This window comes from Eurosta solidaginis, chromosome 5 (genome assembly GCF_040869045.1).
Source record: "Eurosta solidaginis isolate ZX-2024a chromosome 5, ASM4086904v1, whole genome shotgun sequence".
Taxonomy (NCBI): Eukaryota; Metazoa; Arthropoda; class Insecta; order Diptera; family Tephritidae; genus Eurosta; species Eurosta solidaginis.
In genome coordinates, this window is record NC_090323.1 from 232,804,211 (window position 1) to 232,876,299 (window position 72,089).

The window sequence follows — 72,089 nt, forward strand, 5'->3', positions numbered from 1 at the left end:
TATGAATGTATATCCAGGAATAAATTTATAAATATTTTGTGCATTTCTTCTAACCAATTCCTGTCAGAACTACATATTTTCGCAAACAATTTCTTGTTCAAAATAGTTCGCAACAAAAGTTTCATTTCAAAAACTTTGAAAAATTTTCGAAGCAGTGCTCACAAATTGTTCATATAATGCAGTTTTAGAATTTGTGAGAAAGCAATCTGTATCATCACGTACATACTTACATACACGAAAACCAAATTAGTTTAACAAGAAGCCACATTTTTGTCGCTAACACTTTAGGTATTCGCAAATCGCTGACCATTTAATGTTTCAAGAAATTTCAATTGCTTAGAGACACGACTTTTCACATTTGGTATTATTTCTATTGATATCTACGCATATGTGTATGTTCAAGCATTGTTTGCTAAGACGAGCCAAGGTGAACAAGAAGAAAACTTATTAAGGGATCTCAGTTTGGATATAACCGTCTATTATAAAATGGGTTGTGAGCATCTAAGTTTCAGTTCCTTTGGTTTCTGTATTTGAAAAATAAGTATTATGAAAAGTTGGCGTGGCTATCAACTGATTGTAACTAAGATTAGTCGACGTGGTGTGGAAGTAGCGTGCTGCGTCTACCACACCGAAGGTCATGGGTCTAATCAGGACCACCTCTTGGTAGTGGTTTGGAAAAAACTCCTAGTGTATTGCGGCAATGACAAGCTTCTCGCTGAATATTCATCTACCTGTCAGCTGTCGTGCGGAGTTGGCATAAAATATGTAGGTCCCCTCCAGCCAATTTGTAAACAAAATTTAAAAGGTGAACGACACAAATTTGAACTTTGCGAATCTCAACACCCGGATAATGTCAGCACTACATCCGAAAAATAAATAAGGAGTCTAAGGACATATTGTACGCCTTGGGGCACTTGTAATATTTGCCATTGGAAACCTGCAGTTGACGATAGCGTAGATGCAGTCGAGAAAGATGGAAACGTTATTAGGCGAAAGCGGAAAGCCGAGTTAGACAACGATCAAAATGAAAGATGCCTTTACCCGTGTATTCTTTCTAACACTCACACTGAAGACCGAAGCGGTAGAATAAAGCGGGTAAAACCAGTCCCTTATCCTGGCATTCTTCTACAACGCTAACAATGAATAACTCAAAAAGCTGTAGTAAAAAGAGGGGCGCAAGGAACGGCTCGTCATGTTCTCGAATGCGAGATTGAAAAGTATTAACGATAGTGGTGAGTCCCTATTTTGTTATATACTACTTAGTAGTTAACATTTGCCTAACGGAGGTACCCTTCCTACATATGGAGTGTTCAGCAGCGAATCAATAATGGAGTTTAAATCTTACTGACTTTCGCAAGATATAGCCAGAGTACACACATAAGGTAGGACTTTCAGTACGTAAGTCAGTTTGACTGACTTGCGCTGATTAGCTAGTAAACCCTACATACGCTGCGCTAGAGTCGAGGCATATGCTTGATATCACGTTGAGTTCTGAGCATGATAAATCAGTTTTAACTGGAGAGTCCCCGACAAGCCCTCCTTATCAGATCATATATATATTAGCTTCGGTATATACCTTAAACAATTTGAGAGAGGAAAAACCTTTAGAAAACCTAGGACAACGAATTGTAAAAATTCCAGAAGAGTGCAGAAGCAATATTTGACACACAGTTTTCATAAGGAGATGATGCGAAAGATCTGGGAAATATTGACTGCATTGTGCATAGTGGTAAAATGGCTTACAAAAATTTTTGAAAGCTGCATAAAACTAGACCACTTCCCACACTCTTTCATAAGGCATATGATTTGAAGACATGCATCCGGAATATCCGTTATCTTAATGTGACCAAACAATTTTACATACATTGTTGTGGTCATGAAAATATGAGCAGTTTTAAAGTCCAGTCGTGGTTTGAGAGAGACTTCGTCGAATGTCTTGCTATTATCCGCATAAAGGTGAAATTCCTGAACACCGACGGCGAAGAAGTGGTGGATGGTGGAGGATGAGGTGAAAGCTGCATTGTATGAGCGTCTGAAAAACATATATGACCGCTGCCCCCGTCATGACATTCAAGTTTTGCTTCACACCTTTAAAGGCAGTATGGACAAAGAACATGTTTTGGGCTCACAGTCGTAAAGTGCAACCTCCACATTGAAACCATTTTCAATGGGCTGAATTTGATCGACTTCGCTGATGTTTGAAACATATTCATATCCATAGCGTTTTAGTTAGCACCAAGTACTTGCATAAAAACATTAATAAAACTACATGGCTGTCCCTCGGTCATAATACATACAATTACATCGACCACTTTGTTATAAACGGGTGGTGCTTTAGATGTGCGCACGATTTAAGGACCAAATAGCGACTCAGATCACTATCTTCTCGAAGTCAATTTATGAATGTCTCTGTGCTGCAAAAAGCAAGAAACAAAAAACACAAAGAAAGTTAGACGCCGAGAGGCTGCAATCGCAATATACTGCCAATGATTTCGCAAGTGGACTCTCGGATCAGCTTTCTGACAGAGTCGACCCAACGGAATACAGGAGCAGTAAAAGCAAATGTCTTAAGCAATTCGTGCCGCCTGCTAGAAAAAAATTGATTATCCGTGACCACGAAAAAAACAACTGGTACGATAAAGAATGCCCCGTTGCGTCCGAAAGGAAAAACGCTGACTACAGAGGAAAGGTAAAAGGGAACGCAACAGGAGAAGTGTGTTAAGTCTACCAAGAGTTGAAGAGAAGAGCGAGACGATTTTAACAGGAAGAAAAACAAAGGAAAAATTTCGAAAGTGCGAGAAGATTGAGCTGTTAGCCACCAGGAGTAACGTCCCCATATGCTATCGAAAAATCGGCAACAGGCGGAAGGTTTTTGGTCCGGGTCACAACGATGTACCGCTTAGGGGAGATAATGAACCCGAGCACGCAATCATTGATGATGGAATACATGTTTCGGGTATATAATACTTAAATATCCTGCCACGGTTAAAATTTACAAATCTTCCAATTTAAAAAACCACCCCAACGACACCTTGCTGATGCCTTTTTTGATGTGTTATACCATATAAAGCCATTATAGGAGAATTTCACATCTTAACAGTTTTCCGCGATTTGTCGAAATTTAACATCCGAGTCAGACCGACACAAAATATTTCGTTGTCGGTCGGAGAAAGCGTGTGCAGGGATATGTAGCTCTTTCTAGATCCAGACAAGGGTTAGAGAACGCGATCTGCCACAAAAATAATGAGAAAGCCATTCCTATTTGCTTATTACTAATGTGCGTACAGGCAATTGATGTCTTTGCAATTGCACAACAGTAATTTCAGAGGATTTCAAAAAGGATATTATAAAATAATATATCCCTTCAAAAGTTTATAATATCAATCGCTAATCAAATCTCAATCAGCAAATGCAGCAACAGCAGATTAAAAAACCACAGAAGAGATCTTGTGGACTTGACATTTATCTGTAATAGGTACTTAAAGAAGCTATATTAAGTAAGATCAAGAAAAGGGGTTACAGTAGGGACTACTTTATTGTTATGGGTGTATGTAAACCCACTTATCACATAAAAAAGCATAACAGACCATCTTACCACTAATCTGACTTGCCACACATGCAAACTTTTGAATTGTAAATAACCAAAGCCAATAGGCAAACTTCCGTTAAGAAAACTCTAAAGTACACTTAAGAAGTTCAGAGAAAATTGGCATAAGGAATTTGCACTCAATTGGAAAAATATTTATAGCCTGTGCTGTTCTAGCGTCGCAGCAACATCATTCAAAAATTTAATTCACTTTACTGGCAAGCCAAGTTGCCATGAAGACAAGGAATTTAGTAACACCCATACATACCCAAGTAGAAGTACGTAAAAGTTACCACACCCAAGAAATAGGCAAAAGAAGTGTTTCTCATATTATTTGCATCCATATTTTACGCGGAAAATAAAATATTTACGTAACATAGTTACATATGTGCAGGGTGGTCAATTAAGTGGTTAGTTTTTAAAAACTTGAACAAATTTTAAAACATTTAAATAATACTTTTTTTGGAGTAGAATCAGTGGTCGCAACACTGTCGCGTAATGCGAAAACAATGTACATATCAAATTTGATTAATCATTAATTAAAGATAATGGAATTAACGCAGAGATAAATACAAATTGATTAAGGAAGCAAGTTAAAAAGCAAGGGGAAATAAGTAATTGCAAAGAGAATGAAGCAGAAGAAGAGGACGAAGGAATAGAGCGGTATAATAATAACGTAGATAATTATGTGGTTGCTAATTACGATGCTTAAGGTTATCGTCACGGTTGCACACTCAAGGCAAGCGAAGAATAGAAAAGAAAATAAAAGAAAAGAAAAGAAAAGAAAAGAAAAGAAGAAACCGAAAGTAAGCATAGAAGAAAAACAAGTAAGGAAGGCTAAGTTCGGGTGTAACCGAATATTACATACTCAGTTGAGAGCTGTGGAGACAAAGTAAGGGAAAATCACCATGTTGTAAAAAGAAACTAGGGTAACCCTGGAATGTGTTTGTATGACATGTGTATCAAATGGAAGGTATTAAAGAGTATTTTAAGAGGAAGTGGGCCATAGTTCTATAGATGGACGCCATTTAGGGATACCGTCATAAAGGTGGACCAGGGTTGACTCTAGAATGCGTTTGTATAATATGGGTATCAAATGAAAGGTGTTAATGAGTATTTTAAGAGGGCGTGGGCCTTAGTTCTATATGTGGACGCCTTTTCGAGATATCGCCATAAAGGTGGACCAGGCCTGACTCTAGAATTTGTTTGTACGATATGGGTATCAAATGAAATGTGCTAATGATAATTTTAAAAGGGAGTGGGCCTAAGTTCTATAGGTGGACTCCTTTTCGAGATATCGCCATAAAGGTGGACCAGGGGTGACTCTAGAATTTGTTTGTACTATATGGGTATCAAATGAAAGGTGTTAATGAGTATTTTAAGAGAGCGTGGGCCTTAGTTCTATATGTGGACGCCTTTTCGAGATATCGCCATAAAGGTGGACCAGGGGTGACTCTAGAATTTGTTTGTACTATATGGGTATCAAATGAAAGGTGTTAATAAGTGTTTTAAAAGGGAGTGGGCCTTAGTTCTATGGGTGGACGCCTTTTCGGGATATCGCCATAAACGTGGACCAGGGGTGACTCTAGAATGCGTTTGTACAATATGGGTATCAAATGAAAGGTGTTAATGAGTATTTTAAAAGGGCGTGGGCCTTAGTTCTATAGGTGGACGCCTTTTCAATATATCGCCATAAAGGTGGACCAGAGGTGACTCTAGAATTTGTTTGTACGATATGGGTATCAAATGAAATGTGTTAATGATAATTTTAAAAGGGAGTGGGCCTAAGTTCTATAGGTGGACTCCTTTTCGAGATATCGCCATAAAGGTGGACCAGGGGTGACTCTAGAATTTGTTTGTACTATATGGGTATCAAATTAAAGGTATTAATGAGGGTTTTAAAAGGGAGTGGCTGTGTATATGTGAAGGCGTTTTCGAGATATCGACCAAAATGTGGACCAGGGTGATCCAGAACATCATTTGTCGGGTACCGCTAATTTATTTATATATGTAATACCACGAACAGTATTCCTTCCAAGATTCCAAGGGCTTTTGATTTTTCATTTTCTTCTACTTAATATGGTAGGTGTCACACCCATTTTACCAAGTTTTTTCTAAATTTATATTTTGCGTCAATAGACTAATACAATTACCATGTTTCATCCCTTTTTCGTATTTGGTATATAATTATGGCATTTTTTTCATTTTTCGTAATTTTCGGTATCGAAAAAGTGGGCGTGGTCATAGTCGGATTTCGGCCATTTTTTACACCAATACAAAGTGAGATCAGATAAGTACGTCAACTGAGTTTAGTATATATATATCGGTTTTTGCTCAAGTTATCATATTAACGGCCGAGCGGAAGGACAGACCGTCGACTGTGTATAAAAACTGGGCGTGGCTTCAACCGATTTCGTCCTTTTTCACAGAAAACAATTATCGTCCTAGGAGCTAAGCCTTTACCAAATTTCACAAGGATTGGTTAATTTTTGTTCGACTTATGGCATTAAAAGTATCCTAGACAAACTAAATGAAAAAGGGCGGAGCCACGCCCATTTTGAAATTTTCTTTTATTTTTGTATTTTGTTGCAACATATCATTACTGGAGTTGAATGTTGACATACTTTACTTATATACTGTAAAGATATTAACTTTTCTTTTAAAATTTGAATTAAAAAAAATTTTTTTTAAAAAGTGGGCGTGGTCGTTCTCCAATTTTGCTAATTTTATTAAGCAGACATATAGTAATAAGAGTAACGTTCCTGCCAAATTTCATCATGATATCCTCAACGACTGCCAAATTACAGCTTGCAAAACTTCTAAATTACCTTCTTTTAAAAAGGGCGGTGCCACGCCCATTGTCCAAAATTTTACTAGTTTTCTATTCTGCGCCGTAAGTTCAACTCACCTACCAAGTTTCATCGCTTAATCCGTATTTGGTAATGAATTATCGCACTTTTTCGATTTTTCGAAATTTTCGATATCGAAAAAGTGGGCGTGGTTTTGATATATGAAAGTCTATATCTATCTCGATTCCTTTATACCTGTACAACCAACCGTTATCCAATCAAAGTTAATATACTCTGTGAGCTCTGCTCAACTGAGTATAATAAGGCAGAGGAAAGAATAGATTAGAACTCGAAGCCGGATGGCGTGCTCTCTTGACTGTTGTCGAAATTTAAGCGGTTAGTTATCGATGAGCTATCGGTGAGTTATAGAGGGGATATGGGCGTATTATCTTACCCACGAGTTACCGGTATATTATTGAGAACGTAACGTAACGTATTAGCAGCACTAAGGGATACTCTCATCTCTAAGCCGCAGTGGCGGATCTAGGGGGGAGGCTATGCGGGCTAAAGCCCTCCTCCGTTCGAACTATATTTCTAATAATAACAATACGTTAAGTAAGCAGTAATTACTTTGTTCCGCCAAATATAAGAAACAACTTAACGCCGGCACACATGGGTCGTCTTGTCATCGAACCGACATTTCATCACTTTCATCGCTTTCTTCATTTTCGAAGTTTTCTGCTGTTGCTGGCACTTGCTTTTTTATTAAATATCTGATAAAAAATTCTCTAGTGGCGTTTTATGCAAAATATTTCCTTACCTTTTCATTTCTACGTTGTGGAAGTGATGACACTTGATAATCGATTAATGTTTTATTATCAGCTTATTACCAAGCTGCCACATCATCATAACGAAAAAAATAAAATAAAATTTCGATGTCATTTGATGCACACATTACAAGTTTCACAATCCGAGTTGCCCAAATAGATTTGGAGCCAAAAAAGGGCAAACATTTTAAAGAGGGCCAAAAAAAAAGCTAGGGGCTAAACCCGAATTACAGAGCTACAATTTACTAACCTTTCCTGGACTACATGATTTCTTCTTTGACGTCAAGGTTCAAAGGTGAATTTTTGAAAATACTGCCTCTGGAGGGACTGATTCCAGCATACTCTGCAGGAGTAACGATGGAAGAAATTGTACTTGCTGCTGAAGTTTATAAAGAAGACCTCACCAGTCACATTGAGAGATGTTTGGATTGGTCGATAGACGATTGAACCAGCAATAAGTGGGTTTGAAAGAAAGGTTTTTATGACTATTTTTATATGGTTGTTATATCATTATCTCGAGTGTGCTGAATAAAAAAGAACCTCATTTCAGAAAATATTGCTTGTACTCTATTAGTAAGTTATTTATTTTTTTTAATTTTGAAAATCTTCGTTTTGTCATGTCATTTTATATTCTGTAAACATTTATTTAACACATCATGGAAAACAAAAACAAAATTTGAAAGTGAAAAAATTTGAGGGCCAAGATGCGTGGTAGCGACTGGTGGTGGACGGGATTGCTACTGTTCGCACTTCGGGAATTATAGCACTTAAAAGAGCAGAAAAAACTAGATGCCCCCGTTTGCGCGATTAACAATAGGCCAGCGTTGGAGCTCATTGTTAAAACTGTGCCTTGAGTATTAAAAACCATTAATAGCAACCGTAAGTCGCCTTTGTGCGTGACCAGCAAGGGGTCACAAGACAAAAGTGTGACCATTTTAAGTACCTCAATTTTTTTCGGCAGACGCAGCATTACCAGTCCCTTAGGCCGGGGCTAGGTTCGAAGCCTCCCTGGAGTAAGTGAATGAAGGACAGTCCCTCCGCAAGGAGCTGCTCTTGAAATTTGTTGAACGATCCGCGAGACTTTGAGGCAAAAACGTTTCCATATCAAACTACGCTAGTACTTGGTTTTCACGTTTGTTTTTTAAATTTAATTGATTACCTTGTACTATCGATCTAGATGTGATTAGTGACAATCGGCGGACAAGCTTTCGTGTTAAGCACCGATTTCTCGAAAAAGTTGTATGAAGCTCCAACAAATTTACATGGACCTCCCTAAAATAATTCTGATTACTTTTATTTTAGTGGTTATAGCTATTGATTGGAGAGTTAAAATATTTTCAATCGACGGGGTTACCTAGTAAACCAGTTTATATTTGAAGCTTTAGTTCTAACCCTTGCTTACTGAGTCTCAAAGCAGTTGATGATAATCACTTTATCCTGATTATGCGCACATTAGGGGTATTTGCTTTTTAATGGAAGACTACGAGAGCGCCCCATTGCTAAGTTATGGCATGCATCAGTAAGAAGCGTCGAAAAAGTTCCACATAAAATAGCAAAATATGTCCAAAAAACATGTAAAATAATCGCTTAATTTTTCGCGAGCAAAATAAGAGAATTGGAGAAACAACATCGAAGCAGGATTGATTTTTATTTTCTACAATTCTACATGGGTTTGAGAGTACGAATATTAGCAATATCGATAAACCATCCCCCAGCGATATATCAATATATCTTCCCCTCTAGGGCTTAGAATATACCCGCGTAGGTATGCCTGTCGTAAGAAGTGAATAAAATACCAAATTGATTAAATGAGTTGTGTAGCGTCACCCCTCTCAAGGGATTGCCAGCGCAATATATAGCTTCTCCAACATAATTGTCAACTTCACCCGCACGTGGCGAATCCTGTTTCATTAACACCGAAGCTCTGGCCACCCCGAAATCCAGGTGGATTTAGGGGTAGGAGGGCTGGATGGCCTAGAATGTGTCATGTGGTCATACCACATCGTTCCCGAGATGGTCGAGGTAGTACCTTTATGGTGCTTGTGACTGTAACGTATCAGATCTGCATCCGGCAAATGATCATCAACGTCGACAACACTCCCCAAGGCCCTCGGGGAGTATCCTTATCGCTACAACAACAACAACAACAACAACCTATATATCACTACGCACTGGTAGACAAATTCTGCACAACTACAACAGGAATCAAAGCTGGTAAGGCAACAAATAATTGTACACACATGTAAACATCAACAAAAAGCGCGGACATTACTCACACATATGCACAGCAGCAAAGAGCGCACTAATATTCACTCTTAAACACAGCAATAAAGAGCACATATGAAACTACATAATGGCCTCGTCACAATGAACATTTTCATATAGATGCATTCAACGCAATGATGAGTAGATTACACGTATTTTGATGAAGAACAGCAGACCGAGGCACACTAGCGCCATCTGTCATAAAAAAGCTGGAAATTCTTAAATTTTGCTACACGTAAAGAAAAACTCGACATTTGCTTTCGCTGTGAGAGCTTTCACACTTTGCAAGAGAAATTATTTTTCTCACTCGTTGGTACTTCGAAATAAATTTCAACTGCTATGTATGAAGTTATTTTATATTTACCAACGCAATACCTTGCGTGACTGTGGCGATGTTACTGTCGTGGATAATATTGCGTTGAACGCACCTATATCCATATAGTCAAATCCAATTTGAGATACAGTAACGAAAAATTAATAAGCAACTATTCGAGAAGGCTATTTGAAGTCTGAGCACTGCCAAAAAATAATGGCGAGCGAATTGAGATTTTATCACATTGTAAGTGAAGTATGTACACGAATATTTGGAATTGCGAAGTTCTACTACGAAGTAGTAGGTACTGTAAATAAAGTAAATTTTTTTATACGGAACATTTGATATATTTATTCGACAGTTGAGTGACGCGAACGGTAGCAGAAATTGCAGAGTTATCATGAAATTCCTAAGATTCATTTCAATACTATAAATTGCACGCATTGCATATACGTTTTTACATGTATTTTATTGTTGTGACTTAACAATCCTTGCAATCCGTGCACCGTTTGGAAAACAAAGGGAGTGACCCCTATATGTTACACCCTTTTCGAAGATCTTAAAAGCAACATCTAAACCCAAACTAAACTATCAACTACATATAAACTTTACAGAAGCCGTTGGAGCTACAACTGGAAATAAATGTGATAGGTGGTTTTGTTATATGTACTAACAGCACTATGTTGCACACATACACACATAAACAAGTTCTGTGGGAAAATGAAAAACTTGATCCTGAAAGTTTGAGCTGCTAGTCCCTAAGCAGGAGCTTGTGAGACACATGTACAATGTAGATATGTACAGAGATGAATCTAGCATGCTAGCACTAAAGTCCCTTGGTTGCTGTTTCTCACATTTTCTTGCTCAAAATGCATTCGCTTGACAAAATGCATCAGTTCACGTTACAAAAACAATAAGCCATAAAATAAGGATGCAGTTTGTATCCTTGAGGCGTTCGGATGTATATTGGAATGTTTGTGTGTATGCAGTTGTATTATATAATCTTTGTGGTAAATTTCACTTATCAAGCGGTAAACACTTTGCCGCAACCCATAAAAAATGTGTGCATTTGAATTTACTTGAGTTGGTGTAATATTTTTCCTAAAATGATAAATATACTTAGTTGACTTTCTTGTGGCCTCTTGTGGGTCAAAATGGCATGCGTAACAATGCAATGCGACGCTATTTCACTCTTTGATAAGAAATGGTAATAAATATGTTTATTTAGATCAGAATAGAGGGCAATTAATAGTATATCACATCAAAACGCTTTAGAATACTTTTTTCAAAAGGAGTCGCCCGCTCGGCTATTCATCGTATGTGCGTAAACAATTAGATGGGATATGTTTAAACGGATGAGCACTGCCGTATGTACGATAAGAGGGCTATAGTTTCCAATGTGGGCCTTTCCTATCCTATAAGCCATGGATAGGAAAAAAGGTTTTCCGTTTGCTGATAGATCTATGTAATCTTTTTGGCGAAGTCTTGTTAACCATGCCATTTCTTTTTAAGGCTCCAAATTGGAAAGCGTCATACATTTACTTGGGTATACCCCTGTCCCTTTCCTTCCAACCATGATTTCATAGCCCTCTTTGTAAAAAGTTGCTTTACGAAGGAGCTCCATAACTCCTTGCGAATATACGTTGTTGAACGTTATTTACATATACTTTTAGGAAAACGCCCGTGGTGAAAGCGTCAAAGCAGTCTCTTCCTCTTTTTTCAGGAGAGTACGTTATTATTTTATGTACCATTTTAGAACAATTTCTGGATCTTTCGGAATATTTGTTGTAATTTCAAGATTCATAAGTGTCGCGCAGTGAGAACTAAATTAATTTCGAAGTGATCCTGTAACAGACCTTAAATAGTCTCGTAAATATAAAGTAGTTCCTCCGAAACACAACTTGAAATATTCCTGAAATTGTAACCGAAATAGTCTCGAAAAGCAGAGAGAAAGCGGTGGAGCCAAATGATTCCGGAAATAAACCCGAAGCTTTTCTGCAATTGTTCCTTAAAACGGCTTAAAAAAAAACTACCGAAATGATGCAGAAGTAATGCCGAAATGATACCTAAAATAATCCTAAAACCATCCTCAAATTGTTTCAAATTGGTTTCCAAAATAAATAAATGTAAGGCGCGCTAACCTTCGAAGAGATTTTGAGCCGGAACGAGGAGGCCTACATGTATAATATCGACTTTTTACGGAATATGCAAGGCAGATAAGTTTTCACTGCAAAGATTTTCATGGCTGAAATGCACTTGGATTGCTTGCCAAATCACTGTCGAGGTCCGACCCCGCTTACAAAGACTTGCGTCTAATTGAAACAACTTGTTTCTTTAATTATGATGCTGCTTTGCCCGGGGCATGAACCTAGGATCATTGTTGTGATAGGCGGAGCACGCCACCATCACACCACTGCGGTCATGGTTTCGAAAAAGTCGATACTAACATGATCCCAAAGTTATCCCGAAATTGTTCCAAATTGGTCCCTGAATAGTATGGAAGTGAGTGCGAATATAATCCAGAAGTAAGGCGAAAATCGTATCGATCCTTAAAATAGTCCCGAAGTTTTCTAGAAGTCATCACGAAGTCCTCACAGAATAGTCCCGAGGTATTACCAAATGGTCCAAGAACATACGAAATAACTTTATTCCGATTCTTGAAGAAATGCCTATGTATGCGGAGATTTTTCCGCAAGTTTTCACTGCCGACAATAAGTCAATAAATGTTTGGTAAGCTTCTCCCTTGAACTATTCTGGTTTGAAAACAACCTAAAATTTTCCGTGCAGAACCTAATAATACGGATGGTTCCGTTAGGGCAATGTCGTTTGAAGAAAGGTAATTTTCATAGCTTTTTTCAAACCGCAAAATTTGACTTAGCGGAAAGCTTCAATTGCGTTAGGCTTTTCAACTTCGTAACACTCAGTCCTTTCAATGACAATCGGTCAAGGTAAAATAATGATAACTTTAGAAACTATTGCTAAGGCAAAGGTAAAAGGATCCATCACTTACTGTTTTTAAACGGTTTTATTTAGTTTGACCCTGTGTATCGTTGTTTACGAATTTTGTAATTGAAATTTAAGTAACTACCCGGTAAGCTACAAGCTTGAAACGTGGAATATAGTTCAGAACCCGATGACAATGAAATAATAAGAAAACAAGTAAGGAAGGCTAAGTTCGGGTGTAACCGAACATTACATACTCAGTTGAGAGCTATGGAGACAAAATAACGAAAATCACCATGTAGGAAAATGAACCTAGGGTAACCCTGGAATGTGGTTGTATGACATGTGTATCAAATGGAAGGTATTAAAGAGTATTTTAAGAGAGAGTAGGCCATAGTTCTATGTATGGACGCCATTTAGGGATATCGCCATAAAAGTGGATCAGGGCTGCCTCTAGAATTTGTTTGTACGATATGGGTATCAAATGAAAGGTGGTAATGAGTATTTTAAAAGGGAATGGGCTTCAGCTCTATAGGTGAACGCCTTTTCGAGAAATCGCCATAAAGGTGGAACAGGGGTAACTCTAGAATATGTTTGTACGATATGGGTATCAAATGAAAGATGTTAATGAGTATTTTAAAAGGGAATGGGCATTAGGTCTATAGGTGGACGACTTTTCGAGATATCGCCATTAGGGTGGGCCAGGGGTGACTCTAGAATGTCTATACGATATGGGTATCAAAGGAAAGGTGTTACTGAGCATTTTAAGAGGGAGTGGGCATTAGGTCTATAGGTGGACGCCTTTTCGAGATATCACCATTAGGGTGGGCCAGGGGTGACTCTAGAATATTTGTACGATATGGGTATCAAACGAAAGGTGTTACTGAGCATTTTAAGAGGGAGTGGACATTAGGTCTATAGGTGGACGCCTTTTCGAGATATCACCATTAGGGTGGGCCAGGGGTGACTCTAGAATGTGTTTGTACGATATGGATATCAAATTAAGGGTATTAATGAGGGTTTTAAAAGAGAGTGACCCTTAGATGTATATGTGAAGGCGACCAAAATGTGGACCAGGTGATCCAGAAAATCATCTGTCGGGTACCGCTAATTTATTTATATATGCAATACCACGAACAGTATTCCTGCCAAGATTCCAAGGGCTGTTGATTTCGCCTTGTAGAACTTTTTCATTTTCTTCTACTTAATATGGTAGGCGTCAGTCCCATTTTACAAAGTTTTTCCAAAGTTATATTTTGCGTCAATAAACCAATCCAGTTAGCATGTTTCATCCCTTTTTTCGTGTTTGGTATAGAATAATGGCATTTTTTTCATTTTTCGTAATTTTCGATATCGATAAAGTGGGCGTGGTTATAGTCGGATTTAGGCCATTTTTTATGCCAAGATAAAGTTAGTTCAAATAAGTACTTGGACTAAGTTTAGTAAAGATATATCGGTTTTTGCTCAAGTTATTGTGTTAACGGCCGAGCGGAAGGACAGACGGTGGACTGTGTATAAAAACTGGGCGTGGCTTCCACCGATTTCGCCCATTTTCACAGAGAACAGTTACCGTCATAGAATCTATGCCCCTACCAAGGATTGATAAATTTTTGTTCGACTTATGGCATTAAAAGTATTCTAGACAAACTAAATGAAAATGGGCGGAGCTACGCTCATTTTGAAACTTTCTTTAATTTTTGTATTTTGTAGCATCATATCATTACTGGAGTTAAATTTTGACTTAATTTACTTATATACAGTAAAGATATTAATTTTTTTGTTAAAATTTGAATTAAAAAAAAAAAAAATTTTAAAAGTGGGCGTGTTCTTCATCCAATTTTGCTAATTTTTACTTAGCACATATATAGTAATAGTAGTAACGTTCCTGCCAAATTTCATCATGATATCTTCAACGACTGCCAAATTACAGCTTGCAAAACTTTTAAATTACCTTCTTGTAAAAGTGGGCGGTGCCACGCCCATTGTCCAAAATCTTACTAATTTTCTATTCTGCGTCATAACGTCAACCCATCTACCAAGTTTCATCGCTTTATCCGCCTTTGGCAATGAATTATCGCATTTTTTCGGTTTTTCGAAATTTTCGATATCGAAAAAGTGCGCGTGGTTATAGTCCGATATCATTCATTTTCAACAGCGATCTGAGATGAGTGCCCAGGAATCTACATACCAAATTTCATCAAGATACCTCAAAATTTACTCAAGTTATCGTGTTAACGGACAGACGGACGGACGGACATGGCTCAATCAAATTTTTTTTCGATACTGATGATTTTGATATATGGAAGTCTATATCTATCTCGATTCCTTTATATCTGTACAACCAACCGTTATCCAATCAAAGTTAATATACTCTGTGAGCTCTGCTCAACTAAGTATAAAAATTCCGATAGGCGGCGCATGGTTTGAAATATTGCAAAAAATCGGATTTGTGGTCCGATGTGTTTCGTATTTGAAACACGTAATACATACATGAATAGAAAGCGATCTATGAAAAAATCGCCGCTAGGTGGCGCATGAAGCGCAAAATCGCATATGTGGTCCGATTTGGCTCATATTTGTAACAGATATTACATACAGACCGGTTAGGGTTGCCAGTTGTTTCGTTTGTAAGAAAAATTTTTAAGGCAACAAATTCATCAAACAGCATATCTAAATCGATGTCTCTAATATAAAAATCATTAATTATTTTCGTGAATTGAGAGAAATTCATTTCCTTTTCTAAACGAGATACTTTAAATTTTTCAAATTTTTTATCATTGTACTGGAATTTTTTTTCCAGATAACTAACCAATTCTTGCAACAAATATCAGCTCTTTTCTTAAACAAATTGTATTGGTTAAAGTTATCACAATTTGTTCGAAGTGGCTCTGCTATATGACCGTGAAACGATTGTTTCCTTTGTTGCAGAAGTTTGCTTCTAAAATCATACATTATTTGATAAATATTTATTACAACTAAATTGTCTTCTTCCAATTTTTTAATGTAGCAATTTAGTGTGGTTCCAATATTATGAACAAAACACTTGTACTACATTCAAAAAACTGTTTTAAAATACGCGAAGAGTCATTTTGCGATTAAAAATACACTGAAAGAAAAAGACTGGTAAAATCAACCGAAATACGGGTCAAATCAACCGAAATAGGGTCAAATCAACCGAAATTTCTCTTAATGTTTATCCATCACAACAAGATGTTGAATCAACTGCGCACAAATCTTTGATTCGTAATTGACCGTTTTAGTAGTCAAATGAACAAAAAAAGTTGTTGCGACAGCTTTGTACGAAAGTACTTATGTTGCCATATACATAAATAAATAAATAAATGTAAGGCGCGATAACCTCCTAAGAGATCTAAGGTCGAGCTTCTCTTCCAATTTGCGTCGTGCTCCTCTTGATTTTTCCTACAAATTGGCCGGACGGGACCTACATGTTTTATGCCGACTCCGAACGGCATCAGCAAGGCAGATGAGTTTTCACTTTAATGGCAGACATACACTCGGAGCGCTTGCCAAACACTGCCAAGGGACGACCCCGCTTAGAACAATTTTCTTCTCATTGATGTTGCTTTGCCCGGGTGCAAACCCAGGGCATACTGTGTGGCAGGCGGAGCACGCTACTATCACACCACGGTGGCACTTACTAACCGAACGTCAATTGGGTTTACATCAAGTATGCTGGCACATATTAAACATTATACACTTTATTATTTTGTTTTATTAAACGCACTTTTACCAAAGTTTATATTTTATAATTTATTTAATTTATAGTTTTGAACTTCGCTTTGCAAATAGAAATGAAAATAGTAGTCACAAAACTGATACTCAATTCTTTCAGTTGCAGCTCAGCTCATTCTCAATTTCTTCTCTCGCATGTAGTTGCCTCACTTGATTGTTTCGAACAAAACTTGTATAAATGTTTGACATAACATTTTAAATAGAGAACTTGTAAGTTATAGAAAGGTAAAGAATCAAATCGCAGGAAGGTAATTCACCGCTGGAGTAACTTTACATGTAATTCCGCAAGTTTAATTTTCGTAAGACTTTAAGTTGAAACGATTCCAAAACAACTCAAACTTTTATGTTGTCGGAAACGTCAACATTAAAAAAGGATGTTTTTTATTATCTTATTAAATTCGTTAGCGTGAGTGAAAATTCGTAAAAACTTCAACAAAATGTTACTAAATTTGGAAAATCCTGTTCCTTCAAACAAAACTTTTGCAACAAGAGGGCGCAATTTTGCATTTCGCTTGGAGGAGTAGTTGCAAAGTTGTACCCGATAAATAGGTGTACCGGTGTCTCATAATTTTTGGACAGTAAATTCAAAAAAGGGTATTTCGTTTTGTATTGATAACTGAAAAACTAGTTTTTTGTTGTTTTCCCACTTTGTGTGTTTTTTCGATTTGGTGGTTTTCTTATTTTGGTATTTTTTTTAAACAAGTACAGAGCGCAGTGAGCGTACAATTCTCTTTGAAATTTGCTCATGTATTGATTGTTGATCACTGTTGAAATGACCAGTGAGATCAGCTGTGTTAACAGAAAAATCAGTTAGATTAACCAGGAATCTGTCAATTTTACAGAATTTTGTTAACTTCAGAGCGACAATTTCTCTTCTATTAAAATAGCTAAACTAATTTGTTCGTTTGACAAAGAACTCGGTCGAATTAACCGTAGTTCGATCAATTTCAGCGAACCTTCGTTAAGTCAAAAACAACAGAACCGATTTGTTGATTTTAGTAGCACCATTTCTTTCAGTGTATAATTTAATTGAAGGGTAATTTTTTAAAAACCTTTCAATAGCTGGCGCTAAACTAAATCACCTGGTCGGAACGAGGCGCAAAGTTTCTGCCCATTCTATATCGTAGAATTCGAAAATGTCCTTAAGACATGCAGTTCTTTTTGTTGAAGCACTAAACTCATTATAGGTTTTAATAACAATAGTTTCACGATCAAATTTAAGTACAGTACAGGAATTGTGAATAACGTGGCATAAGCACCCTATTCCAATTATTTCGGCATTGTCTTTCTTCAACTCAACAAACACACTCTTACTTGCTCCAAACTTCACATTTGCATTATCTACGCTAAAACTAGTTACGTTTTTCATATTTATTTTTGAAATGTTTTAGTTGATTTTTAATACTGTTTGCGATATTTTCAGATAACTCCGAATCTAAATCATAAAAATTTAAGAGCTTAACATTCATCCAGTTTTCTTTTTTGAAATACCTTACTATTAAAGGAAAGGTTTTCATATTACCTTTATTAGAAGCATCTGTTGCGATGAAAAAAGGGTGATTATTTTGTAAGTCTTTGATAATCATATCTATTGAAAATTTAGACAAAACAATAGTGCAAACTTTTGTACATTTGGTTCCTCCACACGTAAATTGAATTGCAACCTTTGAATAGTAAAATAAATGTTTGAACAATTTGGCTGTACAATCTGCAGACAGATAGCTATGATTATGCATCACCGTATATTATGCAAATGTAACCTCAGCTAGTGCACTACATTACTGTCCATCATGGTGTTTAAAAGTTTGCGACACAGATGGTTGGCTGGGGGCTGCCGTAGAACGCTTAAGATGCCTTGTACTTTTTATATGTTTGCCTATACATCATATACTGCCGTTTGCCACCGAAAACTCACACATACAGATAGTGCACCGCGCCATTGAACTTTTGTTACACCTTTTCTCCCAATTAAACTCATTTTCCCATGTTGCTTGGAACTGGCATACCCGCCGAACTTTTCGCTTGGGGGATTTTTCATTCTCACTTATGTTGCTCATTGGAGCTCAGTTGAGTAAAGTCTTTGAAAGGATTATGTATTGATGACTTAGATTGTAACAAATTGTCACGAAAGAGTAATACTGAGTCACTAAATGAACTAAATATACTGAGAAATAATTGGCAATTAAATAAAGACTAAAAACTTGAAAATAAAAGAATTAAAAACAAGTAAGGTCGGGACTGTTTTCGGCTGTGCCGAAGACTTCATATCTTTCATGAACGGGGCTGAACAATAATCTTATCCCATTCGTAATCTCCAAATAATGCACTGTATAAGATAAGAAATATATAGTGAACAGACGTACATACCTAAACGATTTTAAGGTAAATATAAAAAAATGGCAAAAAACCCCCTTATCTGAAGGATCGGTTGTATGGGATATATACTAAATATAGCTCCGGTCGAAATGATTTTTCAGGAAATCTTCTATGATATATTACAATAAATATCACCAAGTTTCACGTTTTTATATTGGAAACTGAGGGATAAATGGCCAAAAATCGTTCTATCTGAAAGATCGGTTGTATGGGGTAGGTATATACTATATACATATAGCTCAGATCAAAGTGATTTTTTAAGGAAATCTTCTATGATATATTACAATAAATATCACCAAACTTAACTTTTTTATATCGGAAATTAAGGGAGAAGTGGCTAAAAATCTTTCTATCTGAACGATCGGTTGTATGGGATATATATTATATATAGCTCCGATCGAAATGATTTTTTCATGAAATCTTCTATGATATATTAGAATAACAATCACCAAGTTTAACGTTTTTATATTGGAAATTAAGGGATAAATTGCCAAAAATCTTTCTATCTGAACGATCGGTTGTATGGGATATATACTTTATATAGCTCCGATCAAAGTGATTTTTTTAGAAAATATTCTATGATATATTAAAATATATATAACTGAGTTTCACATTTATACTTTCTAAATTAAGGGAGAAATGCCAAAAATATTTCTATCGAACGATCGGTTGTATGGGATATAACTATATATAGCTCCGATCAGAGTGATTTTTTCAGGATATCTTCTATGATATATTAGAATATATATGACCGATTTTCACGTTTATACTTTCTAAATTGCGGCAGAAATGACCAAAATCGTCTTATCTGAGCGATCGGTTGTATGGGAGATATATGTTATAGTGGTCCGATCCTACCGGATCCGACAAATGTCTAAAATAATACAAAAATACATCCTTGTGCCAAATTTCATTGAGATATCTCAAAATTTGAGGGACTAGTTCAAACAGACAGACGGACGAACCGAAACACGGACATGGCTATATCAACTCAGTTCGGCGCCCTGATCAATTCGTTATACTTAATGGTGAGTCTATCTTCTATATTTCTCAACGTTACAAACATCGGACCAAAGTTAATATACCATTTCATGTTCATGAAAGGTATAAAAAGATGTTTAGGGTAAAGGTTTTATTGAAAATAAAGCTTACATAAAGTAATAATAATACTAAGAGCTATAAAATAATTAGGTAGGTCCTAGGTACTAGTCATCACACTCCTCATCAATCTAGGGCGTTCATCACACAATCAAATAAAAGCATTGGAAGCGTCAAATTTCTATTGATATCTAGTCATAAGTAAGACCAACTGACCCTTAATCAGGTTATGTTACTACTCACATTAACTACACCAACACTTCACCCAAACATTACCAACATGCCACTATTTGATATTTCAACCACATTTTTCACAAGATATGGACCCATGGGAATTTTGCAACCAGCATAAACAAATATGTGAAATTTCGATTTAGTAATTTCAGTGCCTAAAATGTATATCATGTTTTCTGAAGTTTTCATGCTGCGGAGGAGGAAGGGAATGTGACATGTATTTGCGATTTATCTAAAAATTTCAGACTATCACATTCAGGAAGAAAATCTAAGAGATTCCGTCACTTCAATGTAGATACAAAGCGAAATATGTATGTAAAACAAATAGATGCCAGTTTTGCTAATTATTTACAGTTTCTTTTTTTTTTCTAAATCATACAATTTAATTAATAAACATGAATAAATTAAATTTGCTGACGCCTCCACTAAAAAAAGTAAGGAAGACTAAGTTCGGGTGTAACCGAACATTACATACTCAGCTGAGAGCTTTGGAGACAAAATAAGGGAAAATCGCCATGCAGGAAAATGAACCTAGGGTAACCCTGAAATGAGTTTGTACGATATGGGTATCAAATGGAAGGTATTAAAGAGTATTTTAAAAGGGAGTGGGCCATAGTTCCATAGGTGGACGCCTTTTCGAGATATCGCCATAAAGGTGGACCAGGGGTGACTCTAGAATGTGTTTGTATGATATGGGTATCAAATTCAAGGCATTAATGAGGGTTTTAAAAGGGAATGGCCCCTAGCCGTATATGTGAAGGCGTTTTCGAGATATCGACCAAAATGTGGACCAGAGTGACCCAGAACATCATCTGTCGGTTACCGCTAATTTATTTATATATGCAATACCACGAACAGTATTCCTGCCAAGATTCCAAGGGCTTTTGATTTCGCCCTGCAGATCTTTTTCATTTTATTCTACTTAATATGGTAGATGTCACACCCATTTTACAAAGTTTTTTCTAAAGTTATGTATACTTTGACTCAAAAAACCAATCTTATCACCATGTTTCATCCCTCTTTTCGTATTTGGTATAGGATTATGGAATTTTTTTTTTTTTTCATTTTTCGAAATTTTCTATATCGAAAAAATGGGCGGGGTCATGGTCGGATTTCGCCCGTTTTTAATACCAAGATAAAGTGAGTTCAGATAAGCACGTGAAATAAGTTTAGTAAAGATATATCGATTCTTATTCAAGTAATCGTGTTAACGGCCGAGCGGAAAGACAGTTGGTGGGCTGTGTATAAAAACTGGGCGTCTTCAACCGCTTTCGCCCATTTTCGCAGAAAACAGTTATCATCATAGAAGCAATGCCCTTACCAAATTTCACATGGATTGGCAAATTTTTGTTCTTCTTATGGCATTAAAAGTATCCTAGACAAATTAAATGAAAAAGGGCGGAGCCACACCCATTTTGAAATTTTCTTTTATTTTTGTATTTTGTTGCACCATATAATTACTGGAGTTGAATTTTGATATAATTTACTTATATACTGTAAAGATATTCAATTGTTTGTTAAAATTTTACTTAAAAAAAATTTTTTCTTTTTTTAAGCGGGCGTGTTCTTCATCCGATTTTGCTAATTCCTATTTGGCACACATATAGTAATAGCAGTAACGTTCCTGCCAAATTTCATCATGATATCCCGAACGACTTCCAAATTACAGCTTGCAAAATTTTAAATTACCTTCTTTTAAAAGTGGGCGTTGCCACGCCCATTGTCCAAAATTTTAGTATTTATCTATTCTTCGTCATAAGGTAAACCCACCTACCAAGTTTCATCGCTCGGTAATGAATTATCGCACTTTTTCGGTTTTTCAAAATTTGCGATATCGAAAAAGTGGGCGTGATTATAGTCCGATTTCGTGCATTTTAAATAGCGATCTGAGTGCACAGGAACGCATATACCAAATTTCATCAAGATATCTAAATATTTGCTCAAGTTATCGTGTTAACGGACAGACGGACGGACGGACGGACGGACGTACATGGCTCAACCAAATTTTTTTTCGATACTGATGATTTTGATATATAGAAGTCTATATCTATCTCGATTCCTTTATTCCTGTACAACCAACCGTTATAAAATCAAAGTTAATACACTCTGTGTGCAAAGCACGCTGAGTATAAAAAATTATTAGCGTGACTTAATCGCTATTTGTTAATGGCCAGCCAACAATTTAGGCTTTTGTTTATTGATTTTGATCCAGTGGTGCTACATTCATCTTTATATAATTTAAAATTTTGCATAATTTAGCGGCATATTTATCAAAGCATCACACTAACAGTTTGACTACGTGACAAAGAAACTCTTAAATATTAATTAAAATTTTGGCAACACAAAACCACAATGAATTTAATTGATAAATATGCAAATGATTTTGTTTACACTTTATTTATAATTTAGTCAAGAAATATGATTCAATGGTATTTTAATTTAAAACTAGTTTGACAAGTATGAGTTTTCCTTTAGATATTTACGAGTGAACCAACTGCCGGTTTGTGTGAAATATACGATAATTAATTTTTTATTATTTATAGCTAAATGATATTAATCTTGGTATAAGTAATGTATAATAGACCAGTATTGGTTAAAAAATTTTTTTTTGATTGATTTGTGATTTAATAAAATTATGATATTAGATATGCTTCTAAATTGGCAGGTTGTAGGAAGATATTAAAATTAATCACATTTGTACGAAAAATAAATATTTTAATACATTTAAATGTAGGTAGGTAAATGCATGTCTGCAATTTATTCCAGATTCGATCCTCCACGATCCACGGCTCTACCAACTCGTCTGGAGCAACACATTTTGGTGTTATATTGATCAATGACAAAGTGAAATCTCATGACAATAAATTCTTAGCTTAATTCGATTCAAATTATTTAAGGAACAATGTACTAGTGCATTAAGATCGAAAAAATGATCTTTTATAGCACAATATTTGGGTATAGACAGAATTGTATAAGTTTAATTAAGAGCTTAAAACTAAGTATTAACATTTGTCAGGTAAATCATGCACAGACGCGTAGAACTAACAAACCAAATACATGTAAGATTGTTATATAAATTCAGTAAATTAACTGGCTTATAATATAATAATGATGTAGTACATATAAGATTAGGGAGCAAATCTTCCGGAAAAATTATAATAATAATAATTAAAAAAATAAAATAAAATCAATGAAAATGCGAATATAATATTTTCTTAAAGTTACCTTTGTTTAGATTTGTCCGATTAGATGCCGGAATAGAGTTCCAAATTCGAATAGCATTGACGAAAAATACTCTTGCAGAGGAAAGAAGAGAGTAGGTAGGAACAATAAGGTCCTTTGTGCGGGAAAATCTAGGAAACATTTGTTTTTCATACAGGTAACTAGGCTGCTTCACAGTTATTAGACAGAAAAGAAATATACAATTTCTAGCCTTTAAATGCTCTAGTATTTCACATCCTAGGAGGCGAGACTTCCATTCGGAGATGTGTTCATATCTTAACAAGCCATATACATATCTTGTGACATTATTGAATACCACTTCAATTTTTTTGGCAGATTGGGAATCCAGCTTGCTATATATGAGTTCTGGGTAGCAGATAATCGGCATGATAAGTTGTATGGCTAGATTTCTTCTAATAGTAACCGGAGTGTAAGAAGCAGAATATCGCAAGTTCCTCAGGCATAATAAACTTTACGTATAACAGAATTTACGTGCTCAGTACATGTTAGGCCGGAATTTATGATAAAGCCAAGAATAGTCACTTTTGATACAAAACAAACACTCTCATGATCTATATACAGTGGTGGAATGGCTGAGCAGTCCAGTCGTCTATTACATATTGGAAGCACATACGATTTGGCGCTGTTCAGACGAAACCCATTATGCGAAGCCCATGCTTCGATAGGACAGGTCTTCGTTGAAGTCAACACACAGTTCATCCGTCTTATCAAGAAGCCGCAACATGTATAATTGTATATCATCTGCATAAGCGTGCATTTGAACACGGCAACACGTGGAGAACACATCGTTGACAAACATACTAAACAAAGGTGGACCCAATATAGAGCCTTGTGGAACATCAACCAAAAGAGCACGCAGATCAGAAGTCACCGAGCCTACTTTTACACACTGAGATCTCCCTTTCAGATAACTCTTCATTAAACGTACCGCGGATTCACTAAAGCCAAAGAATCTCACAAGCTTAGCGCACCGCAGTGCATGGTTTACCGAATCGAATGCCTTAGATAGGTCAAGAAAATAAAGCAGAGTAAGGTGGTTCCTCTCAAATGGTATGCGGATGTCATCAAGTATCTTAAACATGGCGGTAGCACAACTATATTTGGTTCTAAAGCCAGACTGAAATGGAAATAGCAAGTTTGAGTTATTTAAATGGCTATAAATATGTGCAGATATTATGGACTCAACTACTTTGGACAATGCGGGCAAAATACTGATAGGGACGAAAATCATTACGACTGCATGCAGAGGCAGATTTAGCAACAGGAATCACCGTCGCAATTTTCCACTCATCAGGAAAGCAGGATGTGGTCAAGATGTGATTTATAACATGTGTGAGTGTTGGTAGGATAGTAGGCAGAATAATTTTAATAAATTTAATAGGCATTCCATCCACCCCAACTGCATTAGAATGTATTTTAAACACAGATTTAACAACATCCAGTTCAGATACAGAACTAAACTCAAACATTTGCCCAGCATAGTTAACACCACACGGATGGCTCGGATGAGGGGTGGGAGAGCAAGAGGGAGAGGCATGGCTAACAAATGCGTCATTTATAAGGGCGGGTTCAAGCGAGCACTCAATATTGCGACTAGCATGTATCTTATGATTTCTAAGATTTCGCCACAAAACACGGCATGGATGTGCAGGGTCCAACTTTTTTGAAAAATATTTACGTTTTGCCTGCTTGATGACAGGAGTGGCTTCATTTCTGGCTATTTTAAATAACCTCTATTTCTCTACCATGCATACTCTCTTCCAGCAAGAATACAATTTGTTGCGCTTTCTGATTGCGTTGAAGACTATTCTATTAAACCATGGGGAAGAAGGGGCCTTGCGTACACTCGTGCGCATCGGAACGTGAGATATAAAAGTTTGTAGTATGTTATCATTGAGAAAAATAAGCTTCTCATTAACTGAGCAAAGACCCCGACGTGCAGCCCAGTTAATTTGGGAAATCTCATCTACCAGCTGGTCAACATTCAACATGCTAATTGTGTCCGAAAACATTTGAAATAGAAGGGAAAACATCGCGAGCTTTTCAGAAACTTTCCTTATTGAAAATTCATTGCTCACTGCCGACTCTACATTTTTTAACAAAAATGGCAGACAGCTAAAATATTTATAATGATTGCTTGCGTTATGGAGAAAATACAAATATACATATAAGATCTTAAAAAAAGAAGCATATTTTGTTCTGCTCCGTTCACACAAAATTATATGAATCCAGACTGAGTCAAACTCATGTGATTCAGTATGAGTAGTTTTTTATGATTACTAATAATGCGTCAACATTTAGCAATGCATCGACCTGATCAGTTATTGATGTCAATCAATCCAACGTAAATAATAATTATGTTGTTATTGAATTAGTAAATACAACAGAACATTATGCAACATATTGGTGACTAAAACTTTACTTATAAATAAACAATAGGGTTGGCCTGATAAATAAAATATTTTTTTCAGTCTTACCCTAATGATAATGCCTAGGTCTAAAATATCACACATAAGTTTTTATCCCTATTGGATTGCTCTTTGTAGACGCAAAAAACAGCGATAACCGTCTCCATTCAGGAAAATTATATGTTATGTTTTTGACCTTGGAACTAACAGCTTTAGGGGTAAGACGGGAAAAAATTATTTTTTCGATACATATGGACCACCGTGAAGGAGCGCTTTTTTATCTCGTAAACGTTATACAAAATCCGAAGCGCATGACTCCAGAGAACGAAAAATTACACGGAATATGGCACGACGCCGAACTCGGTTTGTCTCCAATCCAAATTTGATAAGAGATGACGGAAAATCGTTCCTATTTACATCAAGTAGGGAGTTCTTCAAAAAAAATTCGAATACAAGGTGTTTTTCAAAAATTTTCTTATGAGATTGGGTGACAGACGTACCAGCATTCTAACCAGAGCCACAATTTAATTATTATTTCGAATTATATAACCGAAAACGTTGCCCGAATTCAAAAATGTATCAAAATCGTTGCTCTGTAATGATTTTCAAACATACAATACAAGTTTTTTTTGTGTATAATTGAAGGGCTTAGAACCAAAAGGATCTAAGTAACATCGACGTTGAATTGAGATAATTAAGGTTAAAGTAAATTACTTATTGTAAATTCTGGGTAAATGCGTTTGAAATGATTCCTGTCTAAATGAATGCAGGTTAGTCAACTAATTCAAAGGATGTTTACTGCAGATGGAAAATAATTGTAAATTTCTAAAAATTATTGCAATAAAATTTCGAACGTTGATTGCTCGGCCAAAATAACATGCAGACTTTATTCGAGTATGCAGTTTTGTAGCCCGCTTAATTTTAGTATAATAAAGTGCTAAACTTAAGTTCGTAGGAAGTCTCGCTGATTTTTGGCAATTTTTTTTTTTTTAACGAGGATAAGGACTTTTTTTCATATAAAAAAAAATTACGTTAAAAAATTCCTATGGGGTATAACTAAAGAAAAAAATTACCAGAAATTAAGGACATTTTTTACAAAACTAAGATTAACTTACTTACTGCCTTAAAACTGCTTACTCAAAGGGGTTCTAAAAATCTTGAGAAAAAAGTTGAAAATTCGACAAATTTTCGCGAATTTGGCATACATTAGGCATAGTGATATTATATTAAGTATTTACAGAAAATATACAACGTACAGTTGCAGTTCAGCAAAAATTTCGCTATTTTTAACCCAGATATGCCTAAAGACCAATTAATACAAGAAATCTTAAAATTTTTCTTTAATTACGATACTTAAATAGATATTAGGCAAATTCGGAAAGAAACATAAAAAAGGTTAACTTAAGTCGGTTTTAGAGGCCTACCCTTTTTACAGGACACCAAAACTGTTTTGTGGCGATTTTCGGCAACAAAATTGTGTAATTTTGCAAAACTTTAATCACTATCATAATATTTTGTTTATAAACCATTCTATCTTGTCAAAAAAAGTAGTTCTTGTTGAAATTTGCATTTTTCATGGTGGATGATTTGGGCAGTGAACCACCGTGTGTCTAATTATCGTAATCAGATAAAAGAGTGCCGTGGGCTTCATCAAGTTCTGCATTTTCATCTTCCTTCTAAGCTTGACTTTTTTTTTGTGAATTTTTGATGTTTATCTCATGGTGAATATTCATATAAAAATCGTGGTGGACAGGTGGAATGTACGGAAGAAGCTGGGTCAAGTTTTCCCATTTTAGGTATGGAATCTTCAACGGAGTTGGGTGTAACGGCTTAAACACATCTTCGTTTAGCAGGAAATATGGTCTTCCGACTTTAAGCGCTGAGCATTTTTCGCTTTGGTTCACGGCAGTATCAAAATTTCTTACTAAACTATAGCAAAAATAAAAGAAGTTCTCTTACTTGTATTGAAGCCGTACAATCTCACGCCACTTTATTGGCCCTTTTTCAGCATCCTTTTTTGGGTCAATCAATATGCTGTTTAGATAATCGAATGAAACAAAATCAGTTGTAATTGTACAGCGAACAACGGGACATTCATATGGCTCAGCAGCTAAAGGCATCTACCTTTGCACTGATATGAATGTTGGAGATTCGAGTTCAACGCTCAGCTCCCGAAAAGCTAGCTGATGAAGAAGTGACATTCAGAAATATGTCCTAGTAACCATCGCCGTTTGTAAACTTACAATTTTTCTCTAATATCAATTACAAAAACCATTGTATAAAGCAATATGAGCAAAGCTCGCTAATTAAATACAAATGATCAAAATCAGTTTGTTTCATTTCATACACAATGCATTTTTTTGATGTTTTTTTTATAACCCTTGTCAAGTCTTCTGGAACAAAAACTGATAATAAGGAGTTCTTAGCTTTTTCAATGCGGGAGAAAGAGTGGTCACAATCCATGTATGAATGCCCAATTTCAAAAAAATTTGATCTATTTTTTTCAATTTAGTAGATGGGACAATATACATAAACAATTTCGCAATATTTTGGTTTTTGTTCTGGCCTCCGCATTGATCACTAAAACAAATCAAACGGGTGACGGTATCAGGAAGGCCTTTCACATACTAAAACAAAAAAGGATACAAATAGGGACTTGTCTTTATAATGTTTTGCAAATAAAATTGTAAGTTAGAAAACCGGGAAGCAAACATTTTCATTAAATAACTAAATACTTTTAGCTTTGTGTGATTAATATAACACAAGTACTTACGGGAAATGATGTTATTTAGTTCACTCATTTCCAATCACTTTAAATATGTAAATTTGATACCACGAATTAGATGAAAATTTGTTGTAATAACAGCTGACTTTCTAAACGTCAGTTTCATCTTATTTTATTTTGTCACTGCTATACGATGATGTATTTTCATGTAAGCCTGCTTTTATATTAGTCAGGTATTGAACCCAAGTCTGCGGCACAGACGAGAGAGGGGAGAGGCTTCTTCACCTCTTTCAAATCAGCGAGACTTCCTACGAACTTAAGTTTAGCACTTTATTATACTAAAATTAAACGGGCTACAAGACTGCATACTTGAAAAATTCTACATGTTCTTTTGGCCGAGCAATTAAATTTAATTGCTTGGAGGAGCGCACTTAGATCCTTTTGGCTCCAATCATTAATGCAATAAAATTTATTACGTTTTTGGCCTGGCAAATATATGGCACAAAAATATCCAAAATGGCTTTGATCGCATTGTCAACAAATAGACACTATATTAAATATACAAATATGGGTATAACTCAATTTTTAAAAAAATGTCACTTAGATCCTTTTGGTTCTGAGCCCTCAATTATAATACGTCAATATTAATTTTTACGTTGCTTAGTAATTATTATGAACGTTAAATATTTTTTTTCGTTATCAACAGAAAAATAGTTTGGATATTTCTTTTCTTCACAAAAGTATTGCTAGATAAATAAGTTTAAGGCATCAATCTTGTGCAAGACCAGATTATACTGACCTGTGGTTAGCGTGACCGCTTTTCTTAAGGATTAGAGTAAGCACGGGGATATGATATAATTCGACCCTTACTTTGAAAAAGCATAAATGCATACATTATACGACTCAATGAGAAAAAGTAGTACCTCCATAACTAAAGTACACTCTGCACAACGTTTAGAAACCACCCGACATATGTTGAATTTTTTCGTTGCATTTTCTTTTATTTTGCTATTTTAGCATTAAAATCGTGCTCATGTGGAAATATGTTTGAGTTTTTTATGCCAAGATGATAGTTACAGTCGATGTTTGAACCGCAAAATGAGGTTTCTCTGCCTATTATCGATAATTTGGTTCCGGGCCAAGTAGTTTAGTGTGTCTTTCTGATCTGGTGCCTTCAAATACTGATACCCATAGAGCGAGTTGAGAAATACTAAGTTATCGAGACTAAATTTTCCAGCCTTTAAACCAAATACCCTATCCACTTGAGGGAAATTCGTCAGCTTATTCATCCTAAGAGTCATCCAATAATATAATTCACAGGTTTTAATGATTGCAAGCTTAAATTCAAGCTTTCGGGTAAACTCTCCGAAGACTTCGTCAAAGTCATGTATTCCAACTTTACCCACTTAATAGGAATATATTGTGGGCCGTAACATTTTTCATTCGGATAATATGACCACTGATGCCATTTGTTTTAATTCACTGGACTACGTTTATCTCTGTTTTAAGCTTATTTCAAAATTTTCTTTGGGCTGCTGTTAAGGCGTCCATTAATCTTTCACGGAAAATTTGTTTTAATTATCTCAAGAACCTCTCATCTTATGTTGTCAGTGACCTGTAGTGCTTGTTTTTGTTTACGGAGTATATACTTTTCTTTTCAATTGCCTATTTAGTCCAGTTACCTGGTAACGTTGACAAAAAATTATTATAGAATATAAATTTTTCAATTTTCATTAAGAAATTATTATGAAGCAACATTTATGCGATACAACTTGTAATTATTTTATCCCTGATTCTAACTGTAATTTAAAATTTTTCTTTACACAATTTTCTGTCAATTTCATCATTCAATTCATACAAAAAAAAAATTATTTTCCTTTAATATGACGCAATGACTAAAGCAAAATTCGCGATGCAAAAAAGTTCGAAATTGTTTTTAAACCTATGATTCAACAAATATTGTTTCAACCAAATTGGCCCACCCTAAAAATTTCAAATACATACATATATACCTAATAATATAGGTTTTACCTATGTATATAGATTGTATGCACTATGGACCCCTGCCACAGTGACATGAAATTTGAATTGCCGCACATAACGAAGCTTTGAATTAATTTGCATCAATTATATGTAAATATCTAGAGTTACAACTTTAATTAAGATTAATGCTCAATTATGCAGACACAAACGTTTCAAATATGATTCACTTCTTGAAATAACCATTTAATATGTGGCTTATTGCATGATTCTTGGTGAAAAAAGAAACTGAAAAAAGTTACAGAATAGTGACAAGAAATACCCGTAACTTTACGTTATAGACCTACCCAGAAATGAAACGATACCTTGAAAGTATCGATATCTTAAGTATTGGATCGAAAATATAGATATTTATTTATTTTCGTACTTTTGTTGTTAAAAATGCCGCGACAGGTATTTAAAAACCCATTTTTACCTCGAAATTAATAATCCCAAAGAAGAAATAAAATCTTACATCTGTCGCTTTTGTTGTATATACATACATACACACACATTTATGCAGAAAAGTGGTTTGAAGAGAAATACTGTGTAAAGCATACCCGGTGTTGGTCCCACCTAAGGTACATTTTTAAAGCGCAACTGAGGGCCGCCGATGCAAAAGGTGATATACGTAAAAATACCATAAATTCCTGTCGCAGTTTAAAGTGTTTTTGGGGTAAACTTTCTATTTTCGCCTTCAAAACTTTCCTTGTTTTTCTAGCAGCGGCAAGAGACCCAATTCGACAAACACTTTCTCATGGCCCTATTACCATGTCCATTCTCAATCTTCTTTGGTGTATATTTCTTAAGCTATTTAGCTGTGGTGGATGTTGAGAAAAAGTATACTCCAAAGTTTACCATGTGCGGCAGAACGCCCTTTATGTAACGACAAGGGTATGATATTTCTCAAGGCTTTAGTTTGCTACGTGAGGCAGAACGCCACCTCCAATGGCATGCCAGAGCTAAAAGGGCATATTATGTGTATAGAAATAGAGCTACAGGGTTGATACTGATGACAAAACACGTCCTTTTAAAGCATCGTCATCGTCATTCTTCATTAATTGGCGCTTAATCGCCTAGGCGGTTTTGGCCGTGGTATAACATCTCACGCCAATTTTTCTGGTTTCTTGATAACTGACCCCAATCGGGTAAAAACAGGGAGTTTAAATCCTGCGCCAGCTGTCTCCTCACTCTCAGTGAATGTCCTCTTTCCTCCTTTGCTTACAAATATGGGTGTCAATAAAAATCCTTTCTATTTTCCATTGAAGGGATTTTATTCGTTGTACTATCTTCATATCTGCGTAAATTTCATACAGCTCATCATTCCACCTGCTTCGATTGTCGATTTCGTCATCAGAGACAGGATCATAAATACCCGAAGAATATTTCTCTTCTCTTGAGACAGTAAACAATTCCAAGCCACATATCAGCATAGGTATATTAAGCGATTAGTAGAGCGTAATTTTTTTCCATCGAGAGAGGATCTTACTTTTCAATATCCTATTCATTCAAAACAAGCTATTGGTAAGAGTTACTCTATTCGTTCCTAATGCTGGATTCCGGATGGAGAGATGGACTCCGTTTCGAGATATCACCATAAAGGTGGACCAGGGGTGACCCTAGAATTTGTTTGTACAATATAGGTATCAAAAGAAAGGTGTTAATGAGTATTTTAAAAGGGAGTGATCCTTAGTTCCACAGGTGGACGCCGTTTCGAGATATCGCCATAAGGTTGGACCAGGGGTGACCCTAGAATTTGTTTGTACGATTTGGGTATTAAACGAAAGGTGTTAATGATTATTTTAAAAGGGAGTGGGCCTTAGTTCTATAGGTGGACGCCGTTTCGAAATATCGCCATAAAGGTGTAACAGGGGTGACTCTAGAATGTGTTTGTACGATATGGATATCAAATTAAAGGTATTAATGAGGGTTTTAAAAGGGAGTGGTGGTAGTTGTATATGTGAAGGCGTTTTCTAGATATCGACTAAAATGTGGACCAGGGTGACCCAGAGCATCATCTGTTGGATACCGCTAATTTATTTATATATGTAATACCTGCAAAGATTTCAAAGGTTCTTTATTTCGCCCTGCAGAACTTTTTCAATTTCTTCTTCTTAATATGGTAGGTGTCACAACCATTATACAAAGTTTTTTCTAAAGTTATATTTCGCGTCAATAAACAAATCCAATTACCATGTTTCACCCTTTTTTCGTATTTGGTATAGAATTATGTAATTTTTTTCATTTTTCGTAATTTTCGAAATAGAAAAAGTGGGCGTGGTCATAGAAGGATTTCGTTCATTTTTTATACCAAGATAAAGTGAGTTCAGGTAAGTACGTGAACTAAGTTCAGTAAAGATATGTCGATTTTTGCCCAAGCTATCATGTTAACGGTCATGCGGAAGGACAGACGGACGACTGTGTATAAAAACTGGGCGTGGCTTCAACCGATTTAGCCCAATTTCATAGAAAGCAGTTAGCGTCATAAAATCGATGCCCCTACCAAAGTTCAAAAGGATTGGTAAATTTTTGTTCGACTTATGGCATAAAAAGTATCCTAGAAAAATTAAATGAAAAAGAGCGGAGCCACGCCCATTTTGAAATTTTCTTTTATTTTTGTATTTTCTTGCACCATATCATTACTGCAGTTTAATGTTGACATAATTTACTTATATGCTGTAAAGATATTAAATTTTTTGTTAAAATTTTACTTTAAAAAAAATTGTTTTTTAAAAGTTGGCGTGGTCCTTCTCCGATTTTGCTAATTTTTATAAAGCGTACATATAGTAATAGGAGTAACGTTCCTGCCAAATTTCATCATGATATCTTCAACGACTGCCAAATTACAGCTTGCAAAATTTTAAATTACCTTCTTTTAAAAGTCGGCGGTGCCACGCCCATTGTCCAAAATTTTACTAATTTTCTATTCTATGTCATAAGTTCAACTCACCCACCAAGTTTCATCGCTTTGTCTGTCTTTGGTATTGAATTATTGCACTTTTTTGGTTTTTCGAAATTTTCGATATCAAAAAGTGGGCGTGGTTATAATCCGATATCGTTCATTTTTAATAGCGATCTGAGATGAGTGCTCAGGAACCTACATACCAAATTTCACCAAAATACCTCAAAATTTACTCAAGTTATCGTGTTAACAAGCGGACGGACGGACGGACGGGCATGGCTCAATCAAATTTTTTTTCGATCATGATGATTTTGATATATGGGAGTCTATATCTATCTCGATTCCTTTATACCTGTACAACCAACCGTTATCCAAACAAATTTAATATACTCTGTGAGCTCTGCTCAACTGAATAGATTTCTTAAATATTTATTTAAGAAAAACATCATATTTAAAATGTATAACTAAGGGTTCTTGGTTGATTTCTGGTCGGTTATTTGACGTTTAACCTTCATCCCGATCCCAACAAACCAAAGATATTGATATAGTTTCTGCAGTTAAGCTTATTGATATGACCACAACAAGTTTACAGAGACAACGTAAAACTAGCACTGACTCGTTTAAAAAACATTTAAACCAGGCTAAGGCCATCGCGAATGAGATTGGTGCAGAAATCACGGTACCCAGAATCACCGGGCGTCAAAATAATCGACCAAATATTCAGACTCAGTGAGTTGAAGATTATTACCGAGTTGCAGTATATATTCCTTTTCTAGACTATATAATAAACGAAATGTCATCCAGGTTTCCTAACGCCTCCATGCAAAGAATTGGGCAATTGCAAAAGTTGCTGTCACAAAACTCCAGCGATGAAGATTTGGAGAATGTTTTACAAGGCGCAGAAATATATAAAGAAGACCTTCCTTGTTTTCAAGCTTTGAAGGGTGAATTAAAAATTTGGAAAGAAATTACAGAAAATATCCCAGATTCTGCAGCAGATGCCTATAAACGAGCAGCGGCGTTGCCAAATATTAGAACTCTTTGTCATTTGCTGTGTACGTTTCCAGTGACAACCAGTCGTATCTTCGCAACAGGATGACAGGAGAGCGTTTGAATGGATTGGCTTTAATGCATATCCATGCAGATATTGCGGGAAAAATGGACCCGAATGAAGTGCTGTACATTTTCAGGAGGAAATATAAAAGAAAAATGGCTTTACTGTACACATAATTTTTTATTATTTTGACACTTTTATAAGTCTTCCTATATATGTATGTATATACTCGAACCTCCTCCGAACCTTTGGCGGCCACCGTGGTGTGATGGTAGCGTGCTCCGCCTATCACGCCGTATGCCCTGGGTTCAACTCCCGGGCAAAGCAACATCAAAATTTTAGAAATAAGGTTTTTCAATTAGAAGAAAAATTTTCTAAGCGGGGTCGCCCCTCGGCAGTGTTTGGCAAGCGCTCCGGGTGTATTTCTGCCATGAAAAGCTCTCAGTGAAAACTCATCTGCCTTGCAGATTCCGTTCGGAGTCGGCATAAAACATGTAGGTCCCGTCCGGCCAATTTGTAGGGAAAATCAAGAGGAGCACGACGCAAATTGGAAGAGAAGCTCGGCCTTAGATCTCTTCGGAGGTTATCGCGCCTTACATTTATTTTTTTTATTTACTCGAACCTCCAGTGAGATGCAATTATTCATCTTTTAAGGTTATTAGTGGACTAACCAAAAAATGAGTCACACACGGATACATAGATACATAGATAGATACAGGCCAAGCTAATAAAAGCGTGTTAAAAAGGGCTCCAGTATGCTCTTTCGTAGATGCGCCATGCATCCACTTCTATCATTAATAAAGGTATGCGTTTTTCGCATTATGTGCAAGGTTTCAAACCTATGGCCTTTCGGGGTGGTCATGAGTTCAATTGATCTTATGTCTGTTAACCTTATGTCACCCCACCATCATATTATTGCATTGTCATAGAGCCTTGATACGTGTGCAAATTTTCAATCAAACTTATGGCCATTAGAATTGGTAATAAGGCCAACTGAACTTATAGCCGTTTACCTTATGTCACCACAACATCACATTAATGCATTGTCATCGAGCCTTGATACGTGTGCAAAGTTTCAATCAAACTTATGGCTATTCAAAGTGGTAATAAGTCCAATTGACCTTATGGCCGTTGACCTTATCACATTAATGCATTGTCATCGGTCCTTGATACGTATGCAATGTTTCAAATTAATCGGACTTCTAGAAACCGGTGAAAATTAAGCTCAAAGATTCCGTTACATACATACATGTATACATAGATAGATACAGGTCAAGCTAAAAAAGCGTGTTAAAAAGGGTCCAGTATATTCTTTCGTAGATGTGCCATGCATCCACTTCTATCATTAATAAAGGTATCCGTTTGTCGCATTATGTGCAAGGTTTCAAATCTATGGCCATTTGGGGTGGTCATAAGTTCAATTGACCTTATGTCCGTTAACCTTATATCACCCCACCATCACATTATTGCATTGTCATCGAGCTTTGATACGTGTGCAAAGTTTCAATCAAACTTATGGCCATTCAAAGTGGTAATAAGGCCAATTGACTTTATGGCCGTTGACCTTATGTCACCGCACCATCACATTAGTGCATTGTCATCGGTCCTTGATACGTATGCAATGTTTCAAATTAATCCGACTTCTAGAAACCGGTGAAAATTAAGCTCAAAGATTCCGTTACATACATACATGGATACATATATAGATACAGGTCAAGCTAATAAAAGCGTGTTCAAAAGGGGTCCAGTATTATCTTTCGTAGATGTGTTATGCATCCACTTCTATCATTAATAAAGGTATGCGTTTGTCGCATTATGTGCAAGGTTTCAAATCTTTGGCCACTTGGGGTGGTCATAAGTTCAATTGACCTTATGTTCGTTAACCTTATGTCACCCCACCATCACATTATTGCATTGTCATCGAGCTTTGATACGTGTGCAAAGTTTCAATCAAACTTATGGCCATTCAAAGTGGTAATAAGGCCAATTGACCTTATGGCCGTTGACCTTATGTCACCACACCATCACATTAATGCATTGTCATCGGACCTTGATACGTATGCAAAATTTAAAATTAATCAGACTTCTAGAAACCGGTGAAAATTAAGCTCAAAGATTCCGTTACATACAGGCCAAGCTAATAAAAGCGTGTTAATAAGTAAGACTAATTGTGCAATAAAATGAATAAAGTCATATCAGTCATATGACGCTAGCAACACAACGATGTACACGAAACTAAACGGAATACAGCGCCAAAGTAAAACCGATGATAAACGAAGTATACTGTGTATTACACACGAAATCAAAGTGCTACTGAGTTATAGCGGCTATGACATCAGTTTATACTCAACAATGTCATATATGTATGAGACATACATACGTGTTATGGGGCACTCGTATGTATTTTCTATTTTATGTGCTAATCACTCATAGTTTTTTAGACACAATTTTTTGGCTCATGACTAAGTGCACTAATTTTATTAGTACTGAAAGCAGATTTCTGCGACATTTTTTATTTGCTTTTATAAAATAGAAACAAACATACAAGAAATGCTAACTTAAGCATTTTAAATACTTTGTTTCGAAAACACTCCAAAAAAAGCTTCAAATTTGAAGCGGACTTTTACAACTTCTTTTTCGGCCCACCCTAACGTACACATATTATACGTAACACATCATATATATATGCTTATATTGCATTAACACTAACTGCGCATAACTTTTGAAATTGGAAATTTCTGATTTAATATTATGAATGGCCAAGAAATTGCCTATTTCAACAATTTATTTGACCACAGGACCGAATCTTTGTTTTTGTCTTCTTCACTTTTGTATCGCAGGACACAGAAAAGTCATAATCAACCCGCAAAACCAAAGCCAAATGATATTTTGTGGTATATCGTTTTATTAAATGTACATCTACATATGAATTCCATGCATACATACATACAATTCTTTTCTTGCAATGAAGCTCTTTGCCGATGTAAATAAGTATGTACTTTGATTAATTACTATTGCTCGGTCAGACAAAATCTACTATCATAGATAACACTTTATCACAGCTAGATAAGTAGACCTTTTCGATTCTCCGACACAACTTACGGTCATGGCTATTGGTAAGCCATTGAAAGTTTTGATTTTCAGGTCATTTACATATATTTCGTATACTATGCAAGTACACAGAACTGGATTATTCTTAAGACAGTGCTCCGTTTAAGAGACAGGAGATCTGCATTCTAAAGGGTTATGATTACTGTAACAACGATTATTATTACCGTTTTTTGATTCATAATTGCATTGCTTTCAAAACCGTGACAGTATTTTGCGGGCCTGGCAAAAACAAAAGCTCCCATGAACCACCCTTTCATTATTACAGCGCCAGTAAGCGCACCAACATTCAGCGAAGAATCACTCTTGCCAATAAATGCTACTTTGAACTCGGTAGTCAATTGAAAAGTAAATTCCTCTGTCGGCAAACGATAATCCTGCTCTACAGGTCACTCATCTCACACGTCATCCTATCTGGTGCAGAATCATGGACCAGACAACGTCAGATGAAGCGACTCTGGGAGAGTTCGGGAGAAAAGTTCTTCAAAAATTTTATGGGCCTCTGCGCATTGGCGATGACAAGTACCGAAGAAGATTTAACGATGAGCTGTACGAGCTTTACGCAGACATTAACATAGTCCAGCGAATTAAAACATTACGGATGTGCGGCTAAGAAACTATTCTTATCAGAACCTACCTATGGTAACAGGGGTAGGTGGCGGCCCCCACTGCGCTGAAAAAATCAACTGGAAAACGGTTTAAACTCCGTTTGTGTTATCAATTGGCGCAAGTTGGTAGAGCGAAGAAGCGACTGGTGCGCCTTGTTGGATGACCATAACCGTTTAAACGATTAAGCGCCAATTAAGTAAGTAAGTAAGCGTGACCTTAATATAATAGGGATGGTGCCGGGTCAAGCTAATTGTGGTTTTCAGTGTAAAACAAATAATAATAGCCCCACAAGAATTGCTTTAAACAAGGAAAAGCATGAAAATTTAGGTTAGTTTAGATTACATAAACAGCTAATACAGTTGCTTATTTTCTAAATTAATCCCGCTAAACAGTCGATAAAGTACTTGATTAGACATACTTTACGTGTCCTGGCTAGATCAAGACATCTGCAGAGGAAATGTTGAACAATTTCTATCTCCCCTTTATCCTTACAGCTCCGATCATTCTGCTTCGATAGAAGTCATTGAGTGGCATTCCCACGTATTGGTTATGTGCTCCCATAAGAGAGTGTCCGTTATTAGGAAAATAAATGGGTCAGAGAGACGATTAATATTAATAGGGAGCCTAGTTGGGTTATCATTTATGCAGGGCCATGTTTTCGGTACACATCCTATGTAGAATATAGGCATGAGGAATAAATACACCTTCCTTTCCAATGTTGTCGTTAAAGTCGGCAAACTGGATTTAGATGTGACTGATTGGACATTAGTCATATGGATTATCTACTTTCTCATAGGAGGAAGCCCTTTTCCATATAAAATAAAACACCCGTCTAAATGGGACCCAAAATGTTGTACAGCACTACCCTTTCAATGAGTTGTCAGTGCAATATAAAGCATCTCTAGGCAAGTGATGTTACAAATATGAATATATTACACACACAAATGAGCAAGTGGCATTGCCTAGATGGTACGAAATGGAGTGAGATAACCTAAATGATTTAACGTGGTAATATCAACTCGTTCGCGAGATAATTGAGTTGTTTTATTACTTTCCGAAATTTACCTGCTCAATATCTGGGAAAAACGACCAACATCGATACAATCCCGCCAAAATCTTATAAAGGTGTCCTCATCTCTACAAGAAGAAGCAGTTTCTTTTACCTGGCCGCAGTAGTAGATATAGGAAAAGTGAGTTCACACCGGATGCTTGTTTAACTTTCTCATTGCAAGTGGTTTACACGTTCAATTTAAAGTGAGGCGACGGATCCAAAGATAATGCTATGGAGCAGCACAGACAGCAGTGTAGGACGAGGAAACCAAAGAAACTGATTCTGCCAAAATAACAGGTGTTGCTTTAGCCTTAACTTAAGCAGCAGAGAAGGTGAAGAAAAAATTTAAAGCAAGAGCAGCTACATGGTGAGGAGATGCTGCAAAGCTCAGAGAGTAATTGAGATGAGTATACCGGAGCAGTCTTTGGAATCAGTCGATGTGCATCGTAAATATTTTATAAAAAATACTAACTTTTTAGCATGTTTACATTAGCTTCACTTGCATGTTTGTATGTATGAAACTCTTTTATACAAAACAAGTAAGGAAGGCTAAGTTCGAGTGTAACCGAGCATTGCATACTCAGCTGCCAAATTACAGCTTGCAAAACTTTTAAATTATCTTATTTTAAAAGCGGTAGCGCACTTTTTCGGTTTTTCGAAATTTTCGATATCGAAAGAGTGGGCGTGGTTATAGTCCGATTTCGTTCATTTTAATAGTGATCTGAGAAGGAACTTACATACCAAATTTCATTAAGATACCTCGAAATTTATTTAAGTTATCGTGTTTACGGACAGACGGGAGGACAAGGATAAATGAATATCTTTTTTCGCCCAGATCATATTGATATATAGAAGTCTATATCTATCTCGATTAGTTTATGCCGTTATGGGGTACCGTTATTCGAACAAAATTAATATACTCTGTGAGCTCTGCTCAGCTGAGTATAATAATAAACAAAACATGGTACTTATACGTTCCGGTACCGGATACCCGCGTTTTAAGCGGTAGATGTATGATTGCGTGGCACTGATTGGCTTTTGATAAAAAACAATGCTCGCATTTTACTAAATTGTACGATTTTAAAAGAGGAAGTTCTACTACGGAAGTATTGAGAAAACTGTGAGCCCTAAAAAAATATTTTACAAGGCCTCTATATATGTAGTTATTTCGGCCCTGTGTAAGCATGCATACAAATACATACATACATATATGAGCACATTACAATGTTTTACAATAAGGGTAAATTCACCCAACGACATTTCTTCGTCCCTTTGTGTAAAATTGATTGCACTTAATTAGTTGAATAACGGATAAATTGCTAGCCCATATTTACCTTTTGATTGTGCGAATTCCAATGTGAGACAAATTTGATTAAATAAACACTAAAATACCAATTTGTTGTTTTTGATATGCAGGGCTTCTGTGGCCATTATTTATTTAGCTAATCAATTCGTTTAATCCATTTTGCACATATTAAGTATGAAATTAAAAAAAAGCCGACTCTCACAAAATTTATGTGTAAACGCCTCCAAAAATTTCCTGTTTTTTTTTTTTTTTGCTATAGAGGCAGTTTGCACCAAATACGGGTAATTTGTTGATAATTTATTATAGGCGCCTGTATAAAGGTACCCTAGAACATTTTTGCGTTAAATACCTTAAAGAAAAAAACAAGTACGATACGAAAATTTAAAACCATTTGTGTTAGGGGAGAAAATCTTCATTTCATCACACAAAGTATATTCTGTTTGAGTTTGAAAAGATATTGAAAAACCGCATAAGTGTCAATGCACTAAGCCCTGTATTTGATGCCTGACGGGAATAGCATTGAAAATTCTTTGAAATTTAATTATTTCGACACACTTAGGCTCGCAAAAGGGGTGGAACTAAAGGAGTTGGCTCTGTAAAGCGCTGTAATATGCGAAAAAGTAGATCATACAGACTACCAGATTAAAAGACCGAAATTTAAGCTCTGACGAAAGCATTCGAAGTTTTGGAAGAAATGTGCTTAAGATGCAGTCGGTTAAATATACGGTCAATCACAAAAGTTTTTTAAGTTTTACTTCTTTAGGCGCTATTTGAAAAATTAATGAGAGTGAAATTTAAAAAAATGTGACCCAAAAGTCGCAGGCTGAAAATGCAGCTGGTATGTATGTTCGCAGTGGATAGTACGAGCAAACTTGCTTTGAGTGGGATATATTGTACCGATTTTAGAGAAATTCCGCTTATTCCAAATCTTCTACTAACGTTCGTACCGATAAACTGTTGAATAAATTACTCCAATATTCAATAAAGCAAAATGGCCTTTATTAAAGTACTTCACAATAACACTGATACTTCACAACCAATAGCATGCTTAAATCAAACTGATTGCTCATGCCGCAGCTGGTGCTGCTTTTATGCTCTTCGGTTTCGTCGTTGGCATATTTCTAGGCGTTTCTTCTTCTAGAATTTACTACTTGTTTACTAGCTATAAACTCACCAGCTATAAACTACAGATGCACGTTTATAGCTTCTCGCATAGCAATATGAGCGATGATTGCATAATTTTGCGAGTATCTCCGATATATGCATTTGTATGTGTGAGAACTGCTTTGCTGATGATTGCATACTTTTGTGAATATCTCTCCGCTGCTGTATGTACATATGTGTAGACATAATGATTGATTTGTTTATGTAGATACAAGTGACTGCTTCGTATCGGCTTAGAGATGATAGTATGCCTTAGTGTTCATAATAATAAAAAAAAAAAAAAAAAAAAATGTATACATTCGAAAAAAGCTACCAACTATATTTAGTATGCTTGTATGTATTTATATATACTAACGATTGTGCACTAAGGATATTTAATCTATATTGTGACCGTGTGTTTTTCTCTGAACTTCTTCTAAACGACTGGAGTTATTGTGAAAAAATTTTGTGTGTGTGTTCAAGGGAGTTTGAGTGGACCAAAGCCGAACACTTCCAAATAATCTTATTAATAATTCGATTTGCTTGGAATTCGGTACAGTGGTATCCCTTTTACAAAGTTAATATTTGAGAAACTTTTCATTTCGGGAAGTGGACCGTAGGCGGACCTATTCTAAATTAAATAGTGTATGGGCCGATTTGGTTGAAATTTGGTATAGGCGTACTTCCGTGGCTAGCTCATTATGTGAGAAATTTACCTGGGAAGTGAACCAGGGACCGACCTATTCCAAAAAATCTTATTTATAGAGCGATTCGCTTGAAAATCGAAACAGAGGTCCACGTTGACAAATATAATATTTGAAAAAAGTTTCATTCCGGGAAGTGGACTGGCTTGAAATTTGATCCAGGGGTACTTCCTTAATGATTAATCTATTGTAATATACAGTACGTGCGTACCCAGAGAGTGTTCCCGTGAAGCTTCTTTCCGGGAAGTGGACCAGGGACCGATTTATTAGATCAAGTTCTATTCGTTGTTCGATTTTCCTGAAATTTGGTAAACTGGTAACACTTTTTATCATAAGCCACTGATAACTGAAGTTTCGATTCAGTCACTACCGAAAGATATTCTGGTAGTGGACTTAATCTTAAAATAATAACGCTTCAGTTAAACAGTATTTTCTATTTTTTAAAGGGATCCCTACATATACAAAGGCCAATGCAAGTTGAAGTTTGAAACTTTATCTTTATCTAAAGCTTGGAAGCAGCAACTGAGATCAAGTCTTGTTTCTCTTTTCATCACAACTCACTGGAGGTTTTTGCCTTTTCTGCTGCCAAATTCATGAGTCCATAGGAATACTCTCTATGCGGAAGCAGCATCGTTCATTAGCACAACTTGACTTTGGACTATTGCCCACGGCTCTATGTTCATATTTGCTCATCTTCAATTTCAGTTAATACATGTCAAAATCTCCATATACGGAGAAAAATCTCCATATATATAACGGATAGCTTCTTTAGCAAAGAGTAAAACTCCATTACCGCTCATGATTCTGATCCATACATCAGGACTGAAACGTTGAGAGATTTGTAGAGGGTGATTTTTGTTTGTCAAAGTAGGGCATTAATTTCAAAAAGCTTTATAAGTATCTAAAATAAATGTAGTATATAGTCGATAATAACAATTCTAACTCTCAATTATGGCCGAGCATGGCTTTTGTCGTGACTCAGTGCGCAATTGCAGTACCCCTAAATCCTTTTGTATGTATGCACATTAGACCGACCCGATTTTGCATCATATCTTTATATTTTTGATGCTGAATGCTAAAACTCTTCGAATTGGTCTCAGAAGTCATTTCCTAGAGTTTCCTAGAGTTTGGAAGCGAATCTCGAAAATTTACCTAATGCGAGTGTACGTTTTTTATGATTCCATTTTAGAGCTTTCTTGCAGAGAAGAACTCTCCAATGAGTTTCAGCTTAATCATAATGGAGGCAGCCCGAGCTGAAACAAATAATTTCACCTTTTTAGGAAGCGCTTCGTCGGCTTCCGTAGCAAACCGATACCAACAAGTTGTTGTTTGTTGCCTACATGTTATCACAAGCTTATTATTATCATCAAGTTATCAGTTTATTATCGGTTTCTTGTCGGTTTCTTATCGGCTTGTTATGTAATATGAAGTTTTATCGGCATCTTTTCCATAACACGCATATACTTGGTAGCACTCCTTTTAAGAATCTATAACTTTTTTATATCACATCTCTAACTTTTCGATAACAAATTGATAATTTTACGATATTAAACATAACTTTTCGATAACACGCCGATAGAAAATTGATAACACTCAGATAACAAATCATTCAATTTGTGATAGTAAATTGGTAAATTTGCAGTAGCAAACCAAAAACTTTTCTATTACATATCGATACATTTTTAATAAGAAATCCATAATTCATTAGTAGAATATCGATACATTTTCGATTAATAATCGAAATCTATTCTATAATAAAGCAGTAGTGTTATTCATATATCTTATAACTTTATACGAGGAATTCTTGTTTGTTTGTATAGCCGAACGATCTCGGGAACGGCTCAACTGATTTAAATAAATTTGGCACAGAGATAATGTATCACCTTCTAAGACTTTCTACCTAGGTTTTGCTACTCAGAATATTTCACAAGGTTGCCACCTATTCGAAATTAAAAAAAAAATGCATGATATATGCCAATATAGGTATCAAACGAAAGGTATTTCACTCCGCATTGCAATAGGGACATTTTTGAGCAGGGTTGCCATGTAGGGTTGCCACCTATTCGAAATAAAAAAAATGCATGAGATATGCCGATATGGGTTTCAAACGAAAGGTATTTCACTCCGCATTACAATAGGGACATTTTTGAGTAGGGTTGCCACCTATTCTAAATTAAAAAAAAATGGCATGCATCACTTCGCATCACAATAGGGATATTTTTGAGTAGGGTTGCCATTTAGGGTTGGGGTAGTTAGACGAAATAGTACTCTACTTACTCATATTCTATTAAAGCTTTAAAGGAGAACATTAAAGTTAAAAATCTTCGTAAAAAATCTTACACATAATTCGACTTAATTTTAAATTATTTTCTTTTAAATGAATAATTGCAATTTCTCACAGATTACTATTAGAAAGATTTCTCAGCACAACGAAACATTGCCGAGCAAACTTCGGTCGCCCATGTACTATATGTATATGACACCAAATCGATAACTCGTCTATACCTCACCGATACCACCATACAGCATACCAATCTCACAAACTACGCATACACTCACTTACACCATATATTCACTTTCTGATCATTCCAAATTTACTATACTAGGACTCCGCTTACGCTTGCATTCTGGATTCCCCATATATATCACAAATGGTACGCATACGCACTGTTACGCATACGCACTGTTACGCATACGCACTGTTACGCATACGCACTGGACTTTTAGGTGGGACGGATATGTTTGTTTGTAATAGTTGGCTGGTTTTTGAATAAACACATAGAGGCAAACTCTCTGTCTAGAACCCATCGAAAATGTAAAAAGTTTTCCATTTTACTGTCAAAAGTTTTCTATATTTACCTAATTACTTAACTGGCTCTTAACTGCTTGAACGCTTATGGCCGTCCAACAAGATGCGCCAGTCGCTTCTTCTCTGGGTTAACTCGCGCCAACTGGTCTCACCAAGGGAATTTAAATCGTTTTCCAGCGGTCTGGGAGCCGCTTGCTTTATCTGCTTCCGTTGGCGGGTTCCGATAAAAATACTTTCTTAGCCGAACCTTCATCTTTCGTTCGCATAACATGGCGTAGCCAGCGTAGCAGCTGTGGTTTAATTCGCTGGACTATGTTAATGCCTGCATAAATCTCGTATAGCTCATCATAAAAATCGTTTCGATACTCACCGTCGCCAAAGTGTAGCGGTTCGTAAATCTTTCGAAGAAACTTTCTCTCGAACACTCCCAGAACCGCCTCATCTGATGTCGTCGTCGACCGTGCTTCAACACCATATAGCAGAATGAGTTCGATGATTAACTTTTGGAGCACGATTTTCGTTTGCCAAAAGAGGACTTTACTATTCGACTCCCTACCCAGTCCAAGGTAGCATTCATTGGGAAGAGCGTTTCTTCGCTGCATTGCAGAGCTGGAGTATGTTGTTTGTGTAAATGCTGGCTTCCAAATAAACAAAGATTTTTACTATTTCAAACTTATAGCTGCCAACAGTGACGTTGTTGCCCAGCTGAAAATGTGCTGACTCTTTGCTGGATGACAGCAGACACTTCGATTTATCCCCATTCATCATCAAACCCACCCTTTCCGCGTCTTTTTTCAGTTTTGAGTAAGCAGAACTTACGTCACGGGCTTTCGGGCCGATTATATCAAATTTTTTTACAGAACGGTTAAGTTCTGTAGCTAGTATAATTTTCTCCAACATAAAATTTAAGAAATCAAACGATGAGGGGTCAATCTGTCTGAAACCTTGTTCAGTTTCAAACAGCCCGGAGCGCCATCCCTTTTTTGGCTGAGCTGTTAGTGTTGGTTAACGTCAGTTTGCACAGCCGTTTAGGTTTTTCGAGGAAAGCAAATTCAGATATAGCGGCATCTAAGAACTTCTTATCGCGCTGTAGAATACGAATTTAAAATCGATGAGTAGGTGATGTGTATCAATTCGTATTCGCGAGTTTTTTCCAAGGCTTGGCGCATTGTGAAAATCTGGTCGATAGTAGCTTAGTAGTCTGAAACTGCAAGCCTTTAAGGTATAAACTTTTCACACAAAACACTTAACAAGAACCTTATATGTGATATTAACAAGGCTGATTCAGCGATAGTTGGTACAGTTTGCAGGATCCCTTTTCTTGTTGACTGGAGGACGCTCGTAAGACTGAGAGAATTGCCATAATGCGACAAGAATATTGGAACTAAATTAAAAAAAAAAAAAAAATTTTCTGTTCGCGGCAGTTTTGTTAATATTCATCAAATATACATTTTACCCCCTAACTTTTGGCTATAAATTTAAGATTAGATCGAAATTATATATTCTTGCGTGCATTTACTACGCTTCCTAGACAGAGAAAATTGCCCGTGTTTGCTTATTTTTGGGCATGTTTGGTTAGTACTTATACAACGGCACGACCTCTACAGAGTTAGAGGGCAGGTGGAGAAAGGCTTGAACTGTTTTGGTACTACAGTTATCGCGAAACAAATATAGCTCGTCTGACTTGTTAGGCAATGTCAAGAAACGTTTACACAGTTAAGAGCAAATTAGAGAATGCCTGTAATTTTACTTTCATTAAAAATTAAAAAAATTAAAATGAAATTTTACTTTCATTACTTCCTATCTCCATTGCTATGCAACATGAGCTAGTGTAAGTAAGGTTAGGTTAGGTTGAACTGGCCGGTCCATGACGACCTCACATAGACTGAATTAATCCGTAGTGTAACCCTATCAAAAACCAGGACGTATGTTATAAAATAACTCCGCCCTCTTGGCAAATACTAGAAGCTTCCTAGGAATTAAGCCACTTGTTGTTTCTAGATCTGACAGCTGTAACACTCCTAATAGCTGGAGTCTTAGTCTGGCAAGCGCAGGGCAAGAGCACAGAACGTGCTCGATCGTTTCCTCCTCCAGCCCACACTACCTACATCTCTTATCACTACCCAAGCCTAATTTAAAGACATGTGACGTCAGAAGGCAGTGTCCCGTCAGAATACCCGTCATGAGTCTACAGTCCTCTCTTTTTAATGATAGAAGCAACTTTGTTAGCCTAAGGTTGTAAGACCTGCACATAATCTTCGACACTTTCCAGCCCCGCGCTTGAACCCACGCCTTTCCTGCTTGGTCGATAATGTGCACCTCTCGCCTTCGCTTAATTTCGCTCAGTCTAATTGGGACGTCGACGGAGTAAGCTTCAAGGGATGTGCCCTTTTTAGCTAATTCATCCGATTTTTCATTCCCATCTATTCCCATATGCCATGGGACCCGATATAGATGTATGCTTCTCCCTGTCACGATTCTCTCCAGGGACTGCTTACACTCTAACATGCATTTAGATGCTGTGCTATGCGAGATTATTTCCTTAATGGCTGCTTGACTGTCAATATAAAAGTTAACACGATTGCAGCTTGGTATCCATGCTTCAGCTTCATGGTATCTACTGCTTTGGTTACGGCTACTATTTCCGCTTGGAGAACGCTACAGTGTAGTGTAAGTCAAACCTCTGAAGATTTCAGCTTATCTAACTAAACCCAACTTAGCCTAACTAAAAACAATTTAACAAATAAATTGTATTCTCTTTGAAAGTCAGTGTGCACGTGCAACTCTGATTAATGCTTTAAGGAAGGACACAAGTAAATTGTTCGTCCATATCAAGTTGACTAGAGTGTAATTAATTTCTGTTACAAAATGTGTTGACATGTGGCTGAACATTCTGTCTACTTAGCTTTTACATACATTCATACATTGCGACGTCTATGTGGTTCGATTTAACAATAGCACCATAGAGATCTACACAGATGTAGACATAAGTTTGTATGTATTTTCTTAGAGTTTTGACTTTCTTCTTCTTACACAGGCGGTAGTTTTCTCAGCCTTTACTACTTTGCTAAAAGACATGCCTGACGGACACTTGCGCTTGGGAGTTCTTCATTACGTCTCGTACAAAAGTTACAAAAATATGAGAATATATGTTTCTCTCCATATAGAACTTTGTGATTAACTTTGTGAATTCGGTAATTTCGCGTTGAGAATATTGTCCAGCAATTATAATGTGCATAATCGTGCGTGTTTAAATAATTGTAAGCGACTCTCAATATTGTTGTTATTAAATGATTTATCTGAAATTACTTGCACGCCTGCAGTCAAATTTAATTAACTTTGTTAAAGTGCAAAATTAATGTCATCAGTTTATGTCAAAAATAGCCTGCAGTGGGATTCGGTACAAGTCTTGCTTTGGGTACTAATATTGGTTCTAATTCTATGAATTTAAAATTCAAATTAGGAGTTCGGGGTCGCCAGAGTATCGGCTGTTAATAAAACAAGATTTGCTATGGATAGATGAAGTTGGCAATTGGGTTGCAGAAGCTATATTTTGCGTTGGCAACACCTAGAAAGGGTTCCGCTACACAACCCTTTGAATCTATTTGGTGTTTTAGTCGCCTCTTACGACAGCCATACCTACCGCAGGTATATTCTAACCCCCTAGCCCGCTGGTGTGTGTAATCGTAGTTTTAAAAAGTGGTATGCAATATGGAGGAACATAGAATGTGAACGTAATGTGTAGTGTAGGCGTAATCTGTAGGCTATATAGAGTAATGCGGAATATAAGCCCAAGTATAATCACCACACTTTAGCGTAATGTGGGATAGATAGATAGATAGATAGATGTTGTGAGGTTAAGCACTGCGACCTATTGGTCTATTGTGCCCTCATTCTCTTTACAACACTTCATCCAAGCCGAGTTCTCTGATAAAATCCAGAATGGTTCTTGGCTTCAGAGAATGTATGTGACTATTTTCTAATTTGGATGATCCTAGGATCCTAAGCCTTCGTCTCGCGACTGCATCACATTCCTTCAGGATGTGTTCTGCAGACTCATCTTCGGCATCACAGAATCGACAGAGGCTACTAGCCGATATACCCAATTTATGCATATGGCTCTTTAGCCTACAGTGACCTGTGAGTATACCTGTTAAAATCCTAAGGCTAATTTTTGGGAGATTAATCATAGCCTTATATCGCTTTGAATTGTACCCTCCTATTAGTGCCTTTGCCTGCCGAAATCCTGGACTTTCACGCCAGTGTTGTTCTCTGAGGCACGCCTCCTTTTGTCTAAATTCCTCCCTTATTGTATGTGACCCTATTGGGACCATAGGCTCGGGACCTATTGGCTTTCCGGCCGCTGCCAACCTGGCAAGCTCGTCCGCTCGCTCGTTACCATCCACTCCCCTGTGTCCAGGTACCCATGCTAGAATGATGGTGTTATTAACTCCTAGACTGTTTAACCTCTCTACGCACTCAAGGACTGTTGATGATTTAATCTCAACTGATGATAATGCCTTGAGTGCAGCTTGACTGTCGCTGAGTATAGCGATTTTCTCGTTGGTATATCCGCGCTGTAAGTTTATCTCTGCACACCGGCTTATGGCAACAACTTCGGCTTGGAAGATGCTCGGATATTTTCCGAGTGGTAGGGATATTTTGGTTCGGGGGCCGACGATCCCCGCTCCTATGCCCTCCGGTGTCTTCGAGCCATCGGTGTACCATATTATGGTGTGTTCCTGGTGAAGCGCTTCAATCCTGGAAGTGTCCCACGTACATTTGTTCCCCAGCTCTATTTTGAAGCGCTTCTCAAACTTAATTATCTTCCTCGTATCATCTCTGGGAAGTTGGATAAGTGGAATCTGCTCCTGCAACTTTGCCATGCTCCGTGACTGTATCACTTTGCCTCTTCCATATCCCTCTTTAGCTATGTTTACTAAAGTTCTCCTGGCTGCCTGCTCAATTATTATATGTAGAGGCGTTAGCTCAATCAGCACCTCTATTGCTGCCGTCGGGCATGTTCGCATAGCTCCCGTAATGCAGACACACGCTAAGCGTTGAAGCTTCGTGAGTGATTTTTGTACGGTCACCATGGTTCTCCTTGATGCCCACGCAACTGCTCCGTACACTATGATAGGTCTCACTATCATAGTGTACATCCATCTTAGGATCTTTGGGCTGCATCCCCAGGATCTTCCTGCAATACGTCTGCACACCATTATTGCTCTTGTAGCCTTTGATATGGTATTGTCGACGTGTTTCCTCCATAAGAGCTTAGAGTCAAACGTGACTCCCAAGTATTTCACCTCAGTCGTGTACTCCATCTGTACTCCCTCCATTGTGATTTGCCTAATCCCTTCCAGTTTTCTTTTCCTGGTGAAGGGCACAATGGATGTCTTGTTAGGGTTGATACTTAGCCCTACCTCTTTACACCATTCTTTCGTTAGCCTCAATGCCCTTTGCATTATGTCGCAAAGGGTGCTCTCAAATTTGCCCCTTACAATGATAACAATATCATCCGCGTACCCCTGACATCGGATTCCGTTTTCTGAGAGCCTCTGTAGAAGTTCATCTACTACTAGGCTTCACAGCAGGGGTGACAGGACGCCCCCTTGCGGACATCCTTTCGTTGCTTTGATCTCTACTGTACCGTCCCCACTTGAGGTTTCGGCAGTCCTCGTACGGAATAAGGCGTTTATCCACATACGGATTGGACGTTGTATCTCTCTTCTCTCGAGTGCCCGATTCACACTTTCGTGTGTCGTGTTGTCGAAAGCCCCCTCTATGTCCAAAAATGCGCATAGCGTTATCTCCCCGCACTCGAACGCACTTTGGATTTCTGTGGACAGTTGATACAATGCAGTTTGTGTCGACCTGCCTGTCCTATATGCATGCTGATCTCGATGTAGTGGCATTCTATCGAGAACCTTTGATCTGATCTCGTGGTCTACAATTTTCTCCATTGCTTTCAGAGCAAAGGATGTCAGGCTTATAGGCCTAAAGGACTTTGGGCTAGAGTAGTCCTTTTTTGCCACTTTAGGTATAAAGACCACTTTTGCTCTTCTCCACACTGTTGGGATGTATGCCAGTTCGAGGCTATCCCTCATAATCCTGGCCAGGTGTGGGATCAATTCCTCTCCCTGCTGCAGAAAGGCTGGATATATGCCATCCACTCCCGGAGATTTGTAGCTCTGGAAAGACCTTACTGCCCACTTAACTGTGCTGTCGCTGAAGAGTTCTTTGGCGAGGTTCCAATCTGTGGGTGTCGGTCTTACCTCTCGAACCTCCTCCGGCGAGGTTTCCGAGGATGCGTCCGGGAAGTGCGCTGCAAGCAGGGCATGTGCTCTTTCCTCCTCTGTCCTTGTATAGGTTCCATCGGGGAGTTTCATCGATAATCGCGTCTCCCTTTGGTCCTTGGCTAGGGCTTTATGAAGCCTTGCTGCCTCTGGAACTTCTGCTATGCCCTCGCAAAATCTCCTGAAGCTCTCTCTTTTAGCTTTCCTAATCTCTTTGTTATATGTTGTTAGATTTGCTGTGTACTGCTCCCAGTTTCCCGTGCGTCTCGCTTGGTTGAAGAGTTTGCGCACGGTTTTCCTCATTTCCGAGAGCTTCCTCGACCACCAGGGGGTTTTACTCCCTGGGCCCTTTGATTCACGACAGCTAGAGTTATACGCTTCAATAATCACACTGTTGAAGTTGTTAACCCTGATCTCTAATTCCATATAACTTGTTCCTCTGTTCCTATTCTCTATAGTGGCAAGATTTTCCTGTATTGTATTTCTAAACATATCCCAGTTTGTGTTCCTGGGATTTCGCTTTGGTGGTCCTTCTAGAGGTATAGCCCCGATGACAAACTGGATAATAAGATGGTCCGACATGGAGGGTTCAGAGGAAACCCCCCATCCCGAGACCAGCTCATCAGCCAGATCGTTACCCAGGGTTATATCCAGGACTTCCTCTCTAGACCTAGTGATGAAGGTTGGTGAATTCCCAACGTTGTATATACTTAGGTCATTACTAATAATAAATTCAAGAACGCACTCACCCCTTGAATTGGTGTCTGAGCTGTTCCATACCTCGTGGTGCGCATTGGCGTCGCATCCCATAATTAACGATAATTTTGCCCGTCTGCAATATTCCGTCAGTTTCTTCACACCCTCTGGAGGGACCTCGTGGTTATCTCCCGCAAAATAGGCCGCTGCGAAGACGATGTTCCTTGGCTCTCCCTGTATTTCCATCACCGCCTGAACTGCTACGAGGTCTTGACTCATAAACTCTGTAATGCAAAAGTAGTTAATGGAATTGTTAAGCACTACACACGCTCTTGGTCTTTCCTGAGAAAGATCCCAAATTACCTTATTATTTCTCTCTTTTAGTCCTCTCACCTGACCCTTATACACCCAAGGTTCTTGGATGAGTGCTATGCCCAGATCTTCCGAGGCGAACCTGCGTGCTATTACTGCCGAAGCAGCTTTAGCATGGTGCAGGTTGATCTGGGCAACCTTTGTGTGTGGGTCGGTCAGAGCTGAAACCTTAACAGCTCGTCCTCACCGGACAGCCGCAGGGTTTCCTCTCCTTTGTCCTCTAAACCTAGGTTCTCTAAATTCAGCCCTTCCAGTAGCTCCTGTGTTGAGGGAGCTTGCGTAGGCTCCTGACCGGTGATTAACCCGGGTGTTGCGCCTATGGCTGAGGAGACGCTGGCTGGGCACTGGGTGGATGTTGTTGGTGCCTCTGGGATTTGCTCCCCAGTGATTTGCGATTGTGAGTGGGTTTGCTCCACACTAGCTGGGGCTTTTTGTTTCCAGGGTCTGACCGGGACAAAGCTAAACCGGTAGTTCACCTTGAAACCAGCTTCTTTTATTTTTATAAATGATGCCTCGTCGATAGCTACGTTTACCCGTAGGCCTCCCTCCTCGGCACTGCTGCTGATTATACGCCACAACGCGACATTTAAGAATGTGTTCTGTGCCTTCAGCAGTTTAAGCGCGAATTCCTGATCATTGCTCCTGGGGAGATACATAGTGACGGTATGCGTCGGTGGTATATCATCCCCTTTCCTCGTAATAAGGGCAGGGCCCTCCCAACCCTGTAGAGTTGGTGTGATATTAGTCAGCCATTCGGCTGTTTGCTCATCCTTGCAGTCTACAAGGAGTAGTCCTGGTCTAAAATATACACCGCAGAAGGCCAGAGATTGCTTTCACCAACCCTTCGATACCTCAATCATTATGGTATCCTGCAGCCGCGTCAGCTCTTCCTGGCTCAGGACCTCCGCCGGATATTGCCTTGGAAGCACCGCCATTCGTATGCCCTTTAAAGCATCCGAGTAGCCTTGCATTCTTGGCCTCACTTGTGAAGTTGATGCACCAGGTGCTGGCGGCGGCGCATTCGCCCTACGCGAGGTGGAAGGTGTGGGGTAAGCCCTCTGTCCCCTGGACTGTGGTGCGTCCTCCCGTCTTCCCTGACCTCCTCTCAGGTTGTCAGCGGGAGCGCTCTGTTTGTTGTTACGGCTTTGTTGGTGCCCGCGGTTATATGACCCGCGGTGATGCGATGCATGCTCGCCCCTCGCCGTTTCTCGCTCGCCACGCCCTGATTTCCGGGCGGGCGGGTTTTTCTTACTTGGCCTCATGTGCTGCAGTGCCTTCTCGCGTGCACTGTCCGGAGTCCTTCCTTGCTTTAGGTACCGAAGATACCACTTCTTACCTGCTCCACTTAGCCCGATTCTTCTAGGGTCGTCAAAGCCACCTGGCTCTCCCAGTTCGGGCCAGCTTGCACCATGATGCCGCTCTGTGCCAGAGTCCGCGGACGACGATGACCTTGCTCTGGCATTTGCGGTCTTATTCGGCGAACGACTTTCATGTCCCGTGTATGACCTCTTCCTTCCTCTGTCTCGCTCGACCTTCTCGTCCCTTGGATTGGATCGTTTTCATCCCCCTGGGTACTCGCGGTCACATTCTTCACCCAGATGTCTTTTGGCCGCTGATTCTCTGCTGCTGTGTCGATGCCTATCTCTAGAGGGTGAGCGTTTGCGACTCTCCCGCTGCTCTTCCGTATCCCCCCGGGTTCTTCTTTGCCGGTTTTCGCAGTGGCTGTAGCTGATTGTGCTTTTTTCTTGGGTGGATGGGTGCCCCTTTTCCGGGCTCCTATCGCTCTTCTTAGCCTCTGCTCGGCTTGGCCCACTGGTGGTGATTAACCCACCGTGGTGTGGTTTGGCGCTGCTCTCTGGTTTCGTGGTGCTGTGCCCACTGTGCTGTTCACTTTTGTTGGCCATGACATTCTTCACGGTGGTGATTGACCCACCGTGGTGTTGTTTGTCCTCGCTGACCGTCTTGGTGGTGCTCTGCCCACTCTGGCGCTGGAGTCTGGTTGCCGTGTCCTTCTTTACCTTTTTCACCGTCTCGCTCCCGGACGTTTGGTCATCGTCGTCTCTGGCATGCTCCTCGAAAAGGGCAAGTTCTTCCGCCGTCAGGTTTAGATGACTCAGGGAGTAAGTTCTCTCGCCCTGTTTTTCTCTTCGGCGTTTGTTGTTACCGCCGCCTTTAGCATTTGACCTCATCTCTTTTCCTTCAATTTGTTTTTGTTGTTGGTTTTTATTATTTATGTTTGTATTCATCATCTTTTTCGTACGATCACATGCTTGACTTGGCAAGCGTAGTGATCTATTTTAATATATAGGGGAACTCGGTTCGTCCACCGCGGCAGAGCCCCTTGACGCGGTAAGGCCATAGTTACTCCCCAAGGCGGCCCGGTGTCAGGGAGGCGCCGTTATAATACAGCCGGTGTTGTAGACCTCCTGGCTGCAAACCAGTCCAATGGGCACGGTGTCGTATAACACCCTGGATTAGGAGGTGACAGTTCCTGGTTACCGCTCGCATGCGCGACGAATCAGCCGGATGTTAGTAGCCAGGCTACCACTATCCGGCCGGCTCGCAATCACTTACGATCGGCGTAAGCCCCTGCACCACTACAAGGTGCCTATCCTCGCAGGGGAGCGTAATGTGGGAACAATGTATGTACGTGGTAGAATTGATATAGGCGAAATCAGACAGCAAAGCAAGGCAAGGAAAGAATAACATAAATATAGTTTAAAAAAAACTAAACAACGCGCCGTAGTGAGGTACAAGTTAAGCTAATATAAGCGTGTTAAAAAAGGAAAAGGAGGAGGAATCAAAGCCGGAAGGAGTGCTATCAATTTGTTAGTGCCAACGGTTTGTTATTCATGAGTGATGGGTTTGTAATCGAAAGATTATGGAATTGTTACTAATTTTCAATCGATGAGCTATCGGCGTATTATAGGTGTGTTACCAAAGAAGTATAGAATGTTATCTAAGTGTTATCGAAAATTCAACGGTTTTTTGTCGAAAAATTATTGATTTAATATCCAAAATTTATTGATTTGTGATCAGATGTTACCAATTTTTTATCGACTTTTTATAGAATTTTTATCGAAAAGTTACCAATTTCTTATCGAGAAGTTATCGAGATGCCACCGATTTGCTTTAGAAAAGTTATCGGGTTCGAATCGGAGTGTAATCAGTTTGTTATCTGTGTGTTATCGGTTTGTTACGAAACAGATATAAAACAACTGTAATATATATAAAATCGATGACATACATACCTGTAACCCGCCGATAACAAACCGATAAGCAACCAATAAGAGGCCGAAGATTTTGCGTTAGCAAGCAGATAATAAACCACTTACTCGATGATAATAATTCGCTATTGATAAAAAGCCCATAATAACACAATATCTGTTCGGTGTTAGTTATTACATAAAAGCTCTTCTTAAAAAGCTGGAAGTCATTCGTTTACGGTAAAGTAGGCTCTGAAATTATCGAGAAATAGTCTGAAAGTAATCACAATACTAGGGTTGACATGTCTATGAAAAAGAAGATATTAATATGTTATTGGCTATTATTCGTGAAAAGCCTTTGAAATTTTGCGATTACATTAAATCCATTGTTCTTTGTACAGAGCGATTGAAAATGGCATTTTAATGCTTTGCTCACGTAAACTTGGAGCCAAGATTGGCAAAAATATGAGATATTTTTTGAGTATCATATAACTTTGTATATTTTTGAAATTTGTATTCAAAGCTCTCAAGTAAGGCGTTTGTCACTCATCATATCTCAGTTGATATCGAGCTTTTTCATCGTAGGTGGATCAGCTAATACACACACATATAAATAAAATTAAAGAAAAAAAAATTTTTTAGAAATATGCTTTTATTATTGGTTAATAAAATTAACTAAAAAGTAAAAAATAAATTGACTGTAAAGAAATATAACACTTTATAAGTTCATTGTAACCTTTAACGATAATTAAGCTTCTTCGACTGCGACAAAAAAATTCCATATTGTACATAATTATATATTTTTAACATTAAAAATTTACACCTAAATTATTAAATCTTACAGTTTATATCACAGTCCTAATTGTTCTAATAAAAAGCGTGTTATATTTTGGTGGTATAATTAAGAACATTTAGGACCTCCTTTTCTGGCTATCACTTTTTTAGAACAAATAGGACTGTGATATAAACTGTAAGATTTAATAATTTAGGTGTAAAGTTTTAATGTTAAAATATATAATTATGTAAAATATGGAATTTTTTTGTCGCAGAAAAGAAGCCTAATTATCGTTAAAGGTTACAATGAGCTTATAAAGTGTTATATTTCTTTACAATAAATTTATTTTTTACTTTTTAGTTAATTTTATTAACCAATAATAAAAGCTTATTTTTAAAAAAGTTTTTTTTTCTTTAATTTTATTTTTTACTTTTTAGTTCGGTTTATTAACAAGTAATAAAAGCTTGTTCTTAGAAAAGCTGTTTTCTTTCATCTAATTTATATATCAATTTTTATACTCAGTTGAGCAGAGCTCACAGAGTATATTAAGTTTGATTGGATAACGGTTGGTTGTACATACATAAAGGAATCGAGATAGATATAGACTTCCATATATCAAAATAATCAGGATCGAAAAAAAATTTGATTGAGCCATGTCCGTCCATCCGTCCGTCCGTTTTGGTATCTTGATGAAATTTGGTATGTAGGTTCCTGAGCACTCATCTCAGATCGCTATTTAAAATGAACGATATCGGACTATAACCACGCCCACTTTTTCGATATCGAAAAATTGCGATAATTCATTACAAAAGAGAGATAAAGCGACGAAACTTGGTAGATGAGTTGAACTTATGACGCAGAATAGAAAACTAGTAAAATTTTGGGCAATGGGCATGGCACCGCCCACTTTTAAAAGAAGGTAATTTAAAATTTTTGCAAGCTGTAATTTGGCAGTCGTTGAAGATATCATGATGCAATTTGGCAGGAACGTTACTCCTATTATTATATGTACGCTTAATAGAAATTAACAAAATCGGAGAAGGACCACGCCCACTTTTAAAAAAAAAATTTTTTAAATTAAAATTTTAACAAAAAATTTAACATCTTTATAGTATATAAGTAAATTATGCCAACATTCAACTCCAGTAATGATATAGTGCAACAAAATACAAAAATAAAAGAAAGTTTCAAAATGGGCTTGGCTCCGCCCTTTTTCATTTAATTTGTCTAGGATACTTTTAACGCCATAAGTCGAACAAAAATTAACCAATCCTTTTGAAATTTTGTAGGGGCATAGATTTTATGCCGACAACTATTTTCTTTGAAAATGGGCGAAATCGGTTGATGCCACGCCCAGTTTTTATACACAGTCGTCCGTCTGTCCTTCCGCATGGTCGTTAACACGATAACTTGAGCAAAAATCGGCATATCTTTAATGAACTTAGTTTACGTGCTTACTTGAACTCACTTTATCTTGGTATGAAAAATGAACGAAATCCGACTATGACCACGCCCACTTTTTCGATATCAAAAATTACGAAAAATGAAAAAAATGCCATAATTATATACCCGATATGAAAAAAGGGATGAAACATGGTAAGGTAATTGGATTGTTTTATTGAAGCGAAATATAACTTTAGAAAAAACTTTATAAAATGGTTGTGACACCTACCATATTAAGTAGAAGAAAATGAAAAAGTTCTGCAGGGCGAAATAAAAAACCCTTAAAATCTTGGCAGGTATTACATATATAAATAAATTAGCGGTATCCAACAGATGAATTTCTGGGTCTCCCTGGTCCACATTTGGTCGATATCTGGAAAACGCTTTCACATATACAACTACCACCACTCCCTTTTAAAACTCTCATTAATACCTTTAATTTGATACCCATATAGTACAAACTCATTCTAGAGTCACCACTGGCCCACCTTTATGGCGATATCTCGAAACGGCGTCCACCTATGGAACTAAGGATTACCCCCTTTTAAAATACTCATTAACACCTTTCTTTTGATACCCATATTGTACAAAAAAATTCTAAAGTCACCCCTGGTCCACCTTTATGGCGATATTTCGAAAATGCGACCACCTATACAACAACCACCACTCTCTTTTAAAACCCTCATTAATACCTTTAATTTGATATCCATATCGTACAAACACATTCTAGAGTCACCCCTGGTCCACCTTTATGGCGATATTTCGAAACGGCGTCCACCTATAGAACTAAGGCCCACTCCCTTTTAAAATACTCATTAACACCTTTCATTTGATACCCATATCGTACTGACAAAGTCTAGAGACACCCCTGGTCCACCTTTATGGCGATATCTCGAAAAGGCGAACACCTGTAGAACGAAGGCCCACTCCCTTTTAAAAATACTCATTAACACCTTTCATTTGATACCTATATCGTACTAACAAAGTCTAGAGTCACCCCTGGTCCACCTTTATTGCGATACCTCGAAAAGGCGTCCACCTATAGAACTAAGGCCCGCTCCCTTTTAAAATACTCATTAACTCCTTCGTTTGATACCCATATTGCACAAACGAATTCTAGAGTCACCCTGGCCCACCTTTATGGCGATATCTCGAAAAGGCGACCACCTATACAACAACCACCACTCCCTTTTAAAACCCTCATTAATACCTTTAATTTGATACCCATATAGTACAAACTCATTCTAGGGTCGCCCCTGTTCCACCTTTGTGGCGATATCTCGAAATGGCGTCGACCTATGGAACTAAGGATTACTCCCTTTTAAAATACTCATTAACACCTTTAATTTGATACCCATACCGTACAAACGCATTCTAGAGTCAACCCTGATCCACCTTTATGGCTATATCCCTAAATGGCGTCCACCTATAGAACTATGGCCCACTCCCTCATAAAATACTCTTTAATGCCTTTCATTTGATACACATGTCATACAAACACATTCCAGGGTTTCCCTCGGTTCATTTTCCTACATGGTTATTTTCCGTTATGTTGTCACCATAGCTCTCAACTGAATATGTAATGTTCGGTTGCACCCGAACTTAACCTTCCTTACTTGTTTTTTTAATTTTTAGTAGGGTAAACTGTTGTCTAAATTAGTTATGTAATCTTTACTTAGTTATTTGTAACGTTTCTCATCCTATCCATTTCTTTTAATGCATCAACATTACACGGTTTCTTCGAAGTCAACTTTGAACAGTCAATTCTTCGATTCGAAGACCTGCTAAAGACCTAACTCGGCTTAAAGCCACATAAGCTTGACCAGCAGCGAACAATTTGCAGCCTAGATAAATAACAGCATGATCTGCAGTAGTTCCCTGCATTTGGTGCACAGTTGAAGCCCACGACAAGACAATCGGGAGCATTCTTCTCTCAGCTGTGCCGTCAATAAATTGAGAAGGAAATTGAACTGATTTAGGCTGTATTATATGTGAACGTCATCGTTACCAAAGTCTACGCCAACCGATGGTATATCGTTATGTTATAGTTGAGCACGTCTGTAATATGGCCATATAATTTGAGTGATGTGACCTATTGCTCCATTTACAAGTCCCTTAGCAACGTCAATGTTAGATCTCAACATAACTTTAACACCAACAAATATTTCTATTTCTTTTGGAAGACCTCCTGTTTTGTTAATGTCTGAGTGTATTATATTGTTAACATCAATCTGATCATTGTTTTTTGTTCTATCAATTAATTGATCTTGCTAATAATCAGTTATCAGCTGAGTGAAAGAAATTGTGCTTTTGAAACGATACGTTGAGCCAACTGTCAACAACCAATCGATAAAAACGTTGAGTGAATAGAGCAGAAAATTTTTATGCTCACTAATTTGCCGTAAAGATGCAACTGGGCGTTCCAAGGAGTTATTACTACTCAACTTCGCCAGCAGTTGATCTTTTGCTTTGTTCAACTCATTCAAATGAATTTGCATATATGTGCATACATATGTTCACGTGTTCTTGCAACAACAAAACGTTAAATCCATACATACATACATATGAATATACAGATTTTCGAGAAAACATATCGTATGTGTTTGCCAAAAGTGGCTTCACTTCGGATATCAGCATCTTCGGTTGTCAGATCATTCGCGTTCAACGCTAACGCGGTGTCAGGATGTAAAAGATTCTCATCCAAATTACTGGCACGAATCGCTACGTTTAAATAACCTTGACTGAGTACACTATTTTTTATATCATGATGCGAATATATTGGAGCATATTCATAATCGAAATAAAATGTGACTAAGTTAGTTGAAGCATTTTTGACAGAGAGCACATATAAAATTGTGCCAAACAGTGCTAACTAACTTAAAATCATATTTTATTGTGACTTTGCCTATGTCGCGTTCAGTTTATTTTTACAAAAAAATTTAAGAAATCCGTAATGATTGTTCGTTACCTTTGAATGTGCAGGACCTAGCAAGAAGTGTTGAATACACAGTTTATAGCAAATTTTATTGTCTTTTAAAAGCTTTAAACCCTTCTGGAATTGCTCAATTCGTTCTTGAGATATATATGATTAAGTGGACCCAATTTTTTTTTTTTTTTTTTTTGAAAAAACGTTAATTCGTAAATATCTCAAAAACGTTAGGATAGGATATGATAGGTTAGGTGGTAGCTGCCCTGATAAGGATAGCTCACTTGGACAACACGAAGGTCCGTTGTGATACCACATACACCAAAAATAACGGTGACCTAGATCCAGCTACTTAGAGAATCGTTGGGTAGCAACGATAAAGCTCCGAATGATACCGATCTCAACTTTGGATATATCCTCGGGAGATCCAAGTGAGTCGCGACCGAAGTACTTTCGCCTAATTCTGGCAAAAGCTGGACAATCAAGCATAAAGTGATTTGGTGATTCCACCTCATCATCCTCCATACAGCTGCAGCAGGATGGAGTTTCCAGTATATTGAGACGTACCGCATGGATACCCATGGGACAGTGCCCTGTCAAAACCCCAATGACCATTGATAGGTGAGCCTTAGTGAACCCAATTATTTCAGCAGACCTCCTGCCATCCACTTTCGGCCAGAAAGATCTTGCTACCCTGCAAGACGTGGTATCCGCCCAACGTTTGCTGAGCTGATTCGAGGCCCAGCTATGGAGGAGCAATCCACAGGTGGCCAGCGGGATCCCGAAGTCCCTACAGCCATCTTCATCCGGTTCAGTTGTACCGATGCGGGCTAAGAGATCCGCTTGACAGTTACCCGGGATATCACTATGGCCCGGGACCCAGATAATCTTAATTGTAAAATAATTCGATGCAATCGCAAGCGAGGTCAGGCACTCCCAGACCACCCTCGATCGCACTGTAGTTGAGCTCAAGGCCTTGATAGCCGATTGGCTATCAGAGTAGATGTTAAATTCCCTAACCGTGGTAGCACTGGATAGCATTCCATCCACCGCATCCTTAATCGCAGCAATTTCCGCTTGGAATACACTGCAGTGATCAGCCAACTTAAACTTGCGGCTTAAATTTAGCTCTTGACAAAAGATCCCCCCACCAACCTTTCCATCCAGCTTTGTCCCATCCGTGAACAAGTTAACCGGTCCCATGCCCCAGATAATTCCTCTTCCCCAATCCTCTCTCTCTGGAATAACTGGGGTGAAGGTTGTATAGGGAGCTGTTATCGGCATACAGTAGTCCGTTCTGTCCGGGATGAAGTCGAAACTGGTAAGAAGGCTAGAGTGTCCGCGGTCAGAAAGTCTATATCCCATATCACGAAGTCTGACCAACGACCTTGCCGCGGCCGCCTTTCCCGCAATATCTACTGGGTATATGTTCAGCATGACGTTCAGTGCCAAGGTAGGCGTTGTTCTGAGAGCGCCACTGATACCGATCAGCGCCGTCCGTTGCACTGACACTAACATTTTGGAGGTGCTCGCCGTGTCCAGTGCTTTCCACCAGACCAGCACCCCATATAGCAGAATCGGTTTGACCACCATCTCATAAAGCCAGTGTACTATTCTTGGCGAGAGTCCCCATCTCTTTCCGATAGCTCCTCTGCAGCAGTACAAGGCAATGGCGGCCTTCCTGGCCCGATCTTCCACATTGGGTCTCCAGGACAGTTTCTTGTTCAAAACAATCCCCAAATATTTAACCCTATCAGAAAGTACCAACGGTACCCCTCCAATCGAGGGAGTTCTGAAATCGGGCACCTTATATCTTCTTGTGAAAAGGACCAATTCCGTTTTTCCCGGGTTGACCGCCAATCCACATGATTCAGCCCACTTAGCCACAGTATTCAGGTAGCCCTGAAGAACATCGCGCAGGGCGCCCAGAAATTTGCCTCTGACTAGGATAGCGAGGTCATCTGCATAGGCAACCACCCGACAACCATTGGCTTCCAGCTCCACAAGAAGCTCGTTGACTACCACAACCCAGAGGAGAGGAGATAGGACACCCCCCTGTGGCGTGCCCCTGCACACCTTCCTCTTAATTATGGCCCCTCCCCACTCCGCTGCGACAATTCTGCCGCATAGAAGTTTGCTAATAAATTCAACCAGAGCCGCCTCGACTCCTAAACCCACCAGAGCTCTTTCGATTGACCCCGGTAAGACATTGTTAAAAGCTCCCTCGATGTCTAGAAAGGCACCCAGAGCATACTCTTTGTGTTCTAGGGACCCCTCTATTTGCTTTACAATCGAATGGAGAGCCGTTTCCGTCGATCTGCCCTTGCAGTACGCATGTTGTGAAGCCGACAGTAACCCCCGAGGTATCCTTTCCCGTAGGTACAGGTCAATCAAACGCTCAAACGTCTTAAGAAGAAACGACGGGAGACTGATTGGCCTGAAATCCTTAGGTGATACATGAGAGCTTCTGCCGGCCTTCGGAATGAAAATAACCCTAACCGTGTGCCAAGACTTCGGGATATAGTTAAGCCTGAGGCAGTTAGTATATATGATGGCCAACCAGCGGCAGGAAATCACCAAAGACCTTTGAAGCTGCGCAGGAATGATTCCATCCGGGCCCGGAGACTTATAGGGCTTGAACGACCCTATAGCCCAGGTTATCTGAATTTCCCGTATTGGAATGGCAGGCACTTCTGCATGGCCAACGACCGCCCACCATGCAGGCGAAGATCCCTGCGCAACTGGGACATCGGGAAAATGATTGTCCAGTAAAAGCCTTAGGGACTCCGCGCTACTCATCGACCAGTCCCCACCATCATCTCTCAGATACCCCAGAGGAGCGGGGTTCCTAGAGAGTATTTTTCTAAATCTCGCGGATTCATTGCAGCCTTCTACGTTTTCGCAGAAGCTTCGCCATGCATCTCGCTTGGCTATCCTTATTTCATATTTATAAATCCCCAGACTCACCTTATAGAGCTCCCAGTCCGAGGGTAATTTACTCCTCCTGGCTCTGTTGAAGAGCCGCCGACTGGACGCTCTTAGGTCGTCAAGAGAATCCGACCACCAGGGCGGCTTGCCCTTCCCCCTGTAAGTTTTCAATGGGCAGGACAGCTGAAAGGCGCTATTGCTTGCCGAGGTGAAGTTTTCCACCAGAACGTCTATCTCAGATTCGGACAGGCCCGAACTAATGATAGGCACCGCAGGCAGTAGCTCTCCCAGCTTCCTACAATACAAGTCCCAGTTAGTACTTTTAGGGTTCCTAAAAATATTTTACCGGGACGTTCTTCGTTCACTGAGAACTGAATATATCGGTGATCAGAGAAGGAGTGCTCGTTGAGAACCCTCCATCCAGATATCCGACCTTCCAGTTCTCTACTAACCAGGGTGAGGTCCAGGACCTCCTCCCTTAACGCAGTAATAAAAGTCGGGTCATTCCCCCTATTACATATACAAAGTCCCTCATCTACAATAAAAGTAAATAAAGACTCACCTCTAGTTTTGGTATCCGGGCTTCCCCAAATGCTATGATGGGCATTTGCATCGGCACCGATGATCACGCCAACACCTCTCCGCCTTGCTTCAACGGTGATTTCACCCAGTATCGCAGGTGGTGGTCCCACTACGTCCCCGTGGGGCATGTACGCTGAGACCACCCACATTTCATTACTTCCTCGCTCGAGGCAGACCGTGGTTACGTCAGCATTGCTGAAATTAGAGAGAATAAAAGCTTTAATCTCTTTTTTAACAAGCACACAGGATCTAGGCCTACTTGCCTCCCCATGCACCAAGGTGTTGAATTTTCCAGTCCTTAATCCAGAAATCTTACTGCCGTTACTACTCAGCCACGGCTCCTGGACAAGGACTATATCCACTCCGCCTTTTTCAAGGCAGAGCACCAAATTTGCGGAAGCCGCCTTAGAGTGCTGAAGATTGATTTGACGGATTTCCATCAAAAGCGCTCTTATTCCGCACCCCATCCTTGGCGGATTCGTATTAGTATTGTCCATTCTAAAAAAGTCCCCCCTCAAGGCCGCTATCCGGAGCCGATTGTGTAGTCGCCCTTTAACGATCTCGTGGTTATCTATGCTACGCAGGGAGGCCACGCGAGGGTTGACGCATTACCTTATGAGTAATGCGTTCAGAGCCAGACCGGACGCGAAGCGGGAAAATCTTCAACCGCACCTACACCACCAACTTAACGGCGACGGAGCCGGAACGTACCTTGAGGCCCGCCACGGTTTTAACGGGACGTGGGCAGGTGCAGCATTAGCCTACCAGCCATTTTGGTAGGGTTTCACCCCGACCTACTAAAGTGGCAGAATACCGCACCTACCAGCCCAATGTCATCAAGTCAAAATGTAATGTGAAATCAAAGTCCTAAAACAGTCCAGTTCGTCACCGTTGTGTACCGATCTTGACTCTCCCTCCCCTGAGCTCGGCACAATGACTCAAGGGGTGCGGGTTTTATCGAGTTGTCCTCTCTAGATCCGCCATTATCAGTAGAAGCAGGGGCACCTCGTGCAGGACGTGATAACTAATCACGCGTGACATTCGTCACTATGGCCGGTCTAAGACTGATATCAGTCCCTGATCCAGAGCCTGAAACCACTTATGATATCCAAGCCAAGTATCTTAGTCCCTGCTAAGTTTACCAAAGAATTAAAAATTTTCGGAATCAGGGGGTGATTTTGTACAGGAGTTTCATAATGGCGTCTCTGGTGCAGAAAAAAAATTGGAATTTGCGATCCAGTGTTATTTATCAACGTTTATTTTTTACATTGGGTCATAATTATTATGATCAATAAATATGTGTTTTTGTTGGCAATTGACGTTGTTATTTGGGTTCCCGGTCATAAAGGGATAGAAGGTAACGAAAGGGCCGATGAGTTGGCAAAGGAGGGTTCAACACTCGCTCGCGACGACGATAGACGTCGAAATCCGGAGACAGAAGTTGCATATAAACGATGTATATTGGAACGATTTTCCGTCATCCCTTGTCAAATTTGGTTTTGAGACAAACCTGTTTCGGCGTTGTGCCATCATCAGTGTCGACTTTCGTTCTGATCTGTTGTTGTCGTTTGTCCTGTATTTATAGTTCGTAGGTATATGAGCAGGTATTGTCAAATTGATGCTTGTGTATATTTAGTTATGTGTATGTGCTGTGTGTTCATTCAGAACCGAGGGTGGTTTACTAATCGATTTGTGTGGCTGACTGGGGTAGGTAGAAATCTGTGATTTTAGTCGTTTGACCTTCTTTGTCGGTTTTTTGTTTTGGTGTGTTAATTGTTTTGTGTTTATTAGTTGTTGCGTGTTTGTCTGTTGTATCTTTGTGATTAAGTTGTTTCCTGTAAACAAGTTTTAAAGGCTCGAATATTGTGTCAGAAATTGTGTTTATCTGTTCGTTTATTATTCTACCGTCGAATGTTTTCTGTTTGTAAATTTCCATGTTTTCGAGTACGTTGAGACGTAGGCCCTTTTCTTATATGTGAAGAACCCTAACTCTTTTATTGATGTTTGCTGGGGAACATTCATTCTCGACCATGTGATTCGCGAAGTTAGACTCGGGCATAATGTTTGGATTCCGTATTTTGTTGTTGTAATCTCTAATTTGTTCTCTGAACCTAGTTCTTATTTGCCGTCCTGTTTGTCCTATGTAACTATGCTGGCATACGCAGGTAAGCTTGTATACGCCGTGGCTGCTAAACGGATCCTCTGAGTTAATGTTAGTTCTTAGTTTTCGCTCAAGATTGTTCGATGTTTTGAATGCTGTGTTAATGTTGTATTTTTTAAAGAAGTTTGCCAATTTATATGTTGCTTTTCCAGTATATGTCATAGTCGTCCAGCTATTATTTTCCTTTTCATTATTTCTTTTTGGTTCTCCATTTGTCCTTTTGAGCTTATCTACTAGTGCTTTTTTATATCCGTTGTTTGCAGCGATATTATATATGACCTCAAGTTCTCTGTTATATGATGAGTTGCATATAATCCATCAAGCATGGCATGGACAAATGATCGGGGATGAAAAATATCTAAAATCATATGCAAAGCCAAGGATATTAGACTCACAAAGGTTCACGATGAGCATACTGACTGGACACTGCATTCTGGTGTCACTTGCTTATAAGTTAGGCAACAGCAAGTTCAAGAAGTGTGAGCTCAGGAAGAAATGGTTGAACACGTTCTGTGTACATGTCGTGCGCTCATCAGATCAAAGCTCTAGGTATTAGGGGCGGCAGAGTTGCCACATATTTAAGCTGGGTCCTAGAAAACTGCTAGTATTTGCCAAGAGGACGGAGTTATTCTATAACGTATGTCCTGGCACTTTATTAAGGTCCTTCCTCTTGGTCGTCAAACAAATTCTGGTAATACTGTGGACATATTGAGTCTATGCGAGGTCTTTATTGACCGGCTAGTTCAACTTAACCTTACCTAACGTTATAATTTTTATAGATCTCATAATAGATATTATTTCTTTCTTTCCTTCATAGCTTCTTTTCTACAATGCTGGTAGAGACGAATTTGTCCGCACCCAACAAAGCATATCAGCAATATCTTCCTCGAAATAGCTGACGCTAATTGATTAGCCGGTAAATAAATTTTTTAAAAAGCTTTTTATCTCAATTTAGTGGAGGCTTCCACTGGAATTTACCAAGATAAGTTATTCAGCAAATCAATCGAAATCTCATTTGCTGTGTTTTGTATAATTTAGAAGACCAATTTATAAGCAGCTTGTTTTCGGGCTATCTGTAATATTGAACAATATGGCGGATGCTCTCAAGTAAAAAAATCTGGCCGAATAGGTTCTTTTACGGTTTGGTTTAGCCTTTGCAATATACTAGGCTATCCGAAATAAGGTTTGCGTTATGTGAAGGGTCATCATGAAAAGAATCATCGAAATCTCGTCTTGGCGAGAACGTTAATTCATTTAGTCGGCGCCATATCAGTATCTGAAATGGTATCCGTCGACCGATATGTATGAGTACGGTAAAACCAGTTGTTCAACATTGACAATACCAGGTAAATCATTTTTAAAACTTATTTTTGATTTGCAACAATGGAATATGTCATTAGCGAGTCTCGTGTGCGACAGCTTCAAATGGCCAAATAGAAATGCGGCATTTATCACCGTTCTCGCAAATGCTAATCCCCATCGAGACTTTTTAGGGAAAAGTGAAATCATAGATGCAATGACACATCACCATTCTGGGAGTGAAGTGAATGAGAGCTACACTAGATCATTCCAACGTGCAACATCAATCCATCAAAATGCTCCCTCATTAGAAGTTATGTCAGTAGGAACATAGAAAATCACACATAAACTGTTATTACCCTATTATGATATACCTGTTGTCACATTGATAATATATTTTGGGGAGTACCAGCAGCACTCGTACGTCACCTTGCAGCTAGTAATATATGCTGGACAACAAAAAGAGCAAGGCAAGAATATGAAATAGAAAACAGCCACACGTACATGGACACAGCAGAGAGGTTCCACGGGTAAGTGAAATTTGTTAAGGAAATAAAAAAAAAAAAAATGTAAGGCGCGATAACCTCCGAAGAGATCTAAGGCCGAGCTTCTCTTCCAATTTGCGTCGTGCTCCTCTTGATTTTTCCCTACAAATTGGCCGGACGGGACCTACATGTTTTATGCCGACTCCGAACGGCATCTGCAAGGCAGATGAGTTTTCACTGAGAGCTTTTCATGGCAGAAATACAATCGGAGCGCTTGCCAGACACTGCCGAGGGGCGACCCCGCTTAGAAAAATTTTCTTCTAATTGAAAAATCTTATTTCTAAAATTTTGATGTTGCTTTGCCCGGGAGTTGAACCCAGGGCATACGGTGTGATAGGCGGAGCACGCTACCATCACACCACGGTGGCCGCCAGGAAAGGAAATAGTTTTTCTTACAAAACTGGAGACCGTGTGTATACAAATGTTGTAAAAACTTTTAATCAATTAATAAATTTAAACTTAATCTTTAAATGCACTTTCAACATCTTTTTTCCTATAAAAGTAAAGAGTGCTGATTGAGCTGATTCAATTACGTAGAAAAAATTTGTTTTGAAAAAGCTGTTAAAATATTTTTGGTTTACTACTAGAGTGGTTTATAAAAAACTAACTACGTTAACTCATAATTGTTTAATGGAGCTGATTAAAACACCAATTTGTATAAGCCCCAAATTCTTATGATTAGACGTATAGAATAGTATTAGCTTTGTCCAAAATGCAAATGGTTGATATTCTAAATTTTTATAGTCAAAGCCTTAGAGATGGAAAATCCTCAAAATTTTCAGTAACTCAAATTTGTTTGGCCCATGAAATGATCCCATGACGCGAACCATATTTTGAAACTTTAGAATATTTTATTTTCTTATTAAGAAGTTCATTTAACGTTTTTCATTCGAACATATCCCACTAATGAAACTAGAGCTTACGATTTCTTCTCGAACGCAAGCGAAATTTCCGAGACCCGAGAAATCGAGAACTCGATTTCTCGCGAGATTGTCGTGCCACGAAGTACTCGTAAATCTCGCGAACTTCTCGACATAAACTTAATTGCTGTATTGACAGTATTTATACACTTCGTTTTTTTACTCGTGAATTTTTTTTTTTTTTTGATTATATTGATTTCCAATGACATTTAACTGAAAACATATTTATTATACATGTAACTGTGTTCACAGTATTTTATTTTTTTAACGAGACATCGAGAACACGGCTTCGCGCGAGATTCTCGAATCTCGAAATACTCGTAATATTCGTGAGCTTCTAGACTTTCAATTCAGCCGCTGCATTGGCAGTATTCTATACATTTCGGTGTCTTTTAGTTGTGGTTTTGTGGAAATTTTCGCTTGTGCTCCAGTAGAAATCGTAAACTCTGTATAAAACAGCCAATGAATCGATTAAATTGAATGTCAAGAAGCTCGCGAGCCTTACGAGTAATTCAAGATTCGAGAATTTCGCAAAAAGGCGAAACTCGAGAAATCTCTAATCGAACAAGTTCGAGAAATCGTAAGCTCTACCTGAAACTTCGTTTTACATAATAAAATATTTGAGGAAATTTAGTTACTTTTATATTATTGGATTCTTAAAATGTTTAAAGTATTTAAACAAAACAGGCTACTTCCCTATATTTGCAGAATTTTCATAAACTATAACTACAGTAATGATTAGCAATCCTTTTCTTCTTTTAGTTTCGTTTTTTTCCCCATCCCTGACAGTTATAAAACTTATTATAATTTGCATATAAACTAAGACATTGTGAGCTTTTTTTAAATAATGCTTCTGATTCAACCTTAAGTGTTTCAACCCTTCTATTAGAAGCTGAAACAAAGATGAAATATTGCGTACAAATATGCCACCCGTGACGCTGCAGCATCCCAGCAAAAAAGAGCGCATATTTATCAGACAAATACACAGATACATATATGTATTTAGAAGGCAACAGTGAACATAAGATGCACAGATAAACACATAGCAAGCAATAGAGAATACGAGATACAGAAACTAGGAATATATAAGCAACTATTCGAAGAGGACGTTCGCAAAAATCTACAACCTTGGAGAAATTGGCAACTGAGTGTATAAAAGCAGCGCAATATATTGTTATTTCTTATAAATATTTTTACAATTTCTGTGTCAAAATTTTAAAATCAAAGTTCAGCAAGAATATGTTTTTATATTAGGACACATTTTTCGCTAATTTTTGTCCATTTATATAAAGGAAATGTTTAAAATTTTTTTATTTTCTTTTTATTTATTTGTAAGATTCGTTGATATTTTTTCCCCCAGTCATGTATTGTGTTATCTTTCATGCCGTTGCACACAACTATTATGCGATCAATGGTACAAACGGGTATAGGGAAAGCTGGCGTGAATAAGAATTAATTACTTCACGTTCTTAAATTCGAAAAGTATGCTCGTAAACAAAATGACTGCCGGAATGACCAAATATTCCTCTGGTTACTCATACGCCATGGTGGGCCATTAATTTACCACTTAATGCATTTGCTAACTACTTTCTTTGCTTTGCTGCAATATTTTCTTAAATCAACCTCGCTTACTTTATTTTATCATATTCATCGTTGCACATTTACTAAAGTAAGTATACGCTATATGTAAACAAGTATGTAATTAATTACACATGTCCTTGTATGCATGTAGTTAATAAATAAGCGCTCATACATAGAAGTCACAGCGCACCAATTAACAACAAAAGCATTTGAAGTCGAGCGTAACATCTGACAAGGACATGATGAGCTACAATAAATATATCGTCAACTTGTGATTGTGCAGCAAAAGTGCAGTGAGGATTTCTACAATAATGCAGCCATCCACATACTTACACACATTATATTTATGTATATAATTATTCTTTTGCACACTGCCTAACGTTTTGTGCATTGTGCGCAGAAGGGTTGAGGTACAAACTGAGCTCGTCTGTTATGCATTGAAATGATAAGAAATTCTATTGTAATTTTGGGGGCCGCCACACAACAGACGAAAGCCACATTTTAAGCCAACAATTGACCAATGTATACTTACCGCAATATGTTGTACACACATTTATGTAGAAGTTGGCATAACATTTGCAACACACACACAACAAGAAACCATAATCACAAAAGTAATAATAATAATAATAATGCGCTATATGTTTTTTCATATGCATCAAAATAGTAATGTATACATTTAGATATAGTTATGTGTATGTATATGACAGTTAATAGCAACTGCGACAATGCAGTTAGTATAACACGTGAATAAATTGGCATCATTTGCCGAAAGGATTTTAGTTTATGCACAGGCAATATTATTTCCATAGCTGCAAAAGAATGCGTAACCCCCCAGCAGGGTAGGGCGCTTAGAATGTACCCGCGGTAGGTATGCCTGTTAAAAAAGGCGAATAAAACACCAAATTGATTCAAGGGGTTGTGTAGCACAACCCTCTCAAGGGGTTTCTAGCGTAATATATATGTAGCTTCTCCAACCCAAATGTCAACCTCACCTACCCGTGGCGAATCCTTTTTCATTAACAGCCGAGGCTCTGGCGACCCCAGTACCGCATGGAACTAGAGGGTGGGGAGGGCAGGATTGCCTATAA